This window comes from Pseudophryne corroboree, chromosome 8 (genome assembly GCF_028390025.1).
Source record: "Pseudophryne corroboree isolate aPseCor3 chromosome 8, aPseCor3.hap2, whole genome shotgun sequence".
In the NCBI taxonomy this organism is placed as follows: Eukaryota; Metazoa; Chordata; class Amphibia; order Anura; family Myobatrachidae; genus Pseudophryne; species Pseudophryne corroboree.
The window spans coordinates 108692221-108764309 of record NC_086451.1 but is presented as its reverse complement, the minus strand read 5'-3'; the positions used below and the strand labels follow the sequence as shown (position 1 = coordinate 108764309).

At 40.0% G+C, this 72089-nt stretch overlaps 1 protein-coding gene across 2 annotated transcripts; it reads right to left on the bottom strand.

The window, feature by feature from the left end:
- Positions 1-21781: 21781 nt before the first annotated feature.
- On the bottom strand, positions 21782-68662 carry LHX2 (LIM homeobox 2). Of its 2 annotated transcripts, none has more exons than XM_063936853.1 (5): positions 68441-68662; positions 57728-57930; positions 56142-56521; positions 26663-26868; positions 21782-24267 (listed from the first exon to the last, which is right to left on the bottom strand). In XM_063936853.1, the coding sequence occupies exons 2-5, from the start codon at positions 57925-57927 to the stop codon at positions 23980-23982; spliced, it is 1074 nt and encodes a 357-aa protein (XP_063792923.1). In that variant the 5' UTR covers positions 57928-57930; positions 68441-68662; the 3' UTR covers positions 21782-23979. The 2 variants fall into 2 exon arrangements, with proteins under 2 accessions (XP_063792923.1, XP_063792922.1); XM_063936852.1 differs by lacking the exon at positions 68441-68662 and adding an exon at positions 60245-61118.
- Positions 68663-72089: the final 3427 nt, after the last annotated feature.

The following is a 72089-nucleotide window of genomic DNA, read 5'->3' as shown; positions in this document are numbered from 1 at the left end:
ATGCATTAATATTAGATAAAGACACTCCACCATTATGTAATACACAGCCCCTAAATGTTGCATTGTCATTGTGTAGAACATTTACATATGACTGCAAGTGGCACTAAACGTAAAAACTGAAACCTCTTATACCCCTATCACACAGATACGAGAACCCAGGTTATTGCCTGGGCAAGCCAGCATGACCTGGATCTTGGCTCAATGTCAAAGAGGAAACCCAGGTCGTGCATCCCTGGTCCGCTACCAGGGTTGCAACCAGGGTTATTCCCAGAGCCAACCTGGGTCGGCTACAGTGTGAAAGGCAGAGCTGGGTCACCGCTAAAAGACTGCCAATTAACTGGTTCAGGAGCGCTTGGAGAAGATGACATCATCTAAGCATCCTATGTTATACCCCTTTCACACTGCCAATGTCGGATCCTACCCGGGAATTGGAAACGGGTCCTTCCCGGGTGGGATCCGGCATTGGACCCTAACAGGAAGCTAACCGACCTGGCAATATGCTGGGCCGGTTGCCAAAGCAGTGGGGAGGGGCAAAGCCAGCAGCGGAGGTGGAGCTGGGAGATAAGCTCATCTCCGCACCGCCTCTCCCTATCTAGTGAACGGGTCCCGGGTCACATCGACTCGGGAACCCGTTTACACTGCCACTGACCCGGTATTCCCAACGGGAATAACACTGCTTTATTCCCGGGTTGAATTACCGGGTCAGGCGACCCGGGATTTCGACCTTGTCGCTTTTGCACTCCACACTGACCCGTGTCGACCCGTCAATATGCTGGGTCGATACCGGGTTATTTGTGCAGTGTGTAAAGGGGTATAAGCAGTGACAACCTGGGTCCCGGCATCACTGTAAAATTGGTAAGTATATCTGATGCCCTGGCTCCGACCATTGTCCAACCGGGGATACCGAACATGGATCCGACATGGGGTGTTAGTGGGAAAGGGGTATTATTCTACACCTCATATAGGAGTCATTGATTTGTACTTGTTTGGAAAATTATATATACAGGTTGAGTATCCCCTATCAGAAAATCCGATATCCACAATATTCTGAAATCCCAAAAAATGTTAGCGTGACTGAGATAGTGACACCTTTGCTTTCCAATGGTTCCATGTACACATACCTTGCATTTCGTATTTAGATTTGGGTCCCACCCCTAACATATCACATTACGGGACACACTATTCCAAGAAATGGAAATATCCGAAATCCAAAATTCTTCTGGTCCTAAGCATTTAGAATATGGGAGCCCCAACCTGTACTGACTTATGGCACCCATGCATCAGTCAGCCATTGGGGCAATTGTCCATTCTTCCGGGTGTGGTATACAGGATCTACATTCATTAGGTCTACAGTCGTTAGGTCAACCCCATATAGTCGACAGGCAGAAAGTCAACATGGATAAAAGGTTGACATATGAAAGTTCGACACTGGTAAAGGTCGACATGGACAAAAGTTTGACTGGGTCAAAAGGTTGACATCACACACCCTTTTTTGTATTTTTGGGGTAAGTGTGGATTGAGTCTTCATCTGGGACCACCATGTGTACAAACGCATCCCTTCGCAGGCTCACTTCGCTCACCACACTTTGGACACGGTGTCTCGCTGCGCTCGCCACAAGGTTACTAAAAATTATCATCTGTGACATGGATAGTCAACAATGGAAAAAGTCCAAAAACATGAAAAAAATTTGAACCTGTCATCCTTTTGTCAAAGTCAGAGAAATATCATGATGCACACTACCATATTTTCACCTCATGCGTGTCCCCGCTGCGCGTGCCCACGCTCTCCCGTGCGTACGCATACCCGCTGGTGCGTGCACCCGCAGGCGCACGGTATGCGCATTTACGGTAGATTTTGTGTGCGTCTAGCGGGCGACTCGATCGTTACATATTTTAACCATATAATGTATTTTGTAGATTATGGTCCCTTTGATAGAATCTGAAAGTTTAGTTAATGTAGCATGTTCATGAACAAAGAGATCCCTCTTTGTTTGATACGAAGGGTCAGACAAGGGTTATACAGTGGTGTTTAGTATCCATCGGAAGAGTATTTAATTAGCAATATTCCGGTGTTGGTTGGAAGCGGATTAATCGCTCGTGCGAATAGTTATGGACATAAGAAGTTTATGGACTTTTACTATTATTTGCACTTTATTATCCATGCGGCGGGAAACCTAGTTTCCCACCCACCTGAGCAGTTGGAAATAGTCACAGCCCACCTGTATGAATCGACCTATGACCTTTTGTTATAATGCGGAGACGAATTCCTGTGTCCAATGAACAATGAGATTGTAGGGACCATTGAATTGTATTGTGTGTGGTGCATAAATAGACAAGCCGATCTGATCCAGCTCCCATTCTACTCTATTCTCTTCAACGGTTCTCATTGCTGATAATCGGGAGCTGGATATCCAGAGGTGCATGCGATTGTTTCCTTTGTGCGTAAGTTTTCTCCGCAATCATATTGCCTTTATTGTTATTGTGAGCCATATCTCTCTCTCCTCTCCTCTTTCTCTCTCGTTTCTCTTAAGTGTTATTGTACTGTTATTGTATTTTAAGTGTAGTTATCTGGTTAGGTAGTCTATGTTATAGTGGTAGTGTATGACTTGTATTGTATTATTCTTTTGCAAATAGAACGTTCACATAAGGTGTTAGAACCTCAGCAGGGTGTCTGTGTCTCTCTAGCTGGTACAAAGGGTTTCTGAATTCTAAATCGCTCTAACAGCATTTACATTAACAAGGTTAAGCAGCGTTATATCACTGCAGTATTTCAGTAGTAAGTTTTACAATACAAACTCAATCATAGTGTGTTGCATACAAGGGTTACAGTGTAAGCATAATCTGTGTTTAAAGTTTATAAAGGTTACTGTCTGTGTGCATGCTCACTGTGGGTATTCCGTACACCCAGCACAGCGTGTGTACTCTATTTGCGTACCACGTGCGAGGTCTTCATAAGCAAATAGCGTACGGAGTGCGTAGCATGTGCACATGGTTTAGCAGCCATTACGGCTACACGGTATTAATATATAGCTAATGTTAAAAGGTAGATACTTGACTCTATCAAGTGGGGGCAAGTCCGGTCCATCTCATATCCGCAGTCAGGCGAAAAAGGCGCAGACTTTTATCGATCAGCAAAGGGAGGAAAAGGTAGTATCTTGGAGTGCTGATCAGATGAGAGTCTGCGTCTGATTCTTTTGGTGTGTAGGGATGCTGGTGGAATCCGAAGAAGGTAGGAACATTAAGCTATTGTCTTTGTAAATCTGGTTTTTATTTCTATTTGGTGCCAACTGCACACGCAGATTGGATGGTTTGTCTGTTTAAATAGGTTTAAAATTATTTTTAATCGCTCTGCATAGCGTGATAACTAAAAGGGGCTGGCATGATGATTTTTCTTTGTGACAAAAGGTCTGTCCCCCATTTTGTGTAAACCTCATGGATGGGGGAGGAGCAGCGGCCATTTTGGGAAGGTCAATTTTTTTTTGAACGGCTGATTTTCAGTTGACTCAGGAAATAATCAGCCATCCACTGTCAAAAAAAGAAATCATCATTTAATGAGTTTTTTTTTTAATGCATTTGTTTAGTCCATATCATAGTCAATCATACGTAGTTCAGATAGAGTTTAATAACAGTTAATAATAAATTAAATATTTGATTTAAGAAATACACAAGTAGTTGTTTTTTTTTTTTTTTGGTAACTGTCTCTCTTCAAGAACCTGTTTTAACGCTGCTACTTGTAGGATGGCCATTGAAATGCAAATGACCTGTGGGACTGGTTTGTTGTTTTTTTTCTCTCTCCCAGCAGTGAAAGAAATTGCACATTCATATGCAAATTAGAAGCACTGAATAGGGTCTCATATATGTAATATCTATATGCGTGTGCTTACATCAATATATGTTATTAGATTAATTTAGAATTGCATGTTCATTTGTGTAATCTTCACATCTCACTTTCCTGGTTGCCATTTTATAATTGATAAACGTGCTAAGAAAGATTTGTCGCTATTAACAGTTAAAGAGTAAAAGTAATACATTAAGGGGTAAATTGTAAAGCACGCACACAGCTCTGCCTAAGGATACAAGGAGAGACCGGTGTGGTGCTCGGTAGATGATCGAGGATCACCTACATTGATAAACGTGTTAATTGTGTTACGGTGGATATCTGCCTTGCGTACACGTGTCTCTAACAAAAGGCTGAGACCCGCGTGCGCAACTCAAAGGCCGACGCACGCAGCGTATATTTCGCAACGGAGCGCCTGGGTACGCCCACGTAACAAATCACACGATAGTGTTATTTTAAACAGGCGAAAAGGTGGCAACGCGATAAATAGCGCAAGTCAATTTTAGTGTCTGAAATTTAAATTAATAGATCCTTCTCTAAATTTACGACTCATCTGGTCTAAAGGAAAGAAATTTCTGCGCAGAAATAGAAATAGAAACAAAAGTAAAGTGTACATGTGGTGAGTGAGTGTTTATATATATATATATATATATATAAGTTTCTACAATTTTTTTGGGATTGAGCCACAGAAATCATCGAGTTCTCGTGAATTACATACGTGTAAGTGACATGCACGGTGGCTAGGGAGGCATCCCTTGTTAAACATATAAAGAGCATTAGAGTGTAGCAGACCAGGAGGTCATACTGTAGCAGACCAGGCAGACAAAGAAGTCCGCTATAGAGACAAGTAGCACAACACCAGGAAGGGTTGGTGCGGAACCCATATAGGCCATAAAGCTCAGGCTGAAGGAATTCGCAGCTGCTAAATTTCGATTCCACTGGTCGCTCCGCACATAAGATTAGTTGCTTATGTGCTGAACGATTGTACCGCACGTGATTGTGTGCATTAGTTAGTAATTTGACCCAGTACCATTTGCGTACGAAAGGGGTCATAAACGCTATTTGTACATTCTAACGTGATTTGTGTAATTTTTTATTTTTGTAAGGGAAGTTCGCTGGTCACTCAGGAATTATCCAACAACCAACAGTTACTGGAAAGGGTTAATGCTCTGCGGATCACACTCGCATGTTCCAGTAAACAAAGGTTCATAGGGGCCCTAGGTCGAGTACGCCAGCGCTAAAGCAGTGTGTGGGCGTATTGGTCGGCGTGGGCGAGTGAGTGGGGTACTCGGTAAACCACCACCGTCAACCTATCTTGAACATCTTGGTTTTTGTAAGGGTTCGCTGAAGACCCTGATATAAAGGTCAGAGGTAGTGCAAGCAACACCTGCAAGCTATGGGGGCCAGTTGTTCAGGTAGGGGGCGATCAACCTCGGTTCGGGTTGATTCAGTAAACCGACCAATCGGGTCGGCAAGGTATGTAATGTGTGAAAAATACGGTTCACACACAGAGGTTTTATGTGATGAATGGGAAAGAATGACTGTACATGACGGGGAGAAGTTCCCAAGAGTAGGCAGCTTTAGCCCAGATGTGTTACTGAATCTAAGGAGAAGGATAGGTCTTATTAAATCAGCAAAGAGACGGATCAAACATTATGATTGTTTAAAATTGTGGCAACAGGAAAGTGAAATGCAAAGAGAGTTAACTGACATATCTGACTCTCATCTTGGGAGGAGAGACATGGCAATGGAGAGGATTATGGTTGCGGAGAAAGGCACAATGTTGTACAATAAAAATGCACTTAGCAACTGTATTATAGATGATAAGAATAATTGTAATAAACATAACAATGATAATTGTAATACTGTTAAATGTACAACTATTAACCTATGCAAGTTGCACCCCATGTTAAACTTCACTCAGGACTACAAGCAAGAGAGTGAGCCCAGCACGATGTCGGCACCTTTACCAGCAGCCATCACACAAGACATCCAGGTGGACGCGACCAAATCGGTAAAGGCAATAATCAAACCCCCTAACGGAGGGTCAGGTGAGGTCGTGTCCACAGGTACGTACAATGTTTTATGTCACGCACAAACAAATGTACCCCATATTGTAAGACCAAAACAAGGTGATGTAATCGAGTTTAGTCCTGTCAGGGTGATCACAGTCCCCAATGGGAAGACTGACGATCAGGGAATCATTCCCGTCAAGGACAGTGCAATGCGCTGTCCCTGGTCCCGGACAGAACTAAGATCAATCATGTCTGAATTCCCTGATCCCAGGGAAGATTTAGTTGCATGCCAAAGATTTATTAAAGAACTAGGAAACTCCACAGAACCCACCAACAAAGAGTGGCGGACAGTGCTGAGGGCATGTTTGCCCTCCAGTGTTGACCCTATGAAATTTATTGCTGATTGTAAATTAGACACGGAGGTACCTTGTACGGAGGAACACAATCAGGAATGTATTAAGCAGATCAACCGACAGTTAGAAATATATTTCCCAGCCATTGTCGAGTGGAACAAAATCTTCTCCATAAGACAAAACGAAGGGGAAAGTACTTCTAATTATTTCTACCGGGCATTGCAGGACATGACTAGGTATACGGGTATAGAAAACATTGAAACAAGTGCACCGCACAGAGAAGTAGCAGTATCTGTGCTAATGGATGGTTTAAAGGAAGTGTTGAGAGCAAGGATACAGATCACCAATCCATACTGGAGAGATAAATCAGTAACTGCATTAAGGGACTCTGCTGTTGGGCATGAGCAAAACAGCATCAAGCACGGGGAAACAAAGAAGCCTCAGATCCCTGTGGGTAAGTCAAAGGTAAAAAGGTGTTATAATTGCCAGAAGGAAGGTCATTTTGCAAGAGATTGTAGGTCTAAAAACACACACAAGGTATATACACACCCTAGACAACAACATGACCATAATAGTCAAAGAACCAGAGAAACACAGAAAGAGCGGTTGATGGCGATGGGCATCCAAGCATTAGAGGAGACATCAAATCAACCAAAACCCCAGGCCATTGGCACATGGAGGAACTCAAGGATTTGTTATCGTTGTAAAAGAGAAGGGCATTATGCCAGCAACTGCAACAGCCCACATAAAGTCAGACCCCCTAGACATGAAAATGAGCAAAAGTTAGGACACACCAAATTGTAACCAGGGATCAGATAGGAAGAATTTTGGCCCACACTCATGATATGTAGTCAGGAAAGGTGATCATTAGGACTGATGGTAAGCCTGAGGTAACGGTTAATAAATTGGGAGGTCATTCCCTGAAGACACAGGAATGACCGGGTGAAACGTTGTAAATGTATCTGTGAAATGTTTCTTTTTCTCTCCCCATCTCTGACGATTATTGGTAGGACTCAAACATTGCATATCTGCTTGGTCTTTGCAGAAGTCTACCAAACCCCAGCATGACCTATCCGCATCAATGTATCCTGGCCAGATACAGAGGGTGGAGTATGGAGGTGCTGGTGGGAGGGACTGCGCAAGGAAACCATGGGACATGTAGATATGACAGCCTGATGATCTGACAATATTTTAAAAATGTTTGAAAAATGTTTTTTTTTCCTGTTGTTTATTGTTGATTTATGTGATATATACATATATGAACGGTTCTCTCTCTCTCTTGTTGTTTTTTTCTCCTCTCCCTCTTCTTTCTCATGTTTTCATGTTTTAAAGATGGTATGTCACACATCAGTTAGACAAATGGTAATGCAAGATTTTTGCTCCTTACAGAAAGATCGCTGGTTTGGAAGGAATATTGCATCACCGGAATGTTCGGTTGGAAGACTGAGAGACAGCACCTTTGAGATGACAGCAGAACAAGAAGAACAACAAGACTAGAGAACTAATTATCGTAACAAGTTTCTCTCCCCCTCAAACTGTTTTCCTGTACCCCCATTACAAATTTCTCCTTTTCTCCTCCTGTAAGATGGACTTGCCCCAAGAGACTGTGATACGGATTTTCCTGTTGACCATGATGTTGACCAGAGCAGTCTGTTCCGGCGAGAGTACCAGTGAGGTCGAGAAAGGATCCAGAAAGGTTCTGATGACTGAGACGGAGGTGTAAATTTCCAATAGCAACACAACCACCAAGCAAAGGCGAGTACCGGAAACGATCTAGCAGCCATGTTATTTGTAAACATTGTGAAGGATTGTTAGCTGAAAAGAGAACTGTATCTGTAGACTCTGTGACAATGTAGTTGAGGATGGGTGCATCAAGAAATGTCAGTCCAGTTTTAATATCCACATGGACCGGCATCCATTGAGTGACTATCACTCCTTAGTGGGTAATGTGTTAAATCAGACAGATTGTTGGGTATGCTCTCAAGTACCTCAAGGCCATAGCAAATCAGGATTAGTACCATTCCCTTTAACGGTAGGGGAGGTACTTGAGCTAAAGGGTGGGAGACCGGTGGACAGGAGGTTTAATATCTCCAGTCCTCCTAGTTTGAAGCTCCACCAATATCATGTGGATAGGTCCCTAATATGTTTTAACATTTCCAATCCCCGAAAGCCGGGAAATTGGGAAGTGTCATGGAATAACCAAACCATGACCTTTTCATATAGAGCAGATAGAATACCAACAGATACAGAACTTATACGCCACATAGCTGGTAGTGGAAAATATTTCCGATATAGGTATACCCTAGGAAGTAGGATCATGAGAGTTGGAGAGGTATCACCAGGATACTGTGCACATATCATACAAACAGATACGTGTACTAGACAGATGGGAGAACTAGGGTTAGGAGATTTCACATGGAAGATGTGTAATATGGTTATGTCCTACTCCGTCCCATATGTTCTCCCCGATGATGCATATTTCATATGCGGGAGGAAGGCGTATAAGTGGCTTGCCCCAAACTGAAGGATTGTGTTATATTGGAAAGGTACTGCCTGAGGTAATGACTGTATCACAAACTAAAATGAAAGATATTCACCGCAGTGCCCAAGCTCCTTATACTCACACTCATTACGAGCACATCGTTAAACGGCACCTGATAGAGAGAACAGAGCATCCGGCCTCTGACCTGATCAGTGAATCCACCGGGATTCAATTCCTAATCGCGTTAGATATCACTCGCACCGCCAGAGGAGTGATAAATTATAAATATATATCAGCGCTTGCAAATCTATTAGACAAATATCACAGAAATGTATGATGACACTTTTAGATATACCGGAAGAGAGCTCCAAGCTTATAAAACTGAACTGGTTCAGCATAGGATGGTTCTTAATTATCTCACGGCAGTGACAGGTGGATATTGTGTCACACTGGCAACGCAGTACGGCGTGAAATGCTGCACTTATATTACGAATAGCACCGAGGACCCGGTCGAGGTCATAGACCAAAAGATGGACGACATTCTCCAATTAAAGTGGGAATTCCGCAGGAGACACAATCTCACCCTTGCTGCTGTGGGTAATGAGCTGACCAGTTGGGTGTCATGGTTGAACCCGCGAAATTGGTTCTCTGGTTTAGGAGAATGGGCTCAAGGAGTCATAATGGATGTAGGGAAGTTCCTTCTATGTATCCTGGGTGTTGTCATATCGATTGGCTTGATATTTAGATGCGTTCAGGCTTTAACAAAGTGTAAACGTAGCGCCCGAGTGATGAGTTTAAGGAGTGAAGATACTGTAATAACGACTGATGTGATTTATGACCCAACGATAGAGACAATGTTGTGATGAAAATGTGATTCCACGGTCCGTTTCTTTCACCTGTTTCTCGTTTTTCTCCAAGGTAAAAAGACCCGCATGGAAGAGAAATTTGACGATCCTGTATACAGACAACAGATGGATTAAAGAAGAAGTTTTGACAACCTTGTACACAGATAATTGATGAACTATGCCATAGACCCCAAGTTTCCCTAGAAATTTTAAATTTACGCTAGCCCAACACTTTTGTAAGTCTATGGACATTGACAAAGCTTTTTGCCCGCACTTTTTGGCAAAAGCCCAAAGAAGACTGCATTCAACAGACCCCAGACAAGACTTCAACCGACAAATGTTCATTAACCTGACATAGAATACCACTGCATTTACCATAATTGTTTCTTATCTTCATCTCTACAACCTTCAGGTAATGACACACATAGTCGATAGGGAATACAGACACAGATATCAGCACTCACATATTCCCCTATTCATGTATCATCAACTAAAATGTGCTCCCCCATTTTGTTGCAACCAAAAGCCGAAAAGAGCTCGGTAAAGTTTGACAGCCCATCCACAGACCCTTAATACGGGATAAGAAGGAATTCAAATGTATACTTCGCAATACCTCGAAGCTTGATTTAAGACACGTACGGCACGATGATACATGACCCCCCAAACATGGATTCATACACACATGCTTCTGCTATCTCACTAGGTCATACCCTTTTCTCACCTTCTCCTCTCCTCCCCTACCCAACCATAGAAATATTTACGCATGACATATATTTTTCTCTTTTTGAAATGGTTTAGAAAGTGGCAGTTATTGGTGACTGCCAAAGGGTGGACTGTCAAAGTCAGAAAAATATCATGATGCACACTACCATATTTTCACCTCATGCGTGTCCCCGCTGCGCCTGCCCACGCTCTCCCGTGCGTACGCATACCCGCTGGTGCGTGCACCCGCAGGCGCACGGTATGCGCATTTACGGTAGATTTTGTGTGCGTCTAGCGGGCGACTCGATCGTTACATATTTTAACCATATAATGTATTTTGTAGATTATGGTCCCTTTGATAGAATCTGAAAGTTTAGTTAATGTAGCATGTTCATGAACAAAGAGATCCCTCTTTGTTTGATAAGAAGGGTCAGACAAGGGTTATACAGTGGTGTTTAGTATCCATCGGAAGAGTATTTAATTAGCAATATTCCGGTGTTGGTTGGAAGCGGATTAATCGCTCGTGCGAATAGTTATGGACATAAGAAGTTTATGGACTTTTACTATTATTTGCACTTTATTATCCATGCGGCGGGAAACCTAGTTTCCCACCCACCTGAGCAGTTGGAAATAGTCACAGCCCACCTGTATGAATCGACCTATGACCTTTTGTTATAATGCGGAGACGAATTCCTGTTTCCAATGAACAATGAGATTGTAGGGACCATTGAATTGTATTGTGTGTGGTGCATAAATAGACAAGCCGATCTGATCCAGCTCCCATTCTACTCTATTCTCTTCAACGGTTCTCATTGCTGATAATCGGGAGCTGGATATCCAGAGGCGCATGCGATTGTTTCCTTTGTGCGTAAGTTTTCTCCGCAATCATATTGCCTTTATTGTTATTGTGAGCCATATCTCTCTCTCTCTCTCCTCTCCTCTTTCTCTCTCGTTTCTCTTAAGTGTTATTGTACTGTTATTGTATTTTAAGTGTAGTTATCTGGTTAGGTAGTCTATGTTATAGTGGTAGTGTATGACTTGTATTGTATTATTCTTTTGCAAATAGAACGTTCACATAAGGTGTTAGAACCTCAGCAGGGTGTCTGTGTCTCTCTAGCTGGTACAAAGGGTTTCTGAATTCTAAATCGCTCTAACAGCATTTACATTAACAAGGTTAAGCAGCGTTATATCACTGCAGTATTTCAGTAGTAAGTTTTACAATACAAACTCAATCATAGTGTGTTGCATACAAGGGTTACAGTGTAAGCATAATCTGTGTTTAAAGTTTATAAAGGTTACTGTCTGTGTGCATGCTCACTGTGGGTATTCCGTACACCCAGCACAGCGTGTGTACTCTATTTGCGTACCACGTGCGAGGTCTTCATACGCAAATAGCGTACGGAGTGTGTAGCATGTGCACATGGTTTAGCAGCCATTACGGCTACACGGTATTAATATATAGCTAATGTTAAAAGGTAGATATTTGACTCTATCACTTTTCCAGTGTTGACCTTTCACATGTCGACCTTGTGCCTGTCGACCTAATGACTGTCAACCTAATGTATGTTGACCCATAGTCCAGATCCCCATTCTGCCAATGCCTGGGTCAAGGGATAGTAAAAACACAACCTGTTGGAAATCCTCAATTCACCAATGCTGACTCAAATATGATCAAAATCAAACGGTTCCTCAGCAGATCCTTCATCCTTCATGCTGATTCCTCGGCAGATGATCATTGTCCGACGATCAGCGTTTTTGATTGGCAGATCGGCGTCGGCCAAACAGGGAATCAGTCCATTGATGTATGGGCCCCATTATGGGCCTTATTCAGACCTGATTGCTAGCAAGCGATTTTTGCACTGCTGTGATCAGATAGTCGCCGCCTACAGGGGAGTGTATTTTAGCTGTGTAAGTGTGCGAACGCATGTGTAGCAGAGCTGTACAAACAGATTTAGTGCAGTCTCTGCGCAGCCCAGGACTTACTCAGCCGCTGCAATCACATCAGACTGTCCGGGACCGGAATTGATGTCAGGAACCCTCCCTGCAAACGCATGGACACATCTGTGTTTTTCCAGGCACTCCCTGAAGACGGTCAGTTGACACCCACAAACGCCTTCTTCCTGTCAATCTCCTTGCAATCGCCCGTGCGAACAGAACCGTCGCACAAACCCATCGCTGAGCGGCCATCCGCTTTATACCCGTGCAAAGCGCCTGTGCATTGCGGTGCATACACATGCGCAGTTTGTGCCTGATCGCTCGCTGTGTGAAAACGTACAGCAGCAATCAGGTCTGAATTACCCCCTATGTACAGTTTATTTTTCATTCTCAGTGAGTCTCATCTGACAGTGAGCTGCAGTGCCGTAACTAGGTATTTTAGCGCTGTGTGCAAGAAATGGCATTGGCGCCCTCCATCCTTATGTAAAATATGGGCAGTGCGCGCCGTAGGCGCGTGCAAAAAATTAGGGGTGTGGCTTCATGGGGAAAGGGTGTGGCCACAAAATAATTCCAATTCATACTACGGTGCACAGTAGTCTCCATTATTCAAATTATACCGCACAGTACCGCCACTACACCAGGTAGAGCCCCTTTTACACATTACGGCAGACAGTCCCCCTTTTTACACATTACGGCAGACAGCGTCCCTTTTTACACATTATGGCAGACAGCGTCCCCCTTTTTACACATTACGGCAGACAGCATCCCCTTTTTACACATTACGACAGACAGCGTCCCCTTTTTTACACATTATGGCAGACAGCGTCCCCCTTTTACACGTTGCGGCAGACGGCTTCCTCCTTTTTACACATTACGGCAGATGGAGTCCCCATTCTTACACATTACGGCAAGCAGTGTCCCCTTCTTCACATTACGGCAGACAGCGTCCCCCTTTTTACACATTATGGCAGACAGCGTCCCCTTTTACACATTACGGCAGCCAGTCCCCCTTTTACACATTACGGCAGACAGCGTAGAGAGAGAGAGAGAGACACAGACAGACAGACACTTACCACCTCTCCCCGCTGTCCTCTGTGACACTGGCAGGGGCGGATCTAGACTTTGTTTTTAGGGGGGGGCGGTTTAAGAATTAATACTGACTCCTCCCCCTCATACATATTACACCATACCGTATCACTCCTTATACACATTACATTGCACTGTATCGCTGCCTATATACATTACACCGCCCCATATCGCTCCTTATTCAAATTACCCCACAACATATTGCTCCTTATTCACATTACCCCGCACTGTATCAAAAAGTAAAAATATCAAAATACAAATAAGAAAATAAAAGATAAAATAAACAATGGAAAATATTAAACAAAACAAGAAGTACAGACATGTGACAGACTTCCTCCCCAAATTACACCTCCATACACAAACCCCCTCCCCTATATTTCCCCCCAGTACAGACATGACAGCCCCCTTTTCTCATATTACACCCCAGTAAACATAAACCTCCTCCCCCATACCCCCCTCCATCACATCCCCCCAGTATAAACAGATCCCTTCCCCCATATTCCCCCAATACACACACGTGACAAACCTCCTCCATCACATCCCTCCCAGTATACACAGACACTCTCCCCCATATCACCCCCCCAGTACACACATGTGACAGTGTCCCCATAGTACTACCTGAGTTTTATTGCTTCAGTTAAAAAAGCAGGGTGCCGGGACAGTCAGAGTGCTCTGAGAGGAGTGAGCAGCACTTGCAGATACCGAAGAGCAGGAAGAGGAGGGGCTGATCCGTGCACAGCTGTCAGCTGACAAGCTGCACCGCTGGCATTCCCCTGCAATGATCTTCTGCACAGGCGCAAAGGCTCTGAACGCTGCCTGAACGGAACTGAGCTCCGATTGCTGGCAGGCTGCAGATATGTATCAGGCATGGGGGAGGGGGGGGGGGGAGGGGGGGGGGGGAGGGAGGGGGAGGGAGGGGGGGGGGAGGGGGGGGGAGGGGGGCCCTGCCCGGACAAGCAATCAGCGCAGTGGGGAATATACTGGCAGCCCCTGCCGTCCGTGAGAGGAGCAGAAGCATCAACCACTGAGTGGTGATGCTGTCACCGGCGCCGCTGCTGTATAATTGCGCTGCGGAGGTGAGTGCTGTGCAGGTCACTGCCGGCCTCTACTCTGCGCAGGGTTACACAGCTGCCTCCCCGCTCTGATGCTCCGTACAGTGGAGCTGAGGCGGCTTGCTGTGCTGGGGCGGGCTACGGCTGGGCAATGGTGCTGTACGGAGCTCTGATGCTCCGTACAGTGTTAAATCAGGACCGTGACTGTGCGCTCCCCAGGGCTCTGCGCTGTGTGCGAGGCCCCTCTCGCACACACCTAGTTACGGCCCTGGTGAGCTGTAATTATGAAAATGGCTGGTGCTGTTCCTTAAATATTGAGTGCACAGACAATAACATAATAATGGAATTACTTTGCTCTGATTGTCTACGTTTTGTTATATGAAGCTATGATTGTAATCAGCAATGATGTGCGGTGAGATAAATGGCTCAGGAGGCACTGGCTAGTACCAGGAGTTTTGATCAGCGATGTGTGGAAAAGATAGGCAGGGACGGCACTGCCTCATCTATCATAGACTTTTTTACTCTAGAGCACAGGTTCTCAAACTCGGTCCTCAGGACGCCACACAGTGCATGTTTTGCAGGTAACCCAGCAGGGGCACAGGTGAATTAATTACTCTCTGACACATTTTTAAAGGTCCACAGGTGGAGCTAATTATGTCACTTGTAATTCTGTAAGGAGACCTGCAAAACATGCACTGTGTGGGGTCCTGAGGACCGAGTTTGAGAACCTGTGCTCTAGAGTGTTGACTATAAAAATGATTAGAATAATACAAAGATATTTATAAAATATTCTTTGTATAGGAGTTTCTGATTTTCACGGTTGTAAATATAAATGAGTGTAAAAATATTTGATAAATCTATAGAGATGTATATTTGAGACGTCTTAATGTAAGTAAATATTAATCCATGGCATTACCCGAGGAGCACCTGTAGCAGATATGGTAAAAAGTGACAGGACCATTTTTGTAGTTTATTAAATTCTACACACTGGAGGCGCCATGGCCGGATTAACAATGGGGCGGATGGAGCTGCAGCTCCAAGCCCCCCATTGAAAATAGGCCCACAGAGCTCCCTGCAGTGCAAGCAGTAGCCAGTGCTGACAGGAAAAAAAACATTTCCTGTCAGCACATACAGCAGCTCACTCACCTCCGGCTGCTCATTCACCTCCACCCCAAACTGGTCAGCCTGTGTCCTGACCGCTTCGTGTTGCAAGGGGGGGCTTCGGCCGGGCAAGGGGGCGGGGCTTCAGACGGCAAGGGGGCGGATCCACGGAAATAGTTCCGAGACAGCAGCCTCCTGTCAAGACCCTTCCCCTCTTTCATGAGGCATGTTATTGTTGGAAAGCTGTAGCAGGAGTGGTATGCTGCAGCAAAAGCAATTATGTTTTGATGTGCGAGGGGGCGGGGCTTCGGATGGGCATGGGGCGGAGCCTCAGAGATAACTCCAAAGCCCCGCCCCCTAACCCCTCTGAAGCCCTGCCCCTTTGTCCACCAAACCGTAAATGTTTTTGCTGCAGCATGCCTTTCCTGCTGCAGCTTCCCAACAATAACATGCCTCATGCAAGAGGGGAAGGGTCTTGGCAGGAGGCTCCTGTCTTTTAGGAGAGCTGGGTCCCTGGATGTCAGAGCTGAGGGGGCATGCAAACCATGTGAGTAGCAGCCCACACCAGGCCCCGAGGTCTCCTATGTAAGTGGTGTCTATGTCAGTAAGTTTTGAAGGGGGGGATGTGTGTGTGTGTGTGTGTGTGTGTGTGTGTGTGTGTGTGTGTGTGTGTGTGTGTGTGTGTGTGTGTGTGTGTGTGTGTGTGTGTGTGTGTGTGTGTGTGTCGCTAAGTAAGTAGTGTCTGTCAGTAAGTAGTGTCAGTAGGTTTTGCGTTGTGTGTGTGTCAGTAAGTAGTGTCAGTAAGTTTTGCATTGTGTCTGTGTCAGTAAGTTTTGCATTGTGTGTGTGGCTGTGTAAGTTTTGTGTTGTGTCATGTGTGTCAATATGTTTTGCATTGTGTGTGTGTTAGTCAGTCCTGCAAGTGTGGTGGAACGCTCCCGTACGGCGTACCATTAAGAATGTGTCCGCCAGTAAGCCATACCCCCGCCACACTGTATAACACCACCACCAAGCTCCTAGATCTTGCTCGGAGGCGCCGCCAGCACCTTCTTCCTTTTCCAGGAAAAGGACTGCTGGGAGCATGAAGGTGATGTCATCACCCTCCCGCACCTGGCAGACTGGCAGAGAAAAAGTGACGATGGGGTGCCGGGCCAGCAGTATGTGGGTGGTATTCAGTATACCAGTTGTTGGGATCCCGGCGCACAGTATACCGGCGCTGGAATCCCGACAACCGGCATACCGACACCTTTTTTCCCTCTTGGGGGTCCACAAACCCCCTGGAGGGAGGATAGTGTGGCGCTTACGCGCGCCACTGTGCCCGCAGCGAGCCCGCAAGGGGCTCATTTGTGCTCGCCCTGCTGTCGGGAAGCCGGCAGTCTGGATCCCAGCGCCGGTATGCTGGCAGCCGGTGACCCGGCCGCCGGCAGCTCATACTACACCCCGGTGAGTAACTCTAATGGTCGGGACACCTCCCCACAAGTACAATGAGGCGGCACTCCCGAGTTTTGCTGGAGCAGTAAGATTTATTGATCCAGAATCTTACTGAATAAATCTTACTGCACCAGCAAGACTCGGGAGTGCTGCCTCATTGTACTCTGTCCACAGCTTGAAAAACCGGAGGGCACTGGAGCAAATATTCACATCATAACAGGATGAGTGCTGGGTATACAGCTTATATATAATATTTTTTATTCTATAACAAGTGTCACATCCTGCTGTCCTTGTCTCTGTAGTCCGCAGGGACAGGGGGTGTCTGTGCCATGGATTCACATAATATATAACCACTCCACCTAGTGTCACATGGTCACATCCCTTAATGACATGTGACCACGCCCACAGCGCGCAGGCACAGTACCACCGAGAAAAAAATTCTGTGTGCACCACTGGTGTCAGTAAGAAGTGTCTGTCAGTAAGTAGTGTTTGTGTCAGTACATTTTGCATGGTGTCTGTGTCAGTAAGTTCTGTGTTTTGTGTGTGTGTGTGTGTGTGTGTGTGTGTGTGTGTGTGTGTGTGTGTGTGTGTGTGTGTGTCTGTGTGTGTGTCTGTGTGTGTGTGTCAGTAAGTAGTGTCTGTCAGTAGGTTTTGTAGTGTGTGTGTGTCAGTAAGTAGTGTCTGTCAGTAAGTGGTGGGTGTCTGTGTCAGTAATACCCCTTTCACACCGCAAAAATAACCTGGTATAGACTGGGTATATTGCTGGGTCGACACGGTACGATGTGTGTTGTGAAAGGGGTCATGGGTGAATTCTGGATTGCCTGACCCGGTAATTCAACCCGGGAATAAAGAACGGTTATTCCCGGGTTAAATACCAGGTCCGGTGCAGTGTAAATGGGTCACCCAGGTCGATGCAACCCGGGACCCGTTCACTGCATAGGGATGATCTCATCTCCCAGCGCCGCCTCCGCACCTGATGCCGACTCCATCTCCGCCAACAGATGGCAACCCGAACCGGCAAATTGCCGTGTCGGGTTGGCGGTGTGTAGGGTCAAATGCCGGGTCCCACCCAGGAATGGACCCATTTCCAATTCCCAGGTTGGACCCGGCATTGTGATGTGAGAGCGGTATAAGTATTGTGTTGTGTGTGTCAGTAAGTAATGTCTGTGTCAGTAAGTTTATCTGTGTTGTTTGTGTGTGTTAGTCAGTAATATCTATCAGTAAATGGTGTCTGTGTCGGTAAGTTTTGTGTTGTGAGTGTGTGTGTTAGTAAATAGTGTCTGTCAGTAAGTGGTGATTGTGTCAGTAAGCTTTGTGTTGCGTGTGTGTGTGTCAGTAAGTAGTGTCTGTCAGTAAGTGGTGACTGTGTCACTCACATGGCATAGGCCACACCCCCTATTTAGACCACACCCACACCACACTGATCACCCCCCTACATCACTAGTCACACCACCGCAGCGCTTGTCACATCTCCTGCCGAGGCACACAATAGGCCCTTCCTAAATTTCAGCTCCAGGCCCATATGGACCTTAATCTGGCACTGCCCACGTCACTGGTAAGCAGGCACAATAAAAATAACAGTCTACTGCAGCACTTAATTGGATGTAGGATGGACTCTCACCGCGATGTACAGCATTACCCAGCTTTTACTAAACAAATTCTGGATGGTTTTCATGTCACAAAATACACCCCAATCCCACTAATCTGCACTTTTCACCATTTCTCGGGTTAGTTGCAGCACTGTTTTGATAGTTCTCTCACAGACTGTGGAGACAGAGACATCTCAGTGGACAAGCACACCAGAGAATACTTCAGCATGCTGTCGTTGTGAGAGAAGATATTTTTCTCAAGATGTAAATTATTTTACCTAACTATTTAAATAAGGCAATATTTAGCAAGATACTTTCTTAAAGTAGCAAACATGTTAGTACTATCCTATAGCTAGAAGTAAACCAATTATTCTTAATTCTAAGTTACTTCTGGTTCACCTAGAGCCAGATGTTTCTGCCCATAGCAAAATTAGCATGTGGACTTCCGCACCTCATCAATAAGTCATACTAACCACGTGTTTCCCAGTGTCTAATAGAGCTGAGTACTATTTGCATTTCGACTTGTTTAGAATTGGACGTATGTTTAAGTTTTAAGTACAAAACTCTAGTGATGAGCGGATTCGGTTTTACTCGGTTTTACTCGGTTCTTAAAACCGAGTCTTATTGGCTCACTGATGTCACGTGTTTTGGATAGCCAATAAGATTCGGTTTTGAGAACCGAGTAAAACCGAGTAAAACCGAATCCGCTCATCTCTACAAAACTCTGATTGTGTAACCGTGAATATTTAATAAAAAAGCATGGACTTTGAGTGTCACATAAGTGGCACTTGTGGCACCCTACACCAGCAAAAGTGTCAGGAGCTTTTCAAGTGGAATGATAATGCCATGCACAGATAAGTGTGGAATACCACCCAGAGATGGACACTACTCATGTGGGTGCTCAGATTTTTATAAATTAATGAAAATTGAAATGATTGTATTAGTACCTAGATAATCTTTAATTCATGTTCAAAACAATCTCACTACATTTATTTAGGGTGGGAGATAATGCACAGCACTACACCTAAATGAAGATTTGACCTTTCATCACGCTGGCTTTATTATTTTGCTTCTCTACCCTTCTTCTAGAATCATGAAACATGGACCAGGCTAAAACAACATGGGTGGCTGTTGATAAATGTAGCATGACACTACCTCTGCTTTGATCAGGAATGAGAAACCAGCCTTACAGGTCCACTCCTCACACAATATAATTATATTTCACATGATTAGGCTTTGCCTTCCCAGCCGATATAAGATATACCTGGTTCCTACTATTCTTATATGCACCCATTATTTCATTTTCCTGATTGCCCCACCCCCCAGGTTTTGTAAATTCCGGTGGTACAGGGGACTATTGGTTATAGATCACATGTAGTCAAATATCAAGCTCCTTGAATAACACTTTAGGGAGTATGTAACAAAACATGGAGAGAGATAAAGCCCTAACCAATCAGCTTCTGTCATTTTTCAAAAATAGCCGGTAAATTGAAAGAAGCTAATGGTTACTGCTTGATCTCTTTCCACTTTATCCCTCTCCATGTTTTGATAAATAAGCCACCCCCGCCCAAGTACTCGAAAGTCAACCATCTTATAACCACTCTTTGATGGTCGTAGAGACTATCCACAATCCAGTTTCAAGGTTTGATATATACTATATCAAACCATGGGGAATTTTGTCTGATGTTACAACTGTATTCACAGTTAATAATTGTTAAACTATTTGCAGATGAAAACTATGAATGAGGAAGAGCTATGTTGAAATGAGTCCTAATGTAATTTAAAGGTTCTTGAGTGTCGTTGGCCACAGATTGCAGGAAATGTTTAATAGACAGTTTTCAGGTGTTATAGTTTGTTTGCATTGGTTGTACCCAATTCAACCATTGGGCCTGATTTGGAGGCAAAGCAGAAAAAGCAGGTAAGTTTGTATCTGATACAAACTATTTTGCAATGCAAGGGGAGGAAATATATTTTTTTCTGTGCAGGGTAAATACTGGCTGCTTTTGCATGTAGCCACAAATGTTACACAGCTTTATTTTTACACTGCAATTTAGATTTCAGTTTGGACACACCCCACCTAATTCTAAATCTTTCTGCACATGTTACATCTGCCCCACCTGCAGTGCAACATGGTTTTGCCAAGTTGTTTGTTTGTTTGTTTGTTTGTTTATTTTGCCTCCACATCTGAATAACCACCTTAATTCCCCCCTTCCCTATTCCTATGTCCTGTTTCTGTCCATGTTTTAAACACCCCCAACCCATCCTATATGGTTTTAGCTGGGCATCTGCTCATAGTGCAGAGAGAACATGGAGACAGCCCAGCATCTCCGGTACTGCTGGGCATGCCCCATGAGTGATAAAAATGAGTACATGCTGCATCTCTATGCCCACTTCCTCCCAAGGCCACTCATTCAATCTCATATTTTGGGAGGTATACTTTAAGTCAGACCCTTGCTATTTAACTAGTGTCATTAGATAGATAATAGGTACTATCTACAAGATAATTATAAAGATGGTTATAAATCCTTTCATGAGTGTTAAGACACTGCCACCATGACCACATGTGTGGTATTAATTTATTTCTCTTGGAATTTCCACATGTGCATCCAGTACACAAATTGTTTCTGACAACACTCAGTAGTGCCTCATGCCTTAGTGACAACATTAGTTCCTGGTGAATTTATTGTCTGCATTCTAATTAATATTTGTTCAGCTGACAAAATGGCTGCTCATGTGAGTAGAAGGCAGTTCCATTTTAAGGGGTCTATGTACTAAGCCTTGGAGAGAGCTAAAATGGATAGAAATAAAGTACCCAACAAACATCTCTTAACTGTCATTTTTCAAACACAGCCTGTAACATGCCAGTTAGGAGCTGATTGGCTGGTACTTTATCTCTGTCAACTTTATCTCTCACCAATGCTTAGTACATCCTAGGGCTTTTATGTAAATTTTTCAGGGGAATTGTCTAAGAAGGTATTCAGTTCTGTCATTATACTGATGGTTGTTATAAAATGCTATGAGGATCATATTCGTATTCTTAAAACTGACAGCTATTCCAGAATCAGATACACATTTATACATTTTGTATGTTTTCAGCCTTGTGAGGATCATTCCATTGGGTACTCTGTGAATCCATTTACTAAAATAATCTGCACTGTAAAAATAGAATGTGTAAAAACTGCAGACAAAACTTAAAAAAACAAAACTGTTTTCTGGTATATTTTCAAAAATTACAAATATTGTAAAGTAATGCAACTGGATACATCAATATTGCCATTGTTGAAATACCAGGATAATGATTTATATGAGGCAATGTAAAATAATAATCATTCAAATTCTATACAACAATTACTTATGTCACGGCCAAAATTTATTCTTCATATCAAGAACACTAACGTTTCTGTATTAAACAAGAACAAAAAAGGCATACGTTCATTCTATCTTAAAAATTAAGCATTGCTGAGGTAAAATTATCCATCCAAAAGATTCATCAACATCTGAGAATTGTTCTGACCTTATCCAACATTACAAATAGGGGGGGAAATATCACAATATGCTAAAGCAGGTGTACTATAGTCTTGGCTCATTTTGATGGTCAACAGCTCCAATTATTTAACCACTGGTTAATGAAGTGGTAATTAAGTATGAACAAGGTGATAGATCGACACGAGCCAGAGAGTCAAACCAGGGTATCACTGTGCTAAGAAATGGAATGGGCCCAAAACAAAATAATGAAGCAGCTTTTGTTTATTAGAATAATCTTTTCCTGCTTTATACCTTTTTTTTTTTTTTTTTTTTTTAGAGACCAAACAAAACTTTACAAAAAAATTACACACAGGCCATAAATTTATACAAGGTTGGTGTGAATTGGCTTTACCAATTATATTAATAAACACTAACTAAGTATGCATTTAGTCTTAAAGGGCATAATTTCTAAATACTTCTGGCGGCTCATTAAGAGGCAGGATTGGCATATATCATATTACAAAGTGTTTTTTGAGGTGGGTGTGGCACTGTTGAGGATATGTTATAAAATGGCGGGTGCAATGTGCCTTTTGGAATTTCCTCATATTCATACTTCATGTGCATTTCACACAATTATTATGAGTATGTTGGAGGCTGGACAATATGGGTATGGTGATATGACGGGTTCAAGGCCTGGTTCTACAATCAGAAGTCCATAAATTGTTACTGAAATTACCAAGTTCAATTTTGTGCATAAAACATTTTGTAGAACAGCTTGGATATACTGATCGTATTTCTTTCTGTTTCAGCCCATAATATTATTCACTGTGATCATTTCTAAATGAATTATAGATTAAAGACTCTGAAGAGATGACCAGAAAAATTGTTTCCTAATCAAGACCTCATGGAGGGATGAATAGGATAACTTTTATTCTGTAATTAATTTATCTAGAGTTCCTTGGTATAAATTATGAGGTAAGGTACATTTGAGCATTTCATTGAATTCTGATCTGGTCAGTTTCATTTTGGGTTTGAGATTAGCCTTGCCTTACTTAGGGAAGTGTTCCCTCATTCTCACTTCTTGGGAATCATTCTCCAGTCCAAACTCTACATGTGTTCATCTTATAGCCTTACATTTGAAATCTTTGCAAAAGCTAATACTGTATTACTTGCTACTGTGGTTAGCTTATCTAAAATGTAAAATTAATTCCTTTATGCTAATTGAAAACCAGTTTTTACAGTGAACATTGCTGTCTATTAAATTTAAAACAAAGCAAAAGTACTCCCAATAAGGGTGGGCAGTCTTATTACTCACTGGGCCATCAGTAATGAAATCTACTGATTTGTTTACAATCTCTCTACCATCATAAATAATACTCTTTCAAAGTAGCCAGTAGTCTTCTTTTCATGAACTATGCATGGTATATAAACACATTAACTGGACCAGAAGCAGACAAGGTCAGACCATTGATCAGGCCATCATAGAATAACCTTCTACAAGGTTATTTAAAAAGGACACATATCACACTACACAATTTGAAGAGCCCTATGGATAAACCACCTTCCCCGTAACTAATTTTGCATCCCATAAACCCGTCTGTATGTTGATACCAGTGCAAACTTCGAAAGTCATTGACGGAAATCATCAAATTTTACATTGTTCGCTCAGAGCATAGTTCTGTCCAAAAGTGTCTAAAACAAAGTAACTTTTTTAGGACTAGTCGAATAGTAACAAACTTGTAACAATTTTGTTCTGGTCATAAATATACAGAGAGAAAATGTATGTTGATAAGACAGTATATAAGGCACGTAACAGTCTTTGAGAATACAGAAGATTCAGCCAACTTAAATTAATGGTTCTTTCCCTTGTTTAGTCCACAAAACTGTACAGTTACACAAATGTTGTGTTGCAGATACATCTTCCAAGCTATCCTTCAGTTTATTGAAACACCGGGACAATGAACTCTTCTTCAAGACCATTCCCCCAAAAATGTAATTTATTCATTGAACAAAGTCTATTAAAATACACTTGGAAATCGACTAAAAATAATTTCTTTTCTTTAAAGAAACTTTTTCGAAGGGTCATCAGAAGAGATTTGTGAGTGTTGTTTGTGGAGGACTCCGAGACTCATGTACGTCCAAGCTGCCAGGCACTGAAGTCAGTACCGAGGTCACAGTTGGCATGGTAGGATTAGTCAAGTCTGTTAATGTTGTTGGGGTAGTGGAAGGACTCATAGAGGCATTGGAGATTTCAGAAGCCGGTCCTGATGGTGTTCCAGCCTGAAGTGTGGAATCTGATGTTTTATCCACCCCATTGTTCTCTTGTCGCAGAAGGTTCCGTCTGAATTTGGCCCGTGCATTCTGAAACCATACCTAGGACAAATGGAAAGTTATTGTTAGGCAATGGCTAGCAAAACAATGTTAAAATATGTAATTCTAAATAAAATTATTGTTTGCAACAAAAACTGAACTGTCTGGATAATGGATATATGGATGAAAGTTTGTGTTGGGCTCAGAAATTTAGCTGTTCAGATCTAGGATCAGGTCCAGATCTAGGACCAAAACTTTGATGTTTTTTTTTTTTTATACTGATAAGAATAAAGAAGATTGGTGAGTGCACCCCTGGTTGTGATTTCTAGATTGAGAGTGATTTTTTCCTCTTATTTTGGTTCACACCCCAGCAATAGTCTTGGGAATGCGGACCTTTCTGGATTTTATATATATATATATATATATATATATATATATATATATAAAATCCCCCATTAGAACACTGTATAAAATCTAGAGATTTGTAACCTGGTTTATTCATTTTTAGCATTCAGTGTACAATGATTAGAGAGGAAAAATACAGCTGTACAGAGGAGCACAATACATAGGAAATCACATTGCGGCTGATGCAGGGTTGGCTGCAATTGCACCCCAAATAGCAGGCACAATTTGCTTTCATTAAAAAAAGCTGTGATTGCAACCATATGCAAAGCTGCAACTATCATGTGATACATCGTAGCTGGTAATGTTAGCACATTCGTATGACATATGTCACGTACACTTGCCCCATTTTGCAACAAACGCATTCACTTTGGGCATCCATAAAACTGCTTACGCTTCAATAATGAACCATAAACAGTTCCTTTTTTTCTAGAGCAAAATGCTTAGCTTAAATACACTAAATAGGCATGATATATGCATGGGAGACAAAGAAATCACCTATCAGTGTCATCAGAGCATTGATAAACAGTTATTCACAAGCAGTTCACCAGTGCTCGTGCTCATCATCATCATCATCATCACTATACATTATTTGCACCTGCCCTTTACCGCCTGCAAATAATAAGCTTATCTCAGGTGCATATTTGCCCCTGTCTGCATCTGTTCTGAGTTGCTCAAACATAAATTCCCATACCCATGTCCCGCCCCATCCCACCTATCCAAACACAGACCAGCATAAGTGGCGAAATCACGCAAATCTGCAGGGGTGCATGTGTGTGCTGACTATTTTGTGGACACGCAAAAAGTGATTTCATGCAAAATATTCTATGTCAACTGGTACAGTGCTCACTGTGCATCAGGCCTATTGAGTACACATGCAAGTATTGCACCAAAGTATGTAGAATGCGAGCTCCTATAAACACAGTTCATGTGTATTCATTCAGTCACAGCATTGTTCCTCTTTCTTTCACCATTCTGTTTTAAAGGGCCATATACACGGGAGAGATGTGTGCTGAGCGATGCAGGGGAGGACAGGGGGGCGCTCATTTCACCCAGCGGGTGAAATGAGCGACGTGCTAGATTGAGGCTGCATGCAGGCCAATCTAGCACCGGTGATAGTCCCGCGCATCGCTATCGCTGTGGGGGGTATACACGAGTGATCTAGTCAGATTGCTTAGATTTTAAGCATGAATCTCTCCGTGAGTACCCCCCTTAACACATTTATGATAAATACAGAGCGATTCAACAAACTGCTTACTGAAGCCACTTCTGCTGTGATAGCATCTCACAGGGCACAGATACTATTCCTCAGCACATAACTGAAAAACTGCGTCTCTGATTACTGGAGCCAATGTTAGGTCATGTCACAGAGGCCAGAAAAAATCTCATACAGACACAAGACTCTAGCTGTGAATTCCTGCAGAGGTGGTGATGGAAATTCAGCTGTTCCACCCTAACATAATGATTTAAAAGTCTAGGAGGTCATTGATCATGTCTGACCACAAAGAAGAGGATACTACCAGAAAGACATTTCCATGTGCAATTAATTGTCTGTGTCTGTGTGTAATATATATATATATATATGTCTTGTACAGGTTGATGCCCTACCAAAATGTTGCTCTGAAGTCTAGTATGATTCAGTGTCACTCATGGACATTAGTGTAAATAGTGAGGGAGTGTACAGAACAACTCTATAAAACAATGTATGATAATTGTTGCTCAGCTCTAGAACAGAACAAGAAAACTTCCAGAAGCTAGCCACACAAGTGTATTCTGTAGCTTTATCCTTAGCCTAATTATCTTAAAGACATTTGGTTGCTGTTAAATATGTTTTAGATGAGGATGAGCTATACTGTCATCTTTGATTGCAGTAATGTTTTTGTTGTGGTCTATCTGGCTTCCAAAGTCACTGGCTTGAATTTATATTAAGAACCCTGATGACAGCAACCTATGCAGCAGGACATTTTTTTTCTCCTTTATCAGTTTACTTTTTAGCCTATGGTCATATACTATTTACATGACTAATTGCATTGGATTTTTTTTTTTTATACCCTACCTGTAAAACTCTTTTGGTTAAACCTGTCTTCTGAGCTAGTTGCTTTAAGTCCTTGGCGTCTGGGTTGTGGTTAATAGCAAAGTAGGATTTCATTGTCCGCAGCTGGTGGTGTTTGAAAGAGGTCCTCATACGTTTGGTTTTCTGGTTGGGGGTGTACTGTTGGTCTCTGTCCAGGTGGTCACCATCATTTTCATTGCAGCTTAGTGCTAGCAGAGACAGGAGAGGAGATGTCATTCATTACAGTAGAAAATCCCTACATCACATGCTAATGATTCCACCTCTACATTGAATTGGCCTTCCAGATAAACTGTTGAGCCACTTCTAGAGTAGGGGTGCCTGAGAGAGTAGGAAAATGTATTTTGTTTGGCTAATTATATTCATACGCTTCAATTCACCCACCTGTGGCACATGTGGAGGGAATATCATGTGACCAGCAATAATCAAACTAACTACTCCAGCACATATCTAGGGATTATAATAAACCACAACACTGGAAATGAGTTATCCTAAACTTTTGCTTGTGAAAAACAATTTTGCAGAATGATAAAACGTTTCTACATTCATACCTGCATAAAGTAACAAATTAGAGCAAACATTTGGAGGAAGAATGTAAACTTTTGACCCACTGATTTTTGAATTAATAATTTTTAAATTGAAAGAGCGCCGTTTTTTCCTCTCAAAAAAATTTATTCTTTCTCTATGACTGAACAGAGATTTCTAGGAATAGACTTTTCACTTATTGTTTTATTAATGCATTTATGGTACACAAACCCAACCAGGAATATTTCTTAAGCTGGACATACACTATACAATTATCTGGCAGATTATTTAACAGATCTGGCTGGTTGGAATGAAAATCTGGTAACGGATCAGAGCAAATGACAATCGACCAATTGCTCCCAAACACTGAAAAATGGACAAAAACTGTTGTTCATGAAAAATTGGTTTAAGCTGTGATTTAACCAATTTAATGAATGAGAGGTTCAGTCCATTTTCCAGTGTTTGGGTACAAATGATCGATTGTCATTTGCTCTCATCCTTTACCACATTTTCATTCCAACCAGCCAGTTGGGGCAGATAACCTGCCAGAAAATTGTATAGTGTAAGCCCAGCCTAACAAATCAAAACTGTTTGCATACTAAAATCTTGACTCATAAACTTTGTGTTTTCCATTGTACTCTTTATATGAATTTTGTATTTCAGTTATTGATATGAAATCTTCTTGACCAGTAATTCACAACCTTTATTCACCTTAGACCCTCTGGCCCATTTGTGTTATATGTACCCGCAGCATTTGCAAAGCAATACATTTGTCATGAATACAGTGGCTACGTACATTTGTTTAGGCGCCACTTTATACAGATTGAGTCTTCCAAATTGAAAAGTATTTTGGATATTAGATTTTTCTGTATTTTGGAATTTTTGTATACCATAATGAGATATCTTGGGGATGGGACCCATGACTAAATACGTAACGTACTCATATTTATGTTTCATGTACACCTTATACACATGGCTTTTTATACAATATGTTTAATAATTCTGTGCATTAAACAAAGTTTATGTACATTGAACTTTTAGAAAGCAAAGGTGTCGATATCTCAGTTGCGCTCAAATAAATCAGTATTTCTGAATATTCCATATTTTGGAATTTTGGATATGGAAGATTCAACCTGTATAAAAGCAATAAATAAGCTATAAACAAGTTTTTAAAAAAAATACGCTAGAATAGATTGAATTGTACTGATATATTTCTTATAACATTTACAGGGATACCAAATCCAAGGACATTTTCACATTTTTCTTCCAACATTATTATTTGAATCAACTATAAACTATTGTATTCTGATGTTGTAGTCACAAGTTTTGACATTAAGGGCATGATGTATCAAGTACCACATACACTTGCATGATTACTTACCTGCTTGTACAGTTCTTCCAATGTTGAGCTGTGTCGACAAACTGCTGACTTCGGGGTTTATGACCCCGGAGTCCTATTGTGCATGTGCAACCTGGGAGAAGGGGGGGGGGGGGATCCTTTTGATCCCTCTCCAAGCACTTTTTATAATCAGAACCCTATAGGCTTCTATAGACAACCTCATCTAAAGATACTGTTGACTACTGGGCTCAAGCTCCAGAAAGATGTTCTTTCCGGAGCTTGATGCATATGGGCACATTGCAACCCCATAGAATCCTATGGGGACTGCTGTGCTGGTGATCTGTAGTGCATGAGTCTGATATCTGCTGTGAACCATATGTATTGCGATAAACCTCCAAAATGTCAGTTTTCAAGTTATGATGGCATATTTTTCATTGATACATCCTACCCTACATGCACTGTGTCAGAAATTAACAGTCTCACTATATCCAGAGAACTGCAGGAAACATTAATGAGCTAGTCACTGTATTTTCCTGCCTGTTATGGCCATTCTGAGATGCATGGGGGCAGATATCGCTGGGAAACTACTTTCTCTATAATTCCAGTAGGATACCTGATCAATATATAAATGTAAACTGAGTGCTGTTGCCTTCTAAGGATAGACAGATCCTGATGTAATTAATGGCAAGGAAATGATTAGAGGTGGCCAAGGGCCGAGCCTCTAAGTTGGTGGAGGAAGAGGTGGCGACTGACTCGGTTACTAGTTAGGCTGGTGGGGTAACTGACATCCTGCTCACAGAGTGCCAAGGATGCATGTCTGCCAAAACCTGCCCCACACACCCTAGCTGTTATTTTTTGCATACACCAGAATGTCATGCGATAACTCCCTGAGGGTACCTCATACCAAATACAGATTAAGGGGGGGGGGGGTGCAGGGGACACTATACCCTGAGCTCTCCTCTCTCAGGAGGGCCCTCCTGCCAGAGCCCACTGACATCACTGGCTCTCCTTCTTGTGCAGCAGCAGAAGGAGGAACCTATCAGCCAGAATGCAAGCAGGAGAGTGTGCCGTGTACAGTAGAGCAGGAGAGTGTGTAGCGCAGAGACACAGGAGTATCAGGTTTATTGAGCTGCCGACAAAGATTCCTGATAAGAGGAGAGCTAGGAGAAAGGAAGAAGGTAAGTGACACCCCCACCCCCCCACACACACACACCTAACATATACAGCAGGCTAGATAAATGTGTCTGGGTCCTTTGTAACCTGTTATCTGATGAGAGCATTTGGGATTGGAGAGAGACACACAGAGAGTCTTCCTGAGTCCTGTCCCAGTGTGTAAGTTACACAGAGGTTGCTAATATTCTTGCATGTGACAAAATAGATTATAGATTTTTCTATGTGTATTTTAAGGTTGTTTACGTTGTCTTTGTTCTGTTGCAGGAAAACCTATAAAATAGTTATCTATTAATTATGTGGAGTTATAGACCCTACCCAGGAATTATTAAACTATTATTAGTTTAAATCTAATATACATCATTGGTTTAATTAATACACAATCTAATATACACTCATTGGCACTTAGTTCACCACTCATCTCCAGCAGTGTAGGCAGGTATGCAGTAAATACACACAACTCTATTTTGGGCTCTACCACATTTAAGGACATATTTATGAACCTTATATTTGCTAGAAATCCCCCAAGAACAGTCAATTTTATCTCCAGGAAGTAACAAGAAAGGGACTGCAGCTAATACAATATTTGCGATATCTGGTGCTGTTCCTCCATCACCGACAGCAAAAGGTTTCTATTCTATGTGGGGCTGCTAAATGGTCACATTTACCGTGGTTTCACCTTGGCAGCTAATGCCATCTTCCGATTCCAGTAGCCGATAGTAGCCCTTCACCAGGACAGGTCTATTTCGGAAGCTCTGTCCTGGCACCTAGAGAATGGTAAATGCAAGCGGTTATTTTCATTACCGTATTGCGAGTTGGCGCATGATTATCGCATCCCAATTGCATTAAAAATGCAGTTGGTGATAAATATGCACCTTAAACATACAGGGCCTGATCCCGCTTTGTATGGCATTGCACAGCCGTAGGGAAGCGACTGTACAATTCCGTATAAATGATATCCTAATGCAGCAGGAGGCGACTGTAGGAGATAGACGCCTTCTGCATGCATCTGCGAGATCCGTGTGCTACATCTGACAACACAGACCCTGGGCCCGGCATGCCTACAAAATGGTGGAGACAAGTCCCCATTTTGAAGAACCTTGCCATCTGTCGCCCCCAAACACAGCAGCATATCAGCCATGCAGTGGATAAGGATTGAGTGGCAAGCGTTAACGCTAGAGATGAGCGGATTCGGTTTTACTCGGTTTTACTCGGTTCTCAAAACCGAATCTTATTGGCTATCCAAAACACGTGACATCCGTGAGCCAATAAGATGTCGTTTTGAGAACCGAGTAAAACCGAGTAAAACCGAATCCGCTCATCTCTACTAACGCAAGACCAGTTCTGCACATGTGCAGAATGGGGCTTGCACATACGCAGACCACAAACCATTGGATTTGCACAGAAACGATCTGCATACAAGTCCAAATCGGGCCCATAGTACTTGGCGGCTAATGATAATGCAGTTTATTTAGTATTAGCTTGTGGCAAAATGTTTCAGTAATATCACTGGTACTTAATAAATTGACAAGCTGCATCCACCCTATACCCAACAAAGTGCTCAATGATACCATTGGTTCATAGTAAATATATGTTTTGTCCATTAAAAATCTCTATCTCTGCTCTGCATAGGTGATGGAAGGGTGTAGTATGGTTTGCCGGCGGTCGGGGTCCCGGCGACCAGCATACTGGCACCGGAATCCCGACCGCCGGCATACCAACAGCTGGGCGAGCGCAAATGAGCCCCTTGCAGGCACGCTGCGCTCGCCACACTGCGGGCTCGGAGGAACGCTATGCGCGCCACGCTATTTATTCTCCCTCCAGGGGTGTTGTGGACCCCCAAGAGGGAGAAAAGATGTCGGTATGCCGGCGGTCGGGATTCTGGCGCCGGTATGGTGGTGGCCGGGAGCCCGGCCGCCGGCAACCTGAATACCACCCGTGATGGAAACAGTCTCATGCAGCCTTTTACCTAATTGTACTACTTGGATTTTTTAGGTTAATTTCTGCAACACAAAAGGCTAGATGCATCATCGCTTGGAGAGTGATAAAATGGAGAGTGAAAAAGTGCCAGCCAATTCGCTCCTAACTGCCATGTCACAGGCTGTGCTTGAAAAATGGCAGTTAGGAGCTGATTTGATGGCACTTTTTCACTCTCCATTTTATCACTTTCCAAGCGATGATGCATCTGGCCAAAAGTCTATTTACATCTGCTGTTTTTTCCAATAAATTAATTTAGATTTAGATATTAATTAGAGATGAACCAAAACTCCCAAGGAGATCCGATGGAACCAAGTCCTGGTTTGGAACTTTCCGCGGTTCGGAATTCGGATTTTGAATTTGAATTTTGGGTTTTGGATTACGTAATTCCAGCTGTTTTTATCGTTTTTTATAAAATTTTATCAATGATAATCAATTTTTTATTTCTTTCATTTATCGATTTTTAACTGAACCAAAAACCAAATCCCCAAAACACTTGAGGGTTTTTATTGCAAAACCAGAATATAAACTATGGGTGTTTTGTGTACTGTGTGTATATATATATATATATATATATATACAAATAGAGAATTCAGCACTCACCATAGCAAGCTCACTTGTCCTTATGTGATACAGTTGCCAGCTTTTAATTCTTAAGGCTTTGTGATAGTGTAGGACCTGCATGTAGGTGGGGTACCGTGGAGCGGTATGCAGGCTTCCGTGCATTGGCCAATTCACTAACTAAACCCCCATCATTTATTTATTGATGTTGTGAGGACAAGTGAGCTTGCTATGGTAAGTGCTGAATTCTCTATTTGTATGTATTTGGGTAGGTGGCCATGGGCTGCATGCACCCCACCCTATGAGTGGTGAGTGCAGACACTGCACCCCGCTTCTGGGGTGGCGAGTGCTGTGGTTTTCTATATTTGTTTATATATATATATACATATACATAGAAACGTAGAATTTGACGGCAGATGAGAACCACTTGGACCATCTAGTCTGCCCCTTTTTTATCCTTTATGTAATCTCAACCCTTTTTGAACCTTAATTCTTTGTAAGGATATTCATAGAATTAAGGTTCAAAAAGGTACGAGTACTTGTGATACTAGGACACACAGCACAGGATATTTGTGGTACAATACCATAAAGTCCATCTATTGAATCTGACTTCCTGAGTATCACATGACAATTTTTTAAATTGATCAGGTTGGAAATTATAGGAATCATCTGTCGATTCTAATTCCATAAATATAACAAAGCTTATCTTCCATGACTGGCCAGGCATTTTCGGCTATGAGTTCATATTGGGTGATTCATTTTTAACCGACACATACCCCTGATGAAGTCTCTGTGAGAGACTAAACGCGTTGGGTTATCAGTCTTGTTGTGATGTGGCCTCCAGTCTACAATCTTAGAAGGAGGAGTTTGTGAAAGAAATATCTGTACACTTGAACTTATGTGGACCACCATTGGATGTTAGTGGCGGATGAAACGTTTTACGAACATTTATACCATTACAGTTTCAGATGGTTTTTTATAAATTTTATTAAATTTGTATATTGGAACCTACTGATTGCTTTTTTAAATAAGGTTATATTTATATATTTATATATATGTTTCACTCTATTGTATAATGTCTGGCTCCATCCACCAACGCCACATTGCACCACAGACTGTCCAGGAGTTGGCGTATGCTTTAGTCCAGGTCTGGGAGGAGATCCCTCAGGAGACCATCCGCCACCTCATCAGGAGCATGCCCAGGCATTGTAGGGAGGTCATACAGGCACGTGGAGGCCACACACACTACTGAGCCTCATTTTGACTTGTTTTAAGGACATTACATCAAAGTTGGATCAGCCTGTAGTGTGTTTTTCCACTTTAATTTTGAGTGTGACTCCAAATCCAGACCTCCATGGGTTAATAAATTTGATTTCCATTGATAATTTTGGTGTGATTTTGTTGTCAGCACATTCAACTATGTAAAGAACAAAGTATTAAATCAGAATATTTCATTCATTCAGATCTAGGATGTGTTATTTTAGTGTTCCCTTTATTTTTTTGAGCAGTGTGTGTATATATATGTATATCACAAAGTGGTAACGTAGGATCTCAGAAGACATATTAGGGGGTTAGGGTCCTAGTCAGACCAACTGTTGCTGTATGCTGGACAGAACTTTGACACAGGGATCCTGTTCTGAGCCTTCCACTGGATGTATATAGCTGAAACCTTTAATGAACTCTAATAACTGACAGAAATAACCATGAATCAATGCACTAAAATAACTGACAGAAATGAAGGAGGGAAGAAAAAAATATTGTGTATCCAACAGCCTTGGAATAGCAACATTGATAACAGAAGGAAAACTTTAAACCCATCTCGCAATGTAAAAGTGATTATAAAACTTAACAGAAAGGAAAGCCTGGGATCATGGCTACTGGCGACACCCCAAAAATAAAAACAACACATTCATCTCATGGGTGTGTTGGAAGGTGGTGCAGTTAGCAGACTGGCGCTCGGGATCCCGGTGGTCAGCATGCCGACCCCGGGATCCCAAATGCTAGAAATGCTGGCACACGTAATGCCGACCAACAGGGTCTATTCCCACTCGTGGGTGTCCACAACACCCATAGAGTGGGAAAAGAACCTGTGGCGAGCGCAACAAGCCACCGAGCCTGCTGCATGACGAGCACAACGAGCCCGCAAGGGGCTTGGTTGCTCTCGCCCCTTGCCGGCATTCTATTAACGGGATCCCGGTGTTGGTATGCTGACCACCGGGATCCCAGCAGACGGCAACGCAGCCCCAACCCATTGGAAAAGCCACTAAGCTACTAATTATTGTTAATATGTTGACAGTTACATCCAACTCATTGATAATAACTTAATAGCTTAATAACTGGAAAATTTAAACCCAGGCAATGCTGGGTACTTCAGCTAGTACATACGTGTGTGTGTGTGTGTGTGTGTGTGTGTGTGTGTGTGTGTGTGTGTGTGTGTGTGTGTGTGTGTGTGTGTGTGTGTATATATATATATATGTATATATATAAAAATATATATATATATATATATATATATATATATATATAACCAGTGTTTACTAAAATATTACAACACAGTGGCCTTTATATTTGATTGTTACCAGCAACAAAGGGGAAAATCTATGTTAATGTGTGTATGGTCTATAAACTAACAATATTTCAGATTAGAAATACATGGATAGACATGCTTCATTTTTTTTGGGTATAATTGCAAACTGCTTGCTCTGTATCTGGGACGCTAAGATTGTAAGATCTGTGCATCATTATCATTTCTAGTAGGAAAGAATCTCATTGTTTTTTGCATTATGCAAAGGAAAATGGGGCAAAGTCATTACTGCGGAGGTAGCACCAACAGAGACCGGGAATGCTGCATACTCGAGAAGGAATACTTTCAAGTTTGTAAGAAGATCCTATAGTGTGATATGTAAATGCTTCTGGCATGGCTCTGCAGCATAATGTAGAATAATGTTCTGATTCTCTCAGCTAGTGCCAGAAACATTTTATGTTAGTTAAAACCTATAAACAAAATCAGGAAAGTGATGTAGCATTTACAATGCGTAAAATGCATGACTAGATTAAAGGCAATCTCCTCATGATGGGTGTAACTAATATTACAGTGCGTGCATTATTACATGGATCCAACACTGGCAATCATGCCACATGACAGTTTGTTCAAAGGGGTAGGAATTTGCTAAATGAACAAGCTGCGCTACCACAGCTAGAACAGATTGAGATATGGTAGCCCACGTTTGGACGGAATATTACAAGGAAATCCGGACACACATTGTTATATTACTGCAGGAAACAAGGAAAATGGAAAGAGCAGGAATGAAGGTGTCAAATTCTGATTCTTCAGTACCTATAAAATGTGACTAGTTATGGGTATATGAATTGCAGCCCCACATCAAGTTGTCTAAATATTTATGTATTTATTACCAGCTATTTATATAGCGCATACATATTCCGCAGCGCTTTACGGAGAATATTTGGCCATTCACAACAGTCCCTGCCCCAGTGGAGCTTACAATCTATATTCCCTACCACATGTACACACACACACATTCACACTAGGGTTAATTTTGTGGGGAGACAATTAACCTGCCAGTATATTTTTGGATTGTGGGAGGAAACCGGAGTACATGGAAAATATACAAACTCCACATGACATCTCTACTATCCTATTACATACTGTTATGTAATAAGTCATATATTATGTGACACCCAGTTATACAGAAAGGAGAAATGGTATATAAGTCCAGGATTTCATCAACTTTTATTATTCATTGTAAAGTTGTAGATTCTATTAAATTGTCTGAAGCTCCGCCCACTTTTATAAATGTAATAGGAGGAGGCAGCCATGCAATGAGAAATACTGTCTCATAAAAATTAGAGATGAGCGGGTTCGGTTTCTTTGAATCCGAACCCGCACGAACTTCACTTTTTTTTCCACGGGTCCGAGCGACTCGGATCTTCCCGCCTTGCTCGGTTAACCCGAGCGCGCCCGAACGTCATCATGACGCTGTCGGATTCTCGCGAGGCTCGGATTCTATCGCGAGACTCGGATTCTATATAAGGAGCCGCGCGTCGCCGCCATTTTCACTCGTGCATTGAGATTGATAGGGAGAGGACGTGTCTGGCGTCCTCTCCATTAGAATAGAGATAGATAGATTAGATAGAGAGAGATTGTGCAGAGTCGCAGACAGAGTTAGTTTACCACAGTCAGTGACCAGTGCAGTTGCTAGTTAACTTTTATTTAATATAATATATCCGTTCACTTCTCTCTGCTATATCCGTTCTCTGCCTGAAAAAAAAAACGATACACAGCACAGTCAGTCACACAGTGTGACTCAGTCTGTGTGCACTCAGCTCAGCCCAGTGTGCTGCACAGTCATCAATGTATAAATTAAAAGCTTATAATTAATTGTGGGGGAGACTGGGGAGCACTGCAGGTTGTTAGCAGGAGCCAGGAGTACAATTATATTAATTAACAGTGCACACTTTTGCTGCAGGAGTGGTGACCAGTGCCTGACCACCAGTATAGTATTGTTGTATACTACTAATATCTCTTTAAATATCAACCAGTCTATATTAGCAGCAGACACAGTACAGTGCGGTAGTTCACGGCTGTGGCTACCTCTGTGTCGGCACACGGCAGGCAGTCCGTCCGACCAGAATTGTATTATTTATTATTATATACCTACCACCTAACCGTGGTTTTTTTTTCATTCTTTATACCGTCATAGTGTCATCCTAATTGTTACGAGTATACTACTATCTCTTTATCAACCAGTGTACAGTGCGGTAGTTCACGGCTGTGGCTACCTCTGTGTCGGCACACGGCAGGCAGTCCGTCCGACCAGAATTGTATTATTTATTATTATATACCTACCACCTAACCGTGGTTTTTTTTTCATTCTTTATACCGTCATAGTGTCATCCTAATTGTTACGAGTATACTACTATCTCTTTATCAACCAGTGTACAGTGCGGTAGTTCACGGCTGTGGCTACCTCTGTGTCGGCACACGGCAGGCAGTCCGTCCGACCAGAATTGTATTATTTATTATTATATACCTACCACCTAACCGTGGTTTTTTTTTCATTCTTTATACCGTCATAGTGTCATCCTAATTGTTACGAGTATACTACTATCTCTTTATCAACCAGTGTACAGTGCGGTAGTTCACGGCTGTGGCTACCTCTGTGTCGGCACACGGCAGGCAGTCCGTCCGACCAGAATTGTATTATTTATTATTATATACCTACCACCTAACCGTGGTTTTTTTTTCATTCTTTATACCGTCATAGTGTCATCCTAATTGTTACGAGTATACTACTATCTCTTTATCAACCAGTGTACAGTGCGGTAGTTCACGGCTGTGGCTACCTCTGTGTCGGCACACGGCAGGCAGTCCGTCCGACCAGAATTGTATTATTTATTATTATATACCTACCACCTAACCGTGGTTTTTTTTTCATTCTTTATACCGTCATAGTGTCATACTAGTTGTTACGAGTATACTACTATCTCTTTATCAACCAGTGTACAGTGCGGTAGTTCACGGCTGTGGCTACCTCTGTGTCGGCAGTCGGCAGGCAGTCCGTCCATCCATAATTGTATTATTATTATAATATATACCACCTAACTGTGGTTTTTTTTGCATTCTTTATACCGTCGTCATAGTGTCATACTAGTTGTTACGAGTATACTACTATCTCTTTATCAACCAGTGTACAGTGCGGTAGTTCACGGCTGTGGCTACCTCTGTGTCGGCAGTCGGCAGGCAGTCCGTCCATCCATAATTGTATTATTATTATAATATATACCACCTAACCGTGGTATTTTTTTTTCTTTCTTTATACCGTCATAGTGTCATACTAGTTGTTACGAGTATACTACTATCTCTTTATCAACCAGTGTACAGTGCGGTAGTTCACGGCTGTGGCTACCTCTGTGTCGGAACTCGGCAGGCAGTCCGTCCATCCATAATTGTATTATTATTATAATATATACCACCTAACCGTGGTTTTTTTATTGCGCCTCATTGCACCTCTTTTTTTCTTTGCGTCATGTGCTGTTTGGGGAGGGTTTTTTGGAAGGGCCATCCTGCGTGACACTGCAGTGCCACTCCTAGATGGGCCCGGTGTTTGTGTCGGCCACTAGGGTCGCTAATCTTACTCACACAGCTACCTCATTGCGCCTCTTTTTTTCTTTGCGTCATGTGCTGTTTGGGGAGGGTTTTTTGGAAGGGACATCCTGCGTGACACTGCAGTGCCACTCCTAGATGGGCCCGGTGTTTGTGTCGGCCACTAGGGTCGCTTATCTTACTCACACAGCGACCTCGGTGCAAATTTTAGGACTAAAAATAATATTGTGAGGTGTGATGTGTTCAGAATAGGCTGAAAATGAGTGTAAATTATGTTTTTTGAGGTTAATAATACTTTGGGATCAAAATTACCCCCAAATTCTATGATTTAAGCTGTTTTTTAGGGTTTTTTGAAAAAAACACCCGAATCCAAAACACACCCGAATCCGACAAAAAAAATTCGGTGAGGTTTTGCCAAAACGCGTTCGAACCCAAAACACGGCCGCGGAACCGAACCCAAAACCAAAACACAAAACCCGAAAAATTTCAGGCGCTCATCTCTAATAAAAATATAGGCAGACAAACAGAGGTATGGCCTGATAGAGAGATGTACGCTATTGCACAGCTGCTACAACTGTGTACACAATAATATACTGATGCCGCAGGAGGCGTCTTGTGTAAATAGATGCCGCAGGAGGCGTCTTGTGTAAATAGATGCCTCCCACCGCTTCTCTGATCGATGCTACGTCCAAAGATGCAGCATCGGATACTCTGTGTGAACATCAGGATGGTCACTGTCCTGGACATGCCCAGAAAATGGGGTAACTCCACACCCCTTCCCTGCCACCAAATGATCATGTTGTGGCTTAGATCTGGTGCACACATCTGAAAACATCAGAGATGTACACAAACCTTAGGGTTTTTCCGTACGTCTCTGATTCTGGTCCATAGACAACACCAAAACTTGCCCTTGGCACACAAGGTTTTATATAATGTTTGTAATTTATTTCTGTTCTAAGGAACCCAAATGTTTATAACTGATTTCTGTGCAAATGAATTCCCTAACTCTGGCAGCAGAAAGTTTGGGAACACCTGTGATCATAGGTAGGTAACGTTCGTACGGTAATGATTAACGTCACATTATATTTATTAATGTGCATGATCTACAGTCACACGGCAATGCTGATAGTAACATTACATTTATTCATGTACACCTCTCCTATTCACACAGCAGTGCTGATAGTAACATTACATTTATTCATTTGCAGCGTTGAGGAATGAATTCTAGGCTTTAAAAACATCTGTACATAAGCACATTAGGAAGCCAACGTCAGTACTAATGTTACCCAGAAGAGATAGCTCCCACATTTATCATATTGTTTCAGATTTTTTTAACTATCTCAACTTTCTTGTCTTTGAACTGAATATTTGTCTCAATTCCCCTACATTTGCCTTTCCAGTAATGCTACCAAGTCATACAACCCACTGGAAATAACTGCAGTGGTTATCTGAGAGAAAGGTAAGTATTAGTATTGCAGAAGAATGAAGAATACCATATAATATTAGTAACTCCAGTAGGGGTAGATTATCCTCCTATCAGGGAAGAGGAAGTGCATAAGTCAGGTGCACAGTGGGCTGGCACTGGAATACCGGCATTATCGTGTGCAGCACATTTCATTAGTAAAATCTAGAGAGGGAAATCTGCACTGAGGGGCGTATCTAGCATTAGTCTAGCATCATCAATCCCAACTCTCTTCATTCTATACCATTATTCTCCCTCCATATTATGGGCGGGATGTATTGCGCCAATGATCGCATGTAATCGGTGTTTATTAACACCATATGCATGAAGATTTATACAAAGGACAGCTCTCCTGATAAAAGCTGTCCTTTGCCGGGTGGGGACTTCTGGGTTTGTGACCGGCGAGTTCTTCTGTGCATGCATCATATGACCTGCATAAAAAGGTCCATAGGCTTCTATTGATGGCAGTGCCCATTGGGTCCAGGCTCCAGAACGTGCCACATTCCCGAGCTTGGCACATATGCAAAAAGTGACCACACCTTCGAAAACTGCATTTTTCTGAGGTTTGTAAAAAAGAGATTTGATGCATCCTACCCAATATCCAACCCAATATCCCTGCATCAAACCCCCAACTCAGTCACCTCAGTTACTTAAGAACGTAATATCCCACAAAGATTTGCTCTAAATTCGTATTATGCCAAAAAAAACTGTTTTTTATGTAGCACATATGCCAGTCCTCACACTAGTCAGTCCTCAGCTCCTTAGGGTGTGGAGAGAATTTGTATTTAAAGTGAAGGAGAAGATGTCCCTACAGTGCTACATCCTGTGAGTCACTGAGTAACGCACTCGCTGACATTGTCATCATTAAATGTCGGTGGCACTGGCACCAGTTATTTTGATGACAAGCTCTGAGGCGGCATCTGGCATTAGGGTGTGCCTGGGCACTCCTATAGCTGCAGGAAATGCGCACTAGATCCGTTTTTACTGCACTGTTTCAAGCTATAATCTCCAGCATTTTGGCTGATTCGTTATAGTAGCCCAGTCCAGTATGCCAAAGGCAGGGATATGCAGTGAGTTTAAATGTCTTAGGAGGCACTGGCTAACACCAGAGCCAGATTTACTAACAATATATGAGCCAAAGGGCACATGTGGGAATTATACACAGATACAGCAGCATAAACTGCTAGAAATTTGGTAATTTTTGATTAGAAAGGTGCAGAAAAGTTAGTCAGGTGAGGCACTGCCTCACCTGCCATATACTTTTTACTCCAGAGTTTTGACTATAAAAAATTATTAGAATACTAGAAAAAAGATATTTATCATATATTCTTTGTCTTTTTCATATACTTTATACAGTCAGAACTCTGACACAAACGTTAGTATGACAGGAAAGGCTCTGCCTCACCTGCCTCACCCCACCGCAGGTCACTGACCAAAGGAAGCCATTTATGTAGCTACAGCACCCACTATATTAGGATAATTAACAGTATTAACTATCCAAGTATGTATACTCCAGGGGAGTGTGCAGGGCACTAGAGAGCCTGGCTGGGCCCAGATACTTCTCAGGGGGTGTGCCCTAATCACAGGCGGCGTGGTCCTGCACCCTTTGTGGAAAAAAAACATAAAAAATTGTATTTTAAGCACCTCACTGGCCACACTGCAGCGAGAAAATCTACAACTTTTGCAGCCTGGTAAGGGGAGGGGAACCTGGGCCTCCACTGGGCCCTTCCATCAGACCTGGGCCCAGGTAATTATTACCCTCCACACCCTCTCTCGGCGCCACTGGGAGTGTGACTCCACTAACAAATGGCCTGTGGCATAACATCTCCTCCTCAATGGGCTGCACCTGCATAATCAAACAGAAATGTTATACATCCCATGCTCCCAACTATCCATTTTCTTTGAACCAAACCCTATGCACTTCTCCTTCCACAGTGATTCTATTTGTATTCTGATAGAAGATTCCTTTATTTGCTTAAATACATGTCTGTTAACATCGACTTTGTTATTATGAGATATATGGAATTTAGTTACCATTGGTGCAGTGGGCCGGTGGTAACTATCACTCTGTATTTCTGCTATATATACATAATGGTGTGCCGCTGTAATTGGCAGCGTCTATACATGCGTATCGTTAGTTAACCTGGTGGGTATCCAGCAAAGCCTATCCAGCATTATTGGTCCACATTGCCGGGTAAAGCTAACACCTTCCTGAAATGACGTTAGTTTGTGCCACAAAAAACTGTGGTCTATTGTCAATGGTGGTAAGGTGCTAAAGAAGATGCAGCAAATTAAATCTGTGGGTTTTTTGCAGTTAGCCTTTTCCTCGCATTTAGAGGGAGATGTGTCAAGCCTTTGAGAGAAATAACGTGGAGAGAAATAAAGTACCAACCAGACACCTTCTGTCATTTTTCAAGCACAGCCTGTTAAATGACAGTTAGAAGCTGATTGGTTGGTACTTTATCTGTATCCAAGGCTTAGTACATCACCCCCTTAGAGCTTTGTTACAAGATGTTAATAGTTTGCTGTGTTTTTTGTGAAAAAATATATCTGGAAATCTACTGAAGTGTCTAATGATAATTTCCTCTTTGACCACCTGAAACATCATATATAATATATAGCATTATGTCGCTACTTATTTGTTCTGACTGACCTATACCAGACGTAATATACCAGGTTTCACAATCGGTAACAGTCATAACAATCCTACTGGAAGAACCCAGGTATTAGCTAATTATTGGCTTTGTTCTATAATCCAATGTTATTGTAAACATGGGGTTCTGGACCTGCACAATGGACCATGTAGATGTACTTGCCTCCCCAGACCAGATGTTGCCAGGTATCCCCGTCTAGATGGATTAGGTCTACAGCTCAAAGACTTTTTTTTTCTCTATGATCGTTAACATCCTGATATTGAAATTAGTTACAAAAGAAAATTGTGTGTAGATTGTTTCTAAAAAAAAATATGCACTATTACCGTGACTGTGCTAGGTCGTGTAAGACCGAATGTAAGTGAAAAGTCCTAAACAACACTGCTATTGGAAGGAAATGTGGTGGGGTATTATGTGCTGAAGAGTAAATCACTCTGAGTTTGAATATATGCCATTTGATAGAAGGCCAGGCAATTTAGAAGCTGGCGATTGTCCATGGAGTTCTACACTTAACTCATTAAGCACCATACGATACCATTGTTTCAGGTTCCAGAAAGAACAAGCAACCAAGCAGCCTGATACAACACTACATAAGTATGTTAGCGTTTAACAGTTGTTCTTGTGTAAAGATTGTCGTCAGGGTTCTGTCTGACTCATGTTACATTTAGACAGTTTTCTTTGGGGTCTAATACAAGTGATTTACAAGTTTCTGATAAACACATTTCCTGACAAACTTATTATTATTATTATTATTATTATTATTATTATTATTATTATTATTATTATTATTATTATTATTATCATTACTAATACTACTACTATTACTATTATAATATTATTATTTTCTTAAGAAAGCTTAGAACAGGGACCCTGAGAAAATGATCTGGAAACTCAAATCTATGCGGTTTACAAACTGGTTTCAATTTTCAGCAGCCCTTTTGGTCTGGCTTTGAAAAAAAAATCAATTGCTTTTGAAAATAAATCTAGCTTTAGTTGCAGCCAAAACTAACTGACTTGTCTCCAAAGGACAGCAAAACTTGTTATTGTAATAGTGACACATGAAATCTGTTGATTGCTTGCAAAGTACTCTGGCACAGGCATGCGCCAAATCATTTCATTTTTGCAATGAAGAGAGAAGGGTGTTCACTCCAAAAGTATTCTGTGGATTAGGCTCCAAAGAATCTGCTGCTTTAACTAATCATTTTATGTAAAATACTCAAAGGAATCATTGTTGATACAAGCTACATTCATCCTTGAAATGGAAAAAGGTTGATTGCTATGTTTAATTACTTGTACCAATACATAGTTATCAGGACATTTTTGGTTGAGTCATATTGCATTGCATTTAATGTATTAATTGATCTGAATTAAACAAACTGCTTCTAGTTGAAATCCACAACCATCTCCCTACAGTTTATATTTTTTTAACATGTTGATTCCAACATTTTCCCAATTGTATTGGTGTCTACTTGCCCATTTCCCATCTCCTTAATTCCCCTCAACTATCAGTGAAGTCTTACCACTTAAATAGAGACTAAGGCTTTCTGCACATAAATTACATGTAGGCCTGAGCAACAAATGGCAGTGGGAGCCCTTTAAGTATTTTTGTCCTTCAGAAAGTAATGGGCCCTACACACTGGGCGATATTACTGAAAGATATGAACAATCTTGTTTATTAATGGACGGGATACCGTTCATATCTTTCAGTGTGGAGGCAGCAACGATGCACGGCCCCGCGCTCGTTCCTCGTTGGTGCCCCGTCGCTTGTGCATGCAGGCCAATATGAACGATCTCGTCCATATTTGCATGCACTGCTATGGAGCCGGGTTACGGGGGAGTGAAGAAACTTCACTCCCCCGTCACCTCCCCCCCGCTGCCGGGTCGCCCATCTGCCGTATCGGCGGTCGGGCAGCTCGGCGGCGGGTCGCGCAGTGTGTAGGGCCCATAACACTTATTTAATCTTGAAAAATAAGATGATAGGATGCTTATGAAGCTGTCAATGTGTATGTTAAAACAAAATCTGATATATGTACTGTATAGATATATCTATCGATAGATAACTAGATTGCTAGATCACGAGATAGATAGATAGATAGATAGATAGATAGATAGATAGATAGATAGATAGATAGATAGATAGATAGATAGACAGACAGACAGACAGACAGACAGACAGACAGATAGTTAGATAGTTAAAGGCCTCTGTTTTATTCTACTTTTCTTACTATAGATCTTATTGCCACCTGTACTGAATGCTTTGTACTTGTTATTACAAGCTTTGGAACATATATATATTCCATGTATAAGTTTGAGAGAGCTTACTTCCTCTCTCTCTCTCTCTCTCTCTCTCTCTCTCTCTCTCTCTCTCTCTCAATATATATGTATAAGGGGACTCCTTCCCCCATACTTTTCTGTCCCTTGCTTATACCATCATCTCCACCCCTTGGCCCACAATTACACCAAACCTTCCGGTTCAACAGCCAACAGAACTTCAGTTGATATTATGACTGCATCTGCAACAATGTTTATATGGCTTGTATTCCATGTTCTGTAATGTTTTCTGCTATCAGTCCTCTGGCTTTTGCATTTTTTCTTGTTTTGTTTGCACTGTTTCTGCTTATGTAAGGCGCTGCGCAACCATGTGGCACCATATAAATAATAAAGGATAATAATTGTGTGTGATCATACATACATACATACATACATACATACATACATACATACATGCATGCATACTTACTTACATACATACATAGATAGATAGATAGATAGATAGATAGATAGATAGATAGATAGATAGATAGATACACCGAGGGCACAATGAAGTAAAGCTCTAAATTATTCCGTGAAAATGTGTATGTGCAATTTTCAAACATGAATTACGGGACCCTCCCATAATTATTTAACTGTAACTAATACAATCCATTCAATTTACGCTGATGTATCTGACTTTTTATTAACCAGATTTCAGTTGATATTGGTTTTGTCCTACATAGCAAGACGGTCCAGAAAATTAAACATGACTCAGGAAATTATTTTAACACTACATCTGCCAAATCAATGATACTGACAGGGTCATTGGATGCCTACATTTCTTTCCTGCAAGGAGTTAAGTTTCTTTTTCTCCCTATTTGGATATTTTGCTGGGAATTACTCTACAGAAAGCATTAGTCCGGTACTTGTATTACAATGAAGCACATTGTACAGCAGACCTCGTTTATCCCTCTTGCCTGAGTGTGTTGAATCTATTCTGGTGGAGGGCTGCAATAGGCTATAAATGTCTTTGGGAAACAACTAGAATTTCTGTGACAAACTTTCTGTAGGACCATATGTAAAAACAGAGATAACCCTTTGTGTTTAGCTGTTGTTTATATAGAGCCCACATAAGTTTGAGCATTTAGAAAAAGCTGAAGACAATTTTGTTGATTTATTATACATTTTGTTTAGATACAAATAATATTATTATTTTTCATTTGACATTAAAGTGCAGTATAAACAGATGAATGCAATGGAAGGCTTACAACGTATTTTATAAGAAGCTGGTAGGCTATAACAGAAGGGAACAGCGAGGAAATACATATTCCTATTCTATTTATCTGCACATTGTAAAACGATTACTGTGTAGGTATATATTATTTGTGTAATTTCCCTTGAAATATAGGTTTATAATTATGTTTACGCAGCTGTATCTTTGTTTTTATAAGATTATTTAGCTTATGTAAGAGAGTGATGCGTGGTTTCGTTTTATGGAGCAAAAGGAGGAGTTATTTAACACATGTAAAACTAATCAAATCTAAACTCAAGTAAAACCAGAGTGTATAATAAGTACTTTTCAATAGAGGGCTTCCTAGAGTTTTATGTATAACCAAAAGTTCATAGTTTGGTAACATTAAACCTATATAAGGAATTTAGATGCACATGAGCACTGCACTGTATATGTATACATTTTAAATAAATGTGTGTGTGTGTGTGTGTGTGTGTGTGTGTGTGTGTGTGTGTGTGTGTGTGTGTGTGTGTGTGTGTGTGTGTGTGTGTGTGTGTGTGTGTGTTATTTATTTATTTATTTTTTATATTATTTATGTATTTATTAATAGTTATTCATACAGTGCACACAATTTCCATTGCACCTTACAGAGAATGTTTGCTCACTTATATTAATCCCTGCCCCAGAGGACTTTGTAATATATGAGATCCCCTATTACACACACATACTCCATGGTTACTTATTCTTTGTCAGAATGAAGGTAACATACTAGCACTTGTGTCATATATAATAATAATAATAATAATAATAATTTTATTTATATAGCGCTCAGTGCTCTTTCTCCAACAGGACTCAATATATATATATATATATATATATATATATATATATATATATAATCCCACATATATCGGCACTCAATAAATCACAAATAAATACCTAGGTGCTGCAGTCCATTCACATATGCAGTGAACATGTAAATCCCAAAGAAAAAAGGACGGCACTCACAGGATTTTTGCAAAGCGTGTATTCTCCAATAATAAATTATCTTTAAGATTCCATCAACGTTTCGGTGTTAGTACACCGTCATCAGGATGCATATAGACAAATGAAGTGACAAACATGTTTGTCACTTCTTTTGTCTATATGCATCCTGATGACGGTGCACTAACACCGAAACGTTGATGGAATCTTAAAGAGAATTTATTATTGGAGAATACACGCTTTGCAAAAATCCTGTGAGTGCCGTCCTTTTTTCTTTGGGATTTTTATATATATATATATATATATAGTAGCAGTAGTACCTGGCACTCCTGGTCCTAAAACTTCAACTTGCCTGGGTGCCCTCCATATCGATGTATGCAGACGTTCAGAAATAAATGGCGTCACTCCAGGTCTTGTAAACATCAAGTTGTGTATTTAGAAAATTAACACAGTGCCAACGTTTCGGGGCCCGTAGCCCCTTTGTCAAGGTGTGTCAAGACCTGGAGTGATGCTATTTATTTCTGAACGTCTATATATATATATATATATATATATATATATATATATATTATGAGTGTGTATAGATAGATACACTGTATGTCTGTGTGTTTATATACACACACACACACATATATATATGTGGTGTGTGTGTGTGTGTGTGTGTGTGTGTGTGTGTGTGTGTGTGTGTGTGTGTGTGTGTGTGTGTGTGTGTGTGTGTGTGTGTGTGTGTGGATAGATAGACAGACAGACAGACAGACAGACAGATAGATAGATAGATAGATAGATAGATAGATAGATAGATAGATAGATAGATAGATACATAGATACATAGATACATAGATACATAGATAGATAGATTTAGATGTATAATATGGTTAAATGGTTGAGATTAAGTTAATATTAAGGTTTTCAGCAATCAGATGGGGGCAATTCATTTAATATCCATTATTATCCAAATACAAATATTAATCCCGGATCTGCACCTTTATTGCAGAACATATTGGGAAAAACAGACACCCAACTGACTTTTCAAACTATTGAATATCCCCCATCATGTCACAATAGTTGGGGGAATTGACAGCTGAGAGCTGAGGGAATTGACTTTAATTGTAAGGGTAGAAAATGTGTGTCTAAAAGTAGGCTACAAAAGAAATGTTTATTGGGTGTAGATTGTATGTAACACCTTGGCCATTTAACTTAAAATAGCTCACATTTTCCAAATACCTCATTTCTATAGGAAGACGTACTAAGTAAAAAAAAAAAAAATCACATGATGTTCACATTAAGGATTAAATAGGAAAACACAAAAGGAAGTTTACAGACTGAAAACTTGCAGAGTCACTCAATTGACATGCCAAGCCATTAAACCTCCATCAAACGTGGCAGAGTTAATTACAAGTCATAGTGTAAGAATGACAGCTTGCCAGCAATGATACTGCATTATGTCTGCCACTGTGGGAACAGATATAATTAACTCATTAAATATCCTCTGATAAGGTCATGCATAATGTATAGGAGTATTTGTGTATAATATTAATATTATGTGAGCAGAGGGAAAAAAGTATCTGGATTCCTTGCAGTGACCTTGAGATGATTTCACTGGAGATGTTGATGTGGAAATGTTTCTGCTGCTGGATCGTGGGTTGCTAGCATTCTGTAACTGGGGTGTTATTATGGAATCACTAAGGTTACTTTTAAATTTGTTCTTATGACTGACCAACATGTTAGTTTGTAAAGTTATCTATGAACAGCTTCTGGGAAGTACAAGATGCTTTTACTTTTTGTTTGTTTTAACATGTATTTGTTGTAATCTTTTTATAAATGGTTTTCAAGATTTTCCAGCGAGTTAATACTATTTGGATCTTCTAACAATTGTATAATATTTTGAGCTATAAAATTGGTAAATGTCTGTTTTACTTAGCATTACGAGTATGTGTGTTGTATGCACTAAATATATAATTAATTTCTTCTTTTATCATTTCAGATTAGTACTTTTGATTAATTTTATCAATATCATCTTTATTTTTTTTCTCTTCTTTTATATCTTATAAAATAAGTTGTACTAGAAAAATAATCATAGCTTGACCAGTATACATGCAGACTTTTCAGTCAAATACTGAAAGTGACTGTAACTAGTCAATGACAACTGGACAGGAAATGTTCACATAGGCAAAGAATTGATAACATTTTAGGCACTGTATTATCTAGAAATTGAAAGCAGAATCTATGAAAATTACAGCATGTGAGTATTACAGTTCCAATAGTATAGAATCATAGGGAATCATTTACTCTCAGCATATTGTATATTGGAGATTTGCAGGTCTGTCTGTGTTTGTTTCTGATGCCCAATATGTTAGGCTATATGTAAAGAAACCTATATTTGTTACATTTCCTCCTAAGCTAATGGGGCATGAAAGTGAACACAAGTCTGTCAATTGGTTAAAAAAATGTAAAAGTTCTGTAAATATTTGTGAAAAGAGTTTGGGGGAAATTTATCAAATCTTGAAGATAGATAAATTGGAGACAAAAAAAAGTACCAGCCATCCAGCTTCAAACTGTCATTTTACAGGCTGTGCTGGAAAAATTACAGAAGCTGATTAGTTGGTACTTTACCTGTCTCCGAGATTTGATAAATCTCCCCTTCGGTGAGTTGTCTGGATGGATATGAATATCTCCTAATTTTTATCTCATGTGATGGATTATGGGAATAATCAATTACAACATGTTATGTGTTGTCAGCACACCAAATTGAAATCTATAACGGAAATATAAATATGAATTAATCATTGGTACTGCACACCTTCCAACATGACCAAATTCAACCAGAGCACAAAGGTGTGTTCCTGATTTTCCCTCAACATTAAGACACTGACAGCAACAGTTTTAGATAATTAGTGGGGTACAGTGGGCATAGCATTGTGAACTTGGCCAGGTGTGGCATTATTCCTCTTGCCAGCCATCCTTGTCTGAACTTAACCTAGCAACTGTGTGCAGTGGCACTTTATGTTAATCAAGCAATGGTGGTCCCATATAGCAGCAGATTGTCAGACTGGCCCTATGGGAAAAGGGGAATGATATGGAGAACAAAATATGCTATTTAGGTCAATGACAAAATTCTGCTTCCATGTAACACCACTGAGATATACTGCAAAGTAATGTTTCTTCGTCCTAAGAAATACTTCCTATAAATGTGACGTAACTTGAAATTCAAATGTCACAAGCAATGTCTATTTCAAACAGCTGATTTTCATAAGCCAGTCTATACTACAATAAATTAACATTTTCTTATCAAGCTCCCATCACTGAGATGAACAAATATCACATAATTGTTGTCAGATCCCAAGCTAGAATAAGAGGAAGAATATTATACCTTCCCAGAGCAAAGGCTAATTCAGTATATGTAACATTGTATGCCATTAATTGCTGTAAACCCTTTCCTGGCAGGTAATTGGGCAACCTTGTAAGGATGAGTGACAGGTTATGTTGGAGAGAAAACATAAAAAAACTATAATCCTTAGCCAGTAAATCTCAAGTACTGTACTTGTATATTTGGTGAATCACTCTCAGGTGTTAAGCTAGGTAGCTAGGTACACACTATCCAGTTATCAGGCCAACCTGGCAGATATTGGGTCAATTGTTTAGTGTAGTCAAGATGCCTTTGAGAGTGATAAAGTACCAGCCTATTAGCCACTACATGGTACAGGCTGTGTTTAAAAAATGACATTTAGGAACTGATTGGTTGGCATATTATTTCTCTCAGCTGTATGTCTATCCAAGGCTTAGTACATCTGCCCCTGTGTACGCTACACCAGGGCCTGGCGGTGTGTCCAAAACATGTAGTGTGAACGGACCTCAACTACATTTCTGCCGGAAGTTGTAGGGAGACACTGAATTGCGAGACGATTTGTGATCAAAGGGATCATTTAAAACTCAACGTTTATTGTGCAGTGTGTATGCTGTACTGTATATTGTCTTTTTCTGGATCGTTTTGATCTGTTAAAACGGGTACCTAGTCCGAATTTTAGAATCATTCAGATGACACATTCTCCAAATATTGAGCAAAAGCCATTGCACAAACCCCACAATAAACCTCTAACAGTGTGGAGTTTTCCATTACAAAACCAATAACCTGTATTACAACAGGTTAACAAGCACCTCCACATTGCCCAACACATAGAATATATGTTTGCACACATACACAGACCTGTTAGATATAGGGAGTTCTGCTGTTAATTACAAAAGTCCTGTTTTAGGGGTCTATTCATGAAGCAGTGAAAAGTGTGGAGATGTGAGACGGTGGAGAAGTTGCCCATGGCGACCAATCAGCTTTGATGTAACATTTATAATTTGCATATTATAAAATTATACAGAGCAGCTGATTGGTTGCCATGGGCAACTTCTCCACTGATTCACTTTTCCACACTTTTCACTGCTTCATGAATAGACCCCTTAGTCAGATCAAAGATCGCATTAAATCTAAGCCATAGCTATAGTATTTAAAGGTCTTCATTATAAACATGAACGCTGATGGTTTTATAGATATTTGAGGTAGACTTTGTTTTTATGCATTGTATATACTACACTTTCTCTTCAAGTTTCGATGTGCGTTGAAAATTTTCCGAGAAATCTAGTCTATCAACCCCCGTGGACATTAAAAATGAAAATAGTAACTGTACGTTCCCAAGATCACCTCTAGGGGGAGCAAGTGAGCTGCAATTCTGGTCATCTAGACAAGCATCACCAGGAAAGCATTTCTACAATTGTCCCTTCAGTGGACTTTAAACAACAGAAGCGAAATCGTCTTCTTCAAACACATCTATAGATAAATAATAAAAATAAAAAGTTTAATCTTTGCAACTGTATGCAACTCTATAGATTATAGAACCGTTCGATAGCCTTGAATACCTGTTAAAAACTATAGTTTACAAAGGGATTTACAATACATTATTTAAAGGTAATATCAAGCAACTATTATTATTATTATTATTATTATTATTATTATTATTATTATTATTGTTGTTGTTGTTGTTGTTGTTGTTGTTGTTGTTGTTGTTCTTATTCTTATTATTCTTATTTTTTTTTTCAATATGTAACACATTTCTGTAGCGCCACACATAGTAAAAGTACAAAACAAGGTAAACAAGGCAACAAAGGAACATTCTACAATTTTGTGGCATTTACAAATATTACTGACATTTGTTATTTAATATAAAGGACAAATCTTGATTTGAAAATTATTATTTAACAGCTAGGCATAAAGATAGTGAACCCCATACTAGGAAACAGTTGTGTAGTCTATTGTGTTTCCCCACTGTGGCTTTGTGACTTTTTTTTTCTCCTAACGGTTGCTTGTGTTTTCACAATATTCACAATATATGACTGTATTTTTCACTACGTTTATAATTATAGTCCCTGTGAGGTTTAAAAAAAAAACCCAGATAATTACAGTGTATCAGGTTTCCGATCTAAATAATCCTGGCGTAATTATAGATATTCAGTGGGAATTTGGATTTAAAAAAAACATATAGCAGGTTTTTTTAATCCCAGTAGATAGCCTTTCTATGTTTAGATATGTTTTCTACAAAAATAAGATAGAATAGATAGATAGATAGATAGATAGACAGACAGACAGACAGACAGACAGACAGACAGATAGATAGATAGATAGATAGATAGATAGATAGATAGATAGATAGATAGATAGATAGATAGATAGTCTTTGCTGTCTACTCTTAATATAAGTAAATGTATTACAACAAATTGTAAGGGATCAGGATGAGGTAGGTGGAATCAGACATTTTTTTAAACATAGTATCATAAAACGTTCTAAAGTTTTGATGTGATTTTGAATTAAAAAAAATAACAGCAATTAATCATAGGGTGACGCTGGAGATTAGGAAGAAATTATGACGTGTGAAGAACTTCTGTTTACATTTTATAATGAATTCTTATCTATAGCCTACATTTGCCATCCATATTATATGTGATAAGGCCTTTAATGAAACCAATGTAATCATCTGCAGTGCGGAACATACCGCCTTGGATGGCCAGTGAGCAGAATGCCCTGTGTGAGAGGAAGGGTCCCACTGCTGAAAGCTTTATAATGTCACCATGGTCTGGGGGACATCAAGACTAAGTAAGATACCTTCATGAGCAAACGCCACCCTGCATTGGATCTGCAAATAATTCTACTGGAAAACCAGTCCCATTAACTACTCAGGACCTCATTTCCTATTACATTAAACCCACTATTGTCTGTAAGAAAAGGGCAGCTCACAATACACAGAAAGAGCTAAACCCACCACAATACAGAGTACACTCACAAAAAAACCGTCTACCATAGTTTCTTTATGTCCCTGGGAATTAAGTCCTCATATAGGCATTCAGCCCCAGTATTCACCCCAAAGACTAAACTCCAGAGGGGACAAATCTTCCCATTCTTAATCGATAATTCCTAAGTAAACAGCAAAAACCGTTGCTCACCCGTCTGCTAAATAATAAAAATGCATACCCAAATAAATCCAACATAACGCTACACTTCACTGGTGATCCACTACTTTTAAGTTGCACTTGAGATTCATAATAAATTAGTTAATTATATATTATTTTGCACTTTGACATTAACTATTCTTACCAAGAGGAAATCCGGAAGCATCCCTCACGTGCGCCCTATTAAATATACAACACTCAGAATATTCACAATCACCTCATTAATTGGTATATTCCTATTATGATGACTAAGGAGGACGGGGGAAGGGGGTGTATTAATATTAAGTCACTTGTTTCCAAGCATATATCCACATTCCAGCTCATAAAGGGTCCCTGCCAGGTTTTACACACCCTTTATTTTCCAGGGGCACTTTAGAGCCCGAATTTTAGAGAAAGACCCGGATGAATGAAAAGAGAAGTTCTAGCACAATGAACAGAGGAAGTATATGCCTAAGTATACAGGTGCTTCTGTGTAGCTGTACCATTGAGTTACTAACCTTAACAAACCCATCAAACTCCCATCCTACACGTGAGGAGGAAGAGAGAGAGAGAGAGAGAGAGAATATAAAAGATTGAGACAAAAATAAATATGAGAGAGAGAGAGAGAGAGTCTTTTTGAAGTGCCAGTTCCCTTCTCAGCTATTTTCTGCTTGTCAAGATCCATCCACATCCAAACTGCCCCAGCTAAATCTTGTAGACCCTGCACAGTTACTGGGGCACAATGGGAACTATTTTTCCGCCTAAACAATGAACAGAGAACTAAATAGGATTAATAGGGATAGTTGTGTGCTATTTTCTGGGATTTTTTTTTCTTTTTTGGTCTTCAATTTGAAATAGTTAATCGTTAACCTCTTTGGTGTCAGCTTGACCAGAAATACAATTCTTGAACGTCTTTGACAGAAGCATATTTGTGACGTTCTAAAATAATGATGCATATTTGCTAAGTAACTATGATAGTAAGAGGCTGATTACTCAGTGCTGGACACAGTGAAAGGTAACATTTTGCAGAATAGTTTCTCTTCCAAATGTTCTTGTTTGTACTCAAGATTATGCCAGGTCTTGTGTCACATCCTGTCACCTAAGGCACCGATGATATATCATAAACGCCTAGTGATTGCAGGTCTTTGTTGAATATACTATATATACTATAAACACCCCCCCCCCCCCAAAAAAAAAAAAAAAATAATAATAATAATAATAATAATAATAATAATAACAATAATAAATATATATGTTTTAATAGTCAAACAACACTAACTTAAATTACTTAATGTAACATATCAGTGATGCCCCTACATTTCAAAATCAGTAGGAATTGTGTAGTAGTAAAGATTCATATTTTAATTTTTTTTCCATTTTTTATATACTAAATAATCTAGTTAAACAGTGAGCACATTTTCACAGCCAGAAGGAATCACAGAACGACGAATCTGATAACACAAATGATAAAACAACACCATAGAAATATAAAGTACTAAAGTATAGAGGGCGATTTGTGCGATAAATGTCCCAACTGAGATTAATACATCTGCTTACGTTTCTGAGCAATTTCCGTTAACTCTTTAGGAGACTGATAAAACATTGCCGCTGTATAATGTTCCAAGACACATCTTTAGAAATGTAAATGTTCCATAATTCTTATTATTTATATTTATTCCATCCCTTTTAGCAGAAAACACATTGTTCTCCTACATGTACATGTAAATAAAATGCGTTATATTTTGTAACCGACATATAGAATAGTAGCATTATTAAGCACAGAATGTCTTACAAAGGGCTGTTAGGAATTACAGAACAGCTCTCCGGGCTCCCCCCTCTGAAATAAGCTGCATGCCCCTTTATGAGGTGCAGCTAGGTGATCTATAAAGCAGACACTAGAATTGTGTTACTGATGGTAATTATTAAAACAAATACTGTCAGGAAAGCCGCAATCACAGCCTATTCCTGTTATTTATGGAATGCTTCTGTGCTGCCTGTAACCTGATGCAGGAGCGGCACTGCTCGCTTATATGAGCTTTGTGCAAATCACATCTGATTAACAAACACTCCACTCAGAGCTGTCACCTGGCACACCTGTTTAACCCCTTCCTTGCCGGGCAGACCACCGCCTGCCGCCCCTGCCATAGGATATGGGTTCATTGTAAAATAATAATAATAATAATAATAATAATAATAACATAAAGAGCACATCGTATAGTAAGATTGAATAGAAGAGAATATGTATTATATAAATGTGTGTGTGTGTGTGTGTGTGTGTGTGTGTGTGTGTGTGTGTGTGTGTGTGTGTGTGTGTGTATCTATATAGATATAGAAATAGCTCTCGATAGATAGATAGATAGATAGATAGATAGATAGATAGAGAGAGAGAGAGAGAGAGAGAGAGAGATATAGATATATAAAGACACACGTATTATAAGCACATATTTGACTGCAATGGGCCTGAGCAATAAGATCAGATCCATCATGAAGCTTCTTTCTTCATCTACCTGATTGCAATTCTCAGCATTTATACCTGAAGTGAAGAAAAAAAAAAGCTAAGATCCTGGCTGCTGCAATTACCAGCTTGACGGCTCTTGATGCAAATAATTATACCCAGCTAGGCTATTATTATCAGTTGAGATTTAATAAATGGAAGCTGTTTTGTGTAATGAAGAAGAAAACAACGCATTAGGAATGAATGAGCGTGTTGGCTGCTTACCTGCATTGTAGGCTGCCAGATCTGCCCCAGGACCCGGGCTCTTCCTCTTCCTAGGCCTTCCTTTCTGCACAGTCCCCACACCGTTGTAATAAGGCAGCCCTAAGGAAGCAGCCCCCGACCCCAGTCCTGAGCCCTTCCCTGATGTCACATCCGAGTGATTGAAATGGACTTGGTATTCTCCCTGTATCAAAGTCTCAAAGTGGAGCCTGCAGTAGACCAAGTTGTCCTTCATCCCAAAATGGTCCCCAGTGGTCAACATTTTGTTGCATGTGTTACAGGTGAAGCAGTTGAGGTGATATACTAAGTCTCTGGCCCTCATTACCATCTCAGAAGCAGAGATCCCCAAATGGCATCTGGCACATCTCTGGACTGAAAACCTCCTGGAAATGTAGAGCAAGTTCACAGTTAGTCAATTTACCAATTTACTAAGGACGCGATAACTTTCACCCTCAAACTACTTCTCCATATTATTTTTATGTGTTTATGGAAATGTCCTTTCTAATCCTAATCATTTTCACTCTTACAAATCGTGTCTTATATATATATTATTATAGAGTCATTGTGGTTAATGGTCGGTTTATGGCGGTAGCTCTCAAGGTCAAACTTCACATAAACAGTAATTCATAATAAAGTATCGTGATATCAGACAGGATCCCTCCATCCTTGATGTATCTGTTATTATGTGAAAGGGATTTGCTGAATATGTACTATACAATAAAAAATAACCTTTATCAATTGTCTCCTTGTTTTTTCTTTAGTATAGATATCAATTAATGTAGACGAAAATGTATTGTTATCTAAATAGGTCTGTTTATCCCGTTATTTGCAAAGATGAAGCGATAAATATAAAATCAAATGAAAAAAAACCAGCATCACCATTCTTAATTAACCCCACATCTACCTCTTAGAACTGCCTGCAAAATATTATTAAATATCCCAGGGAAACCTCAGTCCCTTTTGATTATAGGGTATATATCAACTTTTTAAAATATATAAATAAAAATATTAACAAAAAATATGTTAAGCTTGTGTGAAAATCAAAAAAGTTTTTAGTTTATTGGCCCTATAGTGGAAATATTGTTTTAAGGTTTTACGGTGTGGAATAGTAGTGGCTTTGCAGGCTTTTGGTCTGATGTATTATTATAACAGAAACCGATATATTATCACAACCTGGTGCAATTTACCATTTTACAAGTTGTTGTTTTTAATATTGTAATGGTGAAGGCTCGTATTTTAAAATTAGTTAAAATAACTTCGTGGCATCGGTAAAATCGCCTGCTTTTTAAAATGCCTTTTTTTCTCATAGGATTTTTTTTTCTTTCCAACCAATTGTTTGTACAATACTGGGAATAAATGTGCTGTGCCTTTCTAATCCAATTTTAACATGATCAATTTGTTTTGACTCTGATCAACCACTATAACTTTACTAATCTCTAGCCACCATGGGACTGGGGTACAAAAATCCTATTTAGTACCAATCCATTTACAAAATTTTGCTTCAAAACTTCGTTGATAAAGAATTATAAATGTTGCAGTTTACCAATAATGTGTGTGGCATGGTATGGGGCGGGGGCACTGGCTGGTACCTGTAATAGTCCTCTTTGCAATAGATGCTGCCGTCTTTACTGAAACAGGTAAGTTCAGACTCCAGGTTTAATTTACATTCACAGCACTTCAGGCACCGCATGTGCCACTGCTTGTCCACTGCCAGGAGGTAATACCGGTCCGAGATTTTACCTCCACAGCCGGCACACAGAGCGGCCCTGTCACTGCTGATGGAGGGCATCGTCTGGAGGGGGAGATAGATAAATCATCAGCATAAACCGTACCTCTATATACAGATTTATCATCTGTAACCCTAGGATCTTGCAATCGAAATAAAATATGTTGCAACACATAGTAAAGCAAATAAATAAATATATATATATATATATATATATATATATATATACATACACACACACACACACACACACACTCCTAGAAGCTGAAACAAATAACAACAACAACAATAATAATAATAATAATAATAATAATAAATTACTGTAAATGCTTTACTTAAATAAGTGCTATATATATATATATATATATATATATATATATATATATATAGCACTTATATATATATACATATATATATACACATACATACATACATACATACATACATACATACACACACGTATACACACAAACATATACATAGTGTTAGAGACGTGGGAAGAATCGTTGCATCTAGTGAAGAAATACTATATTTTGTGTCACGTTTTTGACATGTTCTTTTATGATAAGGTGAAGACAGTTTGCATTGAAAATAATTATTATTTTGGATTCTGTATCTTGGCTTCTACAGATTATAAAAATACTAATGCTGTAATATAGAAGAACTCAGACATTTAACTGATGTATAAGTAGTATGGAATAAATTGTGATTGAAATATTATAAAACAACAGTAGAGATTCAAGGTTATGCTTAAAAGGTGATCTGGCCTTGTTTTCTTACCACATTAATTTATTGTAAAAGTAAAAGCTAAGTATAATATGTATTTCTCTGGTTACAATTAGGCCTTATTGTCTGTACACGACATGTTACTAATTCATACTCATTAATCCTACACAATTTACATTACGAGTGTGTCTACTAAGAACCGAACTCAACATAAATTGAAGGTATTGTAGATATATAATAAATACCTAGATAAAAGGTACAGACAGTGAAAGTCGCTGTAGATGGAGATGGCTAATCGTCTAATGGCATAAAACGCTGATTTACTGTACTTGCACCAGATCTGGGCGCATTTAAGTAATTCTATCATTTTTAAATCAGTCTTAAAGTCTCAGAAAACGTGCTCAAAACGCATCCTCTGTGCATGCAAACGAGTAATAAAATAATGTCATGTTAATAGAGTACACAGTACAAACAGTCTGTGCATAATATCTTGTAAATTGTATAATGAACAATTAACATTGCATTTCTGAGTGCAGATTGTTAGTGCAAAGTTAGGTGGCATGCTTTTTTGTTTCAAATATGGAAAAATACATTTTTTTAAATAAAAAAATATATATTTAATCAATATTACGGATAGTTTTCACCTCCTGAAAAGCAAATTGCTTCATCAAGGCATACATATTTTGATGTATTTGTGTGAGAGATTGCCAACTCTACTATCTACACATGAGAAATAGAATACATAAATGTAGATAGATAGATAGATAGATAGATAGATAGATAGATAGATAGATAGATGATTGATAGCTAGATAGATAGATAGATAGATAGATAGATAGATAGAGAGAAAAATAAAGCACTACAGTATATAAATAATGCAAGAATAGTCTCTAAACTCAAACATGTCTATATCTGTATGTACAAAACTTTTCATCTTTATTTTCTGTTTAAATTGAGTGTGTTTATATATGTAACTAGTCCAGAAATTTTGGCAAGTTCTGGATTTATGCTCTAAAATAAAAAGGACGAATATGACACTTAAATAATAGATTTCGGTGTATAATAAAATCTTGCAGAGATGAATATGTCAATTGTTACATAGCTTTCAAGTTTTGCTTTATTTTCAATTTAAAGTTATTTTTTCAATTAAAAAGGAATGTTTTTCATAAATGACTATAGTTTAAATGTATACATATGACTTAGAAAAATGCAGTGTAGTTTTATGATATGTGATAAATGTTTGCGCCGTATCTGAATGAATCCTAGATGACTGCTGACTTCAGCTGTAGGGGTGTGGATCCAGTACTACAATATCACATGCACTTTTGAAATGAAAAGTAATTGGCAATGAGAATATAGGTACAAATGTGCCATTGCAAATTCAACACAATGCTTGAGTATCATTGTGGTATTATACTTCTTTTACAAGTGCATGAGCAATAAATGATACACTGTGCAATTACAAAGACACATAAACACTGGGACCACAATATAAACACATATAAGAACAGTTGTTGTTATTATTATTATTATAGCGTTGCTTTCGTTTGCTTGCTCTTTGTTTTTTTGTCACAGATAATTGTTATGTTATAATATTGCACCCTTCAGCCCTGGGCCTTGCCGCCCGGTACATCAGCCCACTGCCCCTGCATACCGTCTCAGTCTCCCCTCTGTCTATGGCAGAGCTGATGGCTGAAGCTTCAGTTTTGGTTCTTCTGTCCATCTCGTCGATGACCCCATGCATCTCCCCCCCGGACAGGCTGTGGAACAGCATCTCTGGTGCGTGGAAGGAGCACGCGTGGGAATCTTTGCAGATGCTGCGATAGCTAGGTCCCACTTCCATAAACTGGAGTCCTAAGCCATGCATTGAGTGTCCACCCAGCGGAGAGGCTGCTTCCCTGGGCTTGTCCTTGTCCAGGGGATGAGACCACAGGTGACAAAAATCAAAAACAAGTCAGAGTACCAGGCTGTCCTGTTTGAGGAATGGCATGTGCTGTGCCCAGGGATCAGATTTCTAACTTAGAGGACATGTCGGCATATCCTCAGGTGGTATTTGGGGCTGCAGGAGATCTCAGGCACTCACAGGCAGGACTGTACTATCTGTGGAGAGGTTTAATCACTATGCGGATTGTACACATGAAAGAAGCAATTAGGCACCTAGGCCCTCTCCATAGCTGGGATGTAGAAGGGACAGGATCTTTCCATCTGCAGAATTGTTGGCGACTCTCTCCAGAAAGGAGCGAAAGTTAATGATGAGGATGAAGGTTTCGCTGTCAGTCAGGCAGAAGGGAGCAGAAACGAAACTAATTTATTAATCACAAAATCACAGCTACATCAATCACCCCCCAAATAAACTTGAAGATGGTTTGGGTCCTGCAGATCTTCTATGGACCGTTGTTGTGCTAAGTTTCCTGCTCCTGCAGGCAGGGCTGTGTGTGAGTAATGGGGGAGGAGGGTCTTCTGCATGGACTTGGTGTAATCCCTTAAAGTGAGAAGCTCTGCTCTTTATTCCTGCTCTGCAATCCTGTGTGCAGTCAGCACTGCACCTTTTCTACAGGGCCCCTGACGTCAGCCCTAGCTGGCTCCTCATTGGCTGCAGCCTGCCACTGGCTGCTTATTATAGAACGCTGGCCATTGTGGTTGGGAAGGGGGGGAATTGGGGGGGGGGGGGGGGGAGGCAGAGCACTTTGCTGGCAGTGGAGGGTCTTCACTACTATCCCTCGTTTAAAAAATGCCACCCTGTTCCCTCATGCCTCAAGAGATCTGGGCAGGGCATAATTGGGGACTTGCCTCTTACATCCTTATAGCAATCGTAAATTATCCATCCTCTGCGAGTGTAACGTTGCAAGGAGGTGCAAACAGGATACACAATATCTTGCAACAAGCAACTTTACATTTATTAGATCACAGGCTTACAAGATACGGTTTGTGTTTACCTGCACTCGTTTTTGGTTTGTATATATATATATATATATATATATATATATATATATATATTAAAATGAAGGAAACTGAAAGCATTTTGTTCATTTTTGTTCTAATTGTATTACAAAGATAAACGTTATTGAATAATATCTAAATGAGAAGTGTTTATTATTTTATCTTAAATATCTGCAAAAAGACTCTATGTAAAAATCTTAAAGACAAGAAAATTGCTCCGTTATCTTCTATCTCTTTCAGTATCGACAAGAATACATGAAGTCTATTTTCTAATACAAAGGCGTTTTGGAAATGTGGATGGAATGCAAAAATCAAGGGGGGGAAAAGGAGGGGGAAAAACGTGGAAAATCTTTAACTCATGCAGCATCGTAGGCTTCCTTAGCAGTACACGTTAGTCCCCAGCCAACTTCCTGGCGGTGCAAGGGTTAACAGATGATAAAGATTTGGTGATTGGGAGGCAAAATATTTAGAGTAACAATTTCTGTTCCCAAACGCTGATGACTGGGTAGAGAATGCGGTGTCACATACTACATACTGTATTTACAGGAGGGAACCCCCCATTCTACACCCCCCACTCACATGCCCCATCCACCCGGTGCATCGTCTGTATTATTTATACATGAAATGGATCCAATGATCTGACAACACAGAACACATCTCCAAGGCTGATAACGATCCGCGGATACATTATATCAGCACAAACACCAATAAATGTCAGGAACATATTATACATGAGGTGCCCTCTCATAGTCATTACATTTGAATAATATTTGCTGTGAAAACAGCTAGTTAAATACAGACCTTCATAATAATGACAAATAAAGCGCCTGATTTTTCATTTGAATTTAAATACTTTCCCTAAAATCACATTATATTAAAACAGCACAATGTTATATCGGGGCATAAATATGCCAGACTGGGCTAACAACGTAGGCCATTGCTAATATAGGATATTAAACCATCAGTGACCTAAAGTAGTGTTGCTATTATATATATATATATATATATATATATATATATATGTCTAATCATATATATATATGTGTGTGTGTGTGTGTGTGTATGTATATATATATATACATATATATACATATATGTGTGTGTGTGTGTGTGTGTGTGTGTGTGTGTGTGTGTGTACATATATATATATATATATATATATATATATATATATATATATATATAGTGAGTGCAGAACTGCTAGTGTATTATCGTGTGGATTTTTCCTTATAAACACAAGGACCTTTCAGAATTTATAAGTAGCTGGCCTAATCTGGCGCCTGTGGGATCTGCTCAGACCGACCCACCAGTGCAGGGCAGCCCCCTGTATAGAGTAGCAAAGGGTATTTGTTCTGCAGGCTTTATGATTTGGTCTAAAGGAAATAGATGTTTTAACCCCTGTTCTCCTGGTGCTAGAACCATGGCACAGCATGATGTTGTGAGAAGACTACCTGTGCCCGTGTGCAACTAAGAACACCTATATATCAATAGTAGTGTAATAAATCAGTGTTTGTATAAAAATAAAACAAAAAAAGAATGAAAGAGTATCATTTAATTGGATCCCTACTTACTACAAAGAAAGCACTCTGATGGGAGCTGTAGTTTGTCAGTTAACAGAAAAAAATATTTAAGGAACTTTGGTAGAATGTCTTGTAAAAAAAAAAAGTAAACAGAAATGTCGGTTGTCAAAAAGAATTATCCTTGCGATAATCAGTTGAAGGAAATGTGTTAGGAATTCATATTTAATATCTATGACTAATAGATAGACTTTCCAGCCCTGTTTGAATGGTTAGTGGTTGATGAAGTGCTCAGACCCACTCTCTTGGGTTATATGAATGTTATATGAATGTTGCTTAGGATAAAAAAAAGTATTAGGCTGCTATCTCATGCCCAGTTCCTGCAAGGAGCACCGGGCTGTGATGTGAGTGGGGCTCAGAGATCTGGTCCCACTACCTCTTATTTGGCATTTAAATGACAGGTGAACAAATCATAGAGGCCGAGACTTCCCAGCCAACGCCTCTGTATAGTAATCAGCTCCAGTATACCATCTGCCAACTACCAGGAGCTCAGAGCCTGTACCAGCTCCCAACCCAACTAGTGTGACTAAAGCCCAACAAAGGAAGCTTGCAGAAGGCATAGGACTGGGTGGTGTGGACAAATTGCTGGGAGCTTAATACAGCTTCCACACCAGCACCAGCTAAGCTCTACATGTATCATGTCTAACAGGACAATGTCAATGATGCTGTAGTGTTGGGGTGCCAAGGTAAGTAAAGAGTTAATGAGTGGAGTCAGTGGGAAGACGTGAGTGTAGGGAGGAGGAGGACGACGGTGTGATTGATCTGTCATATGTTTCCCAAGTCTCATACGGTCATTAAGACTTAATATATAGCAGAGCATACAATAAACCAGGAATTAAAACATGGTTGTAGCTTCAGGCACCCTGCACATTGTCTGCTAGGGTGTTATGTCTTCATAGATCAGTGACTGACACTTTGTAATTAATCATTTTACTCACATGGAAATGTGGCCTAATCCATTCACTCTGTGCAGTGTTATAACAAGCGGCAGATCACTGTTCTATCTACAAGGCTGCAAGACAATGATGTATATAGAGCAAACAGAAGTGGTGGTGGGATGTGGCGCAGTGACCTAATGCTTTGTGTTCATGCTAACTGAATTGTTTATGCTTTGTGTCTCTGTTCTTTACTTTCCAGGCATTGATCTGGTGTTAATACATGAGGCACTTTGCTTTTTGACAGCAAGATCAGATCTACAGCTCCTTGGGCCCGTTGAGGATACCTGTGCACAGCTTAGATTTACCAGGGAAATAACCCTTCATTCATATTACACCCACGCCTTGCCTTTCTTCCATTGGGCATGTAGGCAATAAAAGGGAAACAAAACCGTATTAATAATTTTTAGAAATGGTTAGTAAAGTGTTTATTATGTACAGTCTCCCTGTGTGACTCTAGTTACACAATTTTCTGCTTCACACAAATGCTAACTGTATCACCTGACAGGGTATATATGAGATAATATTCGGAAGAGATGAGAATAAACACAAAAGTGGGACCTAAATTAATTGCAAAGAACAACCATTATGTCAAAGTCTCAGTGAGGTTGGTACGTATCTTTATTATAGCAGTAGGTAATAGGTGAAATATTATATTGGTAAAATGACTATCCACAGATCTAATAACACTGGAATGATTTCAAAACCGCTTTGGAGACAAAAGTAAATTATACGACTTGGTTGAGAACCCCAGATGGTAAAGCAATGTTAGTAATGCACCTGATACAGCATCCTTTACTGACAGGTCGCCCATAATGTACTTGGTGCTGACCTAAATAGCGGTCCCTCATTTGATAATAGAATGAAGATTAAATTCACAGAAATAACTCAAGAAATCTTTATCTTTTCACATATTATGTGAAATGCTATTTGCTGCAAATCCACATTAACAATGATATTAATCATTCATATTAACTCTTCATAGCCCAGGTAAATCACTGTCATATGCTTTAGTGCGTACTGTACAAGGATTGGTGGGAAACAGTCAGAAGGGAGTGGGAGGGCGCAGTGCCGAAACCTAAACATTTGATACTTCAATGGACAAGTTTTATTCTACAAAACTAATAACTCCATGTATTCCGCGTGTGTGTGTGTGTGTGTGTGTGTGTGTGTGTGTGTGTGTGTGTGTGTGTGTGTGTGTGTGTGTGTGTATATATATCTGTATATATATCTGTATATAGATATATATACTTGGCACTGATATCAAAAGGGTTAGAAAATGTGATACCGACGCCTTCTAAAATAATATATACAACAAAATAATTATAGAAATTGGAAATTGACTAGTAACTGTAACTTATTTGGGTACATTGTGACTAAAAATGTGTCGCATGGAAAAGAAAGAACGTTGTTATCACTTTAAACAAATTCATACTAGTAGTAATAGTAGTAGTAGCATTTTTATTGGAAAAAAATAATCATTTAAATACTCATTTAAATGCGCCAACATATTCCGCAGCGCTAATTTTGATAACAGCAATTCCAGCTGACCTTACCAAGATAGGTCACAGAGAATAACATAAAAAAGTAGATACAAATAAAAAAGAACAACATATTAAAGCCGCTAGAGATAAGAGAATGCTTGTCAGCTCCTATGGCAGTGCATGTCGGTATCACAGCACGTGATAGATAGATAGATAGATAGATAGATAGATAGATAGATAGATAGATAGATAGATAGATAGATAGATAGATAGATAGATAGATAGATAGATAGATAGGAAGCAGTGCAGATCCAGGGATGTAGATAAGCTTGGGGCATCCTCCCATCCACTCACTGGGAAGTAGATCATCTCTATCAGACTACATTCCCTGACATAGGGAGCTCCAGCCTCTGCAACCATTGAAGGCGAGCAGTTTGGGTTTTATAGCTGTATATAGGGGGAGGGGGTCCGTCTGCTCGGAATCTGTCTACAGTTGATTTTTTTTTTTTTTTTCCTTTTAGAGAGAAGTGTTGCTGAAAACCTTAAAACATCCGCATTCTTTTTTACAACAGTATCCAATTACTGTGCAGGCAAAGCAATGCTAGGAAACTTGCAGGCAGCCAGGGAGATGTTGGATTAATTGTCATAGCCCCACTTAGCACGTTTCAGTCCTACTACCATTGGAACAACATAACCCTCCCTTCCCTCTACTTTTTTTTTTTTTTATTCCTGTTCTGTAGGTGTCCCACGGAAAAGGTCCTGGACAGATCACACAGCATTCAATCGCCGAGACTCCAGCCAGACACCTGGAAGCGTCTATGGTGACTTTCTGCCGGGTTCTCGGGACTGCAAATCACAGTGACAATGGGAATAGCTGCTTAATGTGCAGACATTACCTTCCAGCTAACAACCGCTTCTATGGGCTGTTCATTATAATGCTTTATTTTATAGGAAACAATGCTTTAACCGCTATACATAATCTGCAGCGATAAAACATTAGATACTCACCGCTTTAGGATTCACCTCTAGTGCTATTTCAGAAACGCAATTCTCCGGTGCTACATACATAGTATACATTCCACCACCAGAAATACTACAGAGCCTCTATCTATCTATCTATCTATCTATCTATCTATCTATCTATCTATCTATCTATCTACTTATCTATTGCTCTATCACCGTCACCAAAATGAGGCTGCCCAATATTGTTTGATATATATATATATATATATATATATATATATATACATGATGAATTTGTGTGTATATATAAATATATATATATATCGCTCTCTCTCTCTCTCTCTCTCTCTATATATATATATATATATATATATATATATGTATGATACGTGTGTGTATGGATGGATGTACAGTATACATGTATGTATATTACAGACTGTTCCTCGCCATCACCTACACTCGGTTTATAGTACATGTATTAATTATTTATTTATTTATTTATTTATTTATTTATTTATTTATTTAAATAACTATCTTTAGCTATTTACTCGGGTCTTTAGTCATTACCAGGACAAAAACAAGTATGCTGTATATAGACAGCGAGATAGATAGATAGATAGATAGATAGATAGATAGATAGATAGATAGATAGATAGAATGTACTGTTTCTGTATTTATAGGTTAGTCTTGAACTCACTTGCTCACGTCTCACGACCTAGTTATCTAGGAACTATATACTCAGCGAAAAATCGCATAACATAGATTTATATGGCTCAAACAGAAGCTTATGCAAAACGTCCCTATATCCGAGGCTGAGGTGTACTATACACACATCCCCAATTCGGGATTGTTTGTGTTGTGCTGGCAATAATTAGACAGGTATGTGTGTAATGAGCACACAGTGACTGGCCAGGGTCACAGGCAGCTGATGTATTATACAGGCAGAAGGGAAGACGGTTTATACATTATGATGCAAATGGCAGAAATATATATACCTTCGTCACCTTTGAATTTCAATACCCCCATATATGTGCCCCTAATCGCTCAAATTAAAGCCTGAAATCTCCCCAGCATCTGTTGGATCACAGGCTGCCTTTCTGGGGAGAACCATTTTCATATGATGATATTGTAATATGATCTGCAATGACAGAATGCATGACAGTTGTCCCACAATACATGGCAAGTCAGTCAAAGGACAGGAGCGACATTTGGATAATTAGCATCCATTGGGTAGTCAATCAGGCGAGGAGGACAAGCTGAAAAAACCCCACAGAGGAGTTGGAAACAAAAGGTGCCCAGCTAGCACGGGATTAACTGCTCCAAACCGATCTAAATGCTTTTGTACCCACTGGTCTGGGGGCTCCTAGGTTGGCCCCTCTCCCCTGCATACTCCCAGGGATCCCACTGAGGTAGCACCAGGGTTAAATCTCCTTTTATCCACCTCCTCTATGGAGAACCCTAAACACACAGCATAACAACACCACCAAAGCTATATTATCTGTTTATTAAACACCATGGAAGTTTATTTTTTCCCGCATCTTAACAAATAATGAGCATCAGAAAGGGTGAATCTCTATCCCTGGTGCTAGAGATTAATTTCATTACAAGCTTATTTAGCCTCATGCAATAAATTAGCAGCACTCAGAATTCTACTAAACACTCCAATAATAGGCTCTCGGGGAGAAATTAATACGACACAGAGACTTTATGGCCAGATATAATACTTAGTAACTAGGATTAAAAACATGGTGTTATAAATACGACAGAAGAGGATAAGGGCTCCTCCGGATTAATCCAGGCATAATAGGTCCCCATCCATAGATGAAGCACTGTGAGTAGGGCGCTGAGGGACCAGCTCACCCCCTCCCCCCCTCCCCCCCCCCCCCCCCCCCCCCCCCCCCCCCACACACCCCACCGCCACCAATAGTGCAAGAGATGAGCGAGTTCTTACCTTGCTGGTCCAAACAGTATGGGGAGTGCAGACCTGCAGGATTCTGTGTGCTGTACTCTGGGTGGGGTATATTCATCTATATGCATATGTACAGTAAAATAGACAAAAAGGAGTATGTGTCTATAAATCAGCCCTATTCTCTTCTGCATGGTACAGTCTGCAGAAAAGAGCAAATATCTCCACTTAGCTGTGATATATGGCTGACAGATTATGGGTTGACGCAGAGACGTATAGGATGATGCCACCCTGAGAGTTTGTGGTGGCAGGATCCCATGGGTACTTTTCTGCTGTCCTCTGCAGCACAGTGTATACTTCACGTGTGTGTGTGTGTGTGTGTGTGTGTGTGTGTGTGTGTGTGTGTGTGTGTGTGTGTGTGTGTGTATATATTTATATATATATATATATATATATATATATATATATATATCAGTACAATAAGAACAAACACCAGGATAAGAACAACGCTCCTTTTAAAGTGTTCGTAGGACAGTCCAACATCGCCTCCCATTTCATTACAATTAAAGTCGAATTTAATGACTGTTAGAATCCCTCAATACATTAGATGTACCTGAGTTTATGGTGAAACAGTCCAGAGAATTCCATCGTTTAATGTTATTTCAGTGACTCATGTTACCCCCACAAGTGAGGTGTGAGGCACAAGCCTCTGTTATGTTTAAAGCAGATTAACCCTTATCCTGCTGCAGACCAGGGGATAGAGTCCCTGTAATGTCTGCAACAGCTACAACCATAGCGATCGTGCATGAAACTGTTTCTACAAGGCTGACAATTTACACAAATCCTTCCCATATCATGATTTAACTCTTGCCTTAGAGGCCAGATAATCTGTGTCTAGGACCTATGATGTGTTCATCCCTTTAAGCACAATTATTAATAAAATACGGAAAACATTGAAAGATTACATCCTGATTAAACAGTGAAAATGCAACTAATATTTAAACATTTTCACGGAAAAAATATTTGATTATTTTTATTTCCTTTAAAATATGGTGTTATGTATATTATTAGATTATGCTTAAATAATTGTCATGCTTATACAGTATATAAACATCAATTATGCAGAAATGATTAAAGTTTGAAGGAATACACAGAGAAACACAACACACACAGACCACACATATACAAGCATACACACAGAAACATATACGGTACATACACATAGAAACACACAACACATGTACAGAATACATTTATACACACAAAACACAAAGAAACTCAACACGCACAATCATACACACACATATATATATATATATATACATTCATACATACACACACACACACACACACACACACACACACACACGCACAGTAAAATACATACAGGAATACATACATACGCTTAAATAAACATATAAACTCATCCATACACTTAAAGACTTAATTCACACGACAAAAAAACGCACACATTATATACACACACAAACACAAAGAAATGTATATCCACAGAAATAAACGCACACACGCTCAGAGAAAAACACAAACACAGGCTCATAGGCGCACACACACAAATCCAGTGAATCACACACAGAAAAACATACACACAGACACACACACATAAATATACATGGAGACACAAGACACACACACACACACACACACACACGAACAAAACAGAAATATTTTGTAATAGGCAATATTTGTGAGTGCAAACGTGTGTCGGTATAACTGCTTTCTCAGATTACAGTATTACATATAACCTTACATGATTGTCATTTTCCCTACTCACTTCGCAATAAAAAGTTGCACAAAATGAACTTGAATTGTACATATTTCACCCAAATATATATTTTTTAACTGTGTGAGTTAATAGCATTAGCAGAGAAAGCAAACTATCAAAGTCAGATTCACAATTCATGTAAACTATTGTGTTAGCTTCTGATTATGCCGCATAAGAGAAAAGAGAACATAAAGTAATGCGTGGCTGATTGTACTGCTCGCTCGTCGCTTGTCAGTAGCAGAAGTTCCAATGCCCCGATCCTCTCCAGGTGACCTGAAACTAATTTCATTTATCTCCAGCATATGATTGCAGTAATCTCGTGGCATCGTACAACTTCCTAATGCAGTGGCTTCCTAATGACAGCCTCTGTCCATGGTTGTTGCAGGGTTTTGTTTTTATTTATCACTAATACAAACCTCTTAACTGTGATTTATTTGCTATACAATATTGCAAAATCTGTCTCTTCTTCGTCTTCATTTCTGCTGGTGTGATGGTGAAGTAGTGGCTGGTGTACTAAACCTAATTGCTCTGGCAATGAAAAGAGCCGGGATGTTAATCAAAATAAATTGAAGATAAACAATAAAATCATTAAATCTTTGTAGCACTAAGTGTAACTAATCAGTTTTGACTTGAAGAACAGAACACAAATAATGAATCTGTCATTTAAGAGGGTCTCATTAAATTCAGCCAGCATCAGGGTCCCTCAGCAATGACCAGCGCCTCCAGCCTGTCCCTTCTGCTGAAGCCCCAGCCCTGATGTACCCATCCTGCACTTTACTTCCCAGCAAGCGTCATCTTGATGTGCATCTGAAAGTTACATATACAGTATGTAGGGGGATAATTAGCAAAGCTTGGAGAGAGATAAACTGGAGGAGATAAAGTACCAAGCAATCAGCTTCTACAGTAACTGCCATGTTACAGTCTGTGCTTGGCAAATGACAGTGAAGAGCTGATTGGTTGGTTCTTTATCTCCCCCCCCACACACACACACACACACACACACACACACACACACACACACTTTATCTCTCTCCAAGCTTTGATAAATATACTTTTGCTAGATCACTGATGCCTTACCTAGAGAATTACAAGGAATGGGAAGCTGTATGACATTGATTCTAGATCCAAGTTAGTTCCATTGCTCTTTTCCACTAGTTTCCCTTAATAGTTAGTGGTTTCATACCTGTGGTTTAAGAGCAATGTAACTTATTTTACACAACTTATTTAATTTTGGCCAAACAGTTTGTAAGGCACTAAGTTTATATTTTGGCAGCATTATTTGTGTGATAAATAATGGAATTGTGATCACGGAGTGTTTTTTGGTGCCATCAAAATTCATTTAAAAGTGTACAATGTCTATATAAAAAAAAACTATTTACCTTGGATATCTATTGCCTTCTAGTGGCAGATGTTGACACCCAACAATTAGGTCATAAAATGTGTCAGATATTGTAAATAATAGTACAGTATTAATCTTGGCATTGACTCTAGATACTATATCAGCTGTCGCAATGTTAGCACCGTTGGAAGAAGATAAATACCTGTCCCCTTCTCCCTAGTTTGGCCAACTGCCATGTTTCATGAATGTTTATAAACAACCAGTAGACAGTATTTCCAAGTAGTTGTGCCTCATATACTTTATTGTACAAATTGCTGACAAACATATAAATATACATGTGATATAGGGATATAATATTATTACTACATTATGCCTAAAGATTACATGAGGAATCAAAAAAATATTCAAAATTAGAACATTATCTGCCAGTCACACATTATAATGCAGTTGGTCAGAATTAGTATATTTTTAATATAATGTCTGAATATTTTTTACTCTGAAATATTTGGTTTTCTCTTGACTGCAGTAGTGATCTTAATTTCTAAATTTGATATTTTAAAAAACATTGCTAC

What these genes read in the sequence shown, in the direction of transcription:
- LHX2 (XM_063936852.1), bottom strand. Translation starts at nt 60,457, where the DNA reads ATGCATGGCTTAGGACTCCAGTTTATGGAAGTGGGACCTAGCTATCGC. An exon ending in TGCAAAGAGGACTATTACAG is followed by an intron (nt 56,522 to 57,727) that starts GTACCAGCCAGT and finishes CTACATTTCCAG; the next exon opens with GAGGTTTTCAGTCCAGAGAT. An exon ending in TCTGGCAGCCTACAATGCAG is followed by an intron (nt 26,869 to 56,141) that starts GTAAGCAGCCAA and finishes TGTCTCTGCTAG; the next exon opens with CACTAAGCTGCAATGAAAAT.